The 72,089-nt window shown below is 43.9% G+C and overlaps 2 protein-coding genes across 2 annotated transcripts; one reads left to right on the top strand and one right to left on the bottom strand.

Annotated features, from left to right (window-relative positions):
* Positions 1-31,735: 31,735 nt before the first annotated feature.
* LOC127319738 (uncharacterized) lies at positions 31,736-57,201 on the bottom strand. The gene is made up of 6 exons (XM_051349706.2): positions 56,352-57,201; positions 55,417-56,147; positions 55,098-55,355; positions 54,061-55,001; positions 52,236-53,511; positions 31,736-32,002 (listed from the first exon to the last, which is right to left on the bottom strand). The coding sequence occupies exons 1-6, from the start codon at positions 57,199-57,201 to the stop codon at positions 31,736-31,738; spliced, it is 4,323 nt and encodes a 1,440-aa protein (XP_051205666.2).
* Positions 57,202-64,123: 6,922 nt separating this feature from the next.
* LOC139835926 (uncharacterized) lies at positions 64,124-65,204 on the top strand. Its single transcript, XM_071825825.1, has 3 exons — positions 64,124-64,558; positions 64,660-64,923; positions 65,002-65,204. The coding sequence occupies exons 1-3, from the start codon at positions 64,489-64,491 to the stop codon at positions 65,202-65,204; spliced, it is 537 nt and encodes a 178-aa protein (XP_071681926.1). The 5' UTR covers positions 64,124-64,488.
* Positions 65,205-72,089: the final 6,885 nt, after the last annotated feature.

Genomic DNA, 72,089 nt, shown 5'->3' with positions numbered 1-72,089 from the left:
CATGTGCTAGTCCTAGTAATTCATCCACTCTTATTTTTGCTCAATCATGTGATGAGTTACTTTCCTTGCCTTGTTGCTCTAACAATGAAGCTTCTACTTCCTCTAGTACTTGTGTTGTTACTAACCATGTAAAGGAAATAAAAGACCTCAAGGCCCAAGTCACTTATTTGAAGAAAGACTTGGTAAAGAGTCATGAAGGGAGGTCCAAACTTGACCATATGTTGAGTGTTCAACAATATCCCAATGACAAAAGTGGACTTGGTTTTATCTCCAACAACAAGAAGAAGTCCAAGATCAACAACAAGAAGAAGGGCCAAGAACAAGTCAAAGACTCGGCCAAGATTGTTTGCTTCAAGTGCAAAATTGAAGGACATCATGTTAGATCTTGTCCTTTGAAAAAGAAGCCTCTTAGTGAGAAGCAAAAAGGGAAGAGGCCTCAAGTTCAAGCTGCTCAACCTCAAGTTGAAGAAAGGCCACTTCCCAAGAATAATCAAGCTAAGGCTCCCATTGTGGAGAAATCTAGTAAGAAGAAGGGTAACAGAAGAACTTGCTACATATGCCGTGAAAAGGGCCATATCTCTTCCTCATGCACTATTGGTACCTCATCCACTCCTATAATAATTGATGATGCTTATTCTCTTAGTAAGGATGTTGGTGGCAATGTGTTTGCCAAATATGTTGGTACTCAAAGTGGTTTCAAGAAAAGAACCATTTGGGTTGCCAAGCCTATTGTGACTAACTTATTTGGACCCAACTTAGTTGGGGACCAACAAGCTCAAACTTGATCAATAGGTGTTGTTGGAGGGCATTGGAGACTTGGCTATATCATGAAAAACTAAGGGATCTTCATTATTTATATATTCTCAAGTCAAGTTATTTGGATTATCATATCTCTATCATATATCCATTGCTCCTCCTTGCGGTAACATGTACTCAACTTATTTACATTGAAAGTTACTCGCCCCTTTGCATGTGTTGGTTTTGTACCTTGCATATGTTTATATATGTTGTGCTTTCTACTTGCTTAACTTGATAAATCAAGTCTATTCATGTATGTTTGCATGTCATATGTGTGTGTGTGTGTTTGAGCCTATTGCATCTTGCTTATATCTTAGTGGCTCTTTTGAGAGATTAATGGACTATCCCATTGTGGGGGAGTGTGATGTCCTTTGGGTAGCTCACAATCCCAATAATATGTGTACATGAGGAATACCACTTAGAATTGATATTGAAGATTATTTAGCCTCTATGTGGTATGTCACTCTCATGAGAAATTCAAATTCTAGAATGTCCATTAATCATCTCAAGTTGAATCTTATTTGCCTCTTGTGAAAATAAATGTTTTCTCACATGATGGGGAGTAATATACTTTGTGTGTATTACAAACCATGAAATGTGTATAATTGAGGTTGTGTCACATAGATTTGATATTATAGATTATCTTGCTCCTATGTGGCACATTAGCTCAAACAAGTTCCAATTTTCTTAAAAATGGCTTCATGCTAATATATTTGTGGATCTTATTTGTGAGATATTTTCTTGGTAAGGTTTTCCTAAAATGTGGACATCTACATCTAAAGTTGGAAAACCATTTGCTTCAAGTTATTCTAATCATTGCTGTGCGTGATTGATTAACTATTTGAGTTTACCAAGAATCTCTTTGTAAGCATGGTTATTAATTTCTATATCTTACCACATGCTTTTTCATTGTGAAGATGATCTTGGAGATATGCAAACTACCACCGGGAAATATTCCCTAATACCTCTTGTCAATGGACAATTGGTAATCTTTATGAGGTAGATATTTATTGATCATCTTTACATTGGCATTTGATTTTAATTGCCTTATTTCTTGCAAATAAAATGTTTTGACTCCCATGTGTCTTCCTTCCCTCCCATGGATCCATTTCATTTAATTGATCATGTTTAGTGCTCTAGTTGATATAAGTAGAGTGATGACCCTATTTGTGTGCATTTTGTATTCAAATGCAAAATCCTAAATAATGCACTAATCTTGGGGGAGCTCTCTTATATTTATTAGAACACTCTCTCTTAATGTTCTTATTTTGATCTATATCAAGTATTTGCTTTTGGAAGACAAATCTTTTTTTGGTACTTTGTGCCATCATAAAAAGTGTGGAGGGTTTGGTTTATTTGTTGGAACCTTGCTCTCATTGGGAGTTGGTTATCTCATATCTTAATATTTGTTTTAAACTCCTTAAAATGAGATAAGTCTTTGAGCGTGTGTGTTTTGTTTAATTCGTTTTGCTCATTGGTTTTTCTTTGTTCACTTGTTGAACTTTGGAATCAACTTTATGTTAATTTGATTCTTAGATATAATTTGGACAATATTTTATTGGGATACAATTTTGTGTGCTTCTTGGTTTACTTGGTGTTTTGGTCCAAATTATATCTTCCTTTGATCCTTGAAAGTATTGTGCATGCATCTTTATTCAATATAATGCTATGGCATGTTTTACTTTCTTTGATCCAATATATAGGGTAAACTCCATCAAATCCTAATTTGGCTAAGATGTGCATGAAATTCAATTTTATATCTATATGCACATATTTATATGGAGTTTGTCCTATGTATTGTAGTTTCTCTAACTACTTTGGACCCAATTAGTTTGGGGACCATATTGTACTTACCTTTGTGTTAGGTACAATGGAGATGCATTGGATGCTTGTCTTACTCATTAGGAAGAAGTAACGACTCAATGGTAATTGGAGACAAGCCAGGATGATGGGCTAATTCATATCTACTTCATCTACACCAATGCTATCTCGGTAACAAGTATCTTCTCATGCATACTTTTATTGCATCTAACCTTGTGGGTTGCATCATGGCATGAATCTCTTTATTTGCAAATGTTGTGCTTCTAACAAAGGTTCTTATAGAACCTCTCTATTGCAAGTGTGAGTAAGTTGAGATGAGTGCATATCTTGGGAATATATAGAATCATGTAAATGATCCATCGATCCCAAATATGTCAATCTAGCAATTATATTGCATATCTTTTCCTCAACGAACTCACATGTGCAATATTGAGGAAATTTGAAAATTTAGTCCTTTCTTTGAGATACTTGTTGCCTTATTCAAATTCATTCCAACTATTTCTCTTTCCCTTAGTGATAGTTGTGATGTATTTGGAGTGTTTGTGTTTGAAGTTTATTCAATATACAATTAGATAAATATGAGCCTTTGGCCGTGCTATTAAGCAAATATCTTATTGTTACATTGCATGACTTCGTTGTGGATATCTTATTCATCCTTTAGTATCTATTTTGTGTGTACATGTTTCTTTGAGGATAAATATCTCCGTGATGATGTCCACTTAGAAACTTATACACATGAGAGATGATACCTACCTATTTGATATCCTTTCTATATCTTGTGTGGGGAGGTCATGCTAAGCACTAACCTTAAATGAAGACTACGTTGATGCTCAATGCTCATCTTTGTATTAGTCTTATAATATGCTTTGTCATGTATCTCTCTCACACATTATTAGGTTGAGCTTATTCTTATATTTTCCATTACATATGCTCAACCATTTGTTAATTCCAAGTTTATGCATCTTGTTATAATATGCTCTTTTCCACATATTACTGTTTCAAATAAAGTAGAGAGAGTGAGGATTCCATGTTGTGCACATTGTATTCAAATGCAAAAATCTAATTTGTGTATGTACCTTGGGGAGCTTCCTCAATTTATTTGCATCACCAATTTGTGCTCATCATATTATTTCATTCATCTTGGTATTTTGATTGGTCTAAATAGTATTTAGGGAATGAGGATACCATGTTTGTGCATATTGTATTCAAATGCAAATTCTAATTTGTGCACAAACCTTGAAGAGTTTTCTCGTATTATTTAGAGCATTCTCTTATATCCTATCACAATATCTATCTTTCATTTGGCATCTTCATTTTGTCAATTGATTCTTGGGATCTTTTGATTGCATGCTTCATTAGTTGATGCTTCTTCACCTTGTTACCTTTTGCAATCTTTTGATCCTCAATATAGTTTTATTCCCTCCAAATATTTGTCATAGAATATGTGCATTTGATTCTACTCACATTATGAGAAATGCACTACAAAACGGAGGAACTATCACTATATTGACCTTCTAGTTTTTCTCCCATTTTGGCAATGGATGCCAATGGGGGAGAAGTCTCGAGGGTTTAAGGGAATTGGTTTTATGCTTCTTGCTTTGTGCTTAAGCATTTGCCGTTCATGCTTTGCATCATGTTGCTTTGCATAGTTGAATATATAGAGGAAATTCCACTAGGCTTTGATTGCCAATATATGCAATGAAATTCAAGTTCAGTCACACGTGCATATATTATGGGGGAGTTTGCTCTATGTATTCAACTTGTTTTGTTCTCTAAATTCCTTATATAAACCCTCTCAAAGTGATTGTCATCAATTACCAAAATGGGGGATACTGAAAGAACATGTGCCCCATGTGTGGTTTTGGTAATTGATAACAATCACTATGGACTAATGTTTGCATTGAGTTTCACTCGAAGGTTTTGTCCATAGTCAATGCTTGAACCATATGTTGGTGTCAAGGTTGAAATAAGAAGATCAAGTGACGACCAATGTGTTATTCAAAGAATAATCCAAAGATTGGTCATGAGATGATTGAGCCTATAGCAAGTATGTCTTGAAGAATAATATGAAGTGATATATCATGTGTCTCTTCAAGAGATCAACATAATGAAGAAGACAAAAGTGAAGAAGATCAAGGATGACCAATATGTTCAAGGAGTGATCCAAACAGTGGTCAAGTGGGAATTGATCCTATGACAAGTATGTCTTGAATATGAAGATGGAGTGATCACTCATGTGTATCTTCAAGACATCAACATGATGAAGAATGAAGAAATAAAGTGCAAGTTCAAGATGAGCATCTAGAAGAGATCATATGCTTGAAGCTTGCCATCCTCATGGTGATCATTGATATATGAAGACATTCCCAAAGAAGAGGGTCTCCCATAAGATTATGGGGGAGCAATTTGCAAGTCTTCAACAAGCAAGTTCATGGATATGTGAAGACATGCCCAAAGAAGAGTCTCTCCCATAGGAGTATGGGGGGGCAATTTGCAAGTCTTCAACAAGCAAATGCAATCAAGAAAGAGTTCCATCTTGAGGAGAACAAGATCGTCATCATCAAGCTCAAGTGGAATATGCTCAAGGCAAAGGTATGATCTTGATAGGGTTTATCTTTTACCGGTCTCGTGGTGCTAGTTGTGAAACTGGGTTATAGGATAAATAGCCGTACTATCAAGAGGGGCTCTCGAGTGAGTACCTTCACCGTATCGTTCGGAGAGAGCTCAAACCTTTGTATCATTAGCATCATCTTTCTTGGTTCTTATTGTAGGATAACGTAGCATAGAAAACAAAAAATTTCCTACCGCGAACACGAAATCTAAGCCAAGATGCAATCTAGAAGACGGTAGCAACGAGGGGATTATCGAGTCTCACCCTTGAAGAGGTTCCAAAGCCTACAAGAGGAGGCTCTTGTTGCTGCGGTAGACGTTCACTTGCCGCTTGCAAAAGCGCATAGAAGATCTTGATCACGATCGGTTCCGGCGCCACGAACGGGCAGCACCTCCGTACTCGGTCACACGTTCGGTTATTGATGAAGACGACGTCCACCTCCCCGTTCCAGCGGGCAGCGGAAGTAGTAGCTCCTCTTGAATCCGACAGCACGACGGCGTGGTGTCGGTGGCGGTGGAGAAGTCCGGCGGAGCTTCGCTAAGCTACGCGGGAGATATGGAGGAGAAGGGGGCGGCTAGGGTTTGGGAGGGGGTGGCCGGCCACTTCAAAGGGGGCGGCCAGCTTGTGGTCTTGGGGTGGCCGGCCCCCTCCCTTGGCCCCTCATTATATAGGTGGATTCCCAAGAGTTGGTCTCCAAGTCTTCGAATAAGACCCGAACCAAAAACTTCCCATAAGAAGGGGAAACCTAGCCAAGCTAGGACTCCCACCAAAGGTGGGATTTCCACCTCCCATATGGGGGTGTGGCCGGCCCCCTAAGGGGGAGTCCACTTGGGACTCCTCCCCCACTAGGGTTGGCCGGCCATGGAGGTGGAGTCCCATGTGGACTCCACCTTCCTTGGTGGTTTCTTCCGGACTTTTCTAGAACCTTCTAGAACCTTCCATAGAACCTTCCGCGACATTTTAATTCACATAAAATGACATCCTATATATGAATCTTATTCTCCGGACCATTCCGGAACTCCTCGTGATGTCCGGGATCTCATCCGGGACTCCGAACAAATATTCGAACTCCATTCCATATTCAATTTCTACCATTTCAACATCCAACTTTAAGTGTGTCACCCTACGGTTCGTGAACTATGCGGACATGGTTGAGTACTCACTCCGACCAATAACCAATAGCGGGATACTGAGATCCATAATGGCTCCCACATATTCAACGATGACTTTAGTGATCGAATGAACCATTCACATATAATACCAATTCCCTTTGTCACGTGATATTTTACTTGTCCAAGGTTTGATCTTCGGTATCACTTTATACCTTGTTCAACCTCGTCTCTGACAAGTACTCTTTACTCGTACCGTGGTATGTGGTCTCTTATGAACTTATTCATATGCTTGCAAGACATTAGACGACATTCCACCGAGAGGGCCCAGAGTATATCTATCCGTCATCGGGATGGACAAATCCCACTGTTGATCCATATGCTTCAACTCATACTTTCCGGATACTTAATCCCACCTTTATAGCCACCCATTTACGCAGTGGTGTTTGATGTAATCAAAGTACCTTTCCGGTATAAGTGATTTATATGATCTCATGGTCATAAGGACTAGGTAACTATGTATCGAAAGCTTATAGCAAATAACTTAATGACGAGATCTTATGCTACGCTTAATTGGGTGTGTCCATTACATCATTCATATAATGATATAACCTTGTTATTAATAACATCCAATGTTCATGATTATGAAACTAATCATCCATTAATCAACAAGCTAGTTTAAGAGGCATACTAGGGACTTCTTGTTTGTCTACATATCACACATGTACTAATGTTTCGGTTAATACAATTATAGCATGATATATAAACATTTATCATAAACATAAAGATATAAATAATAACCACTTTATTATTGCCTCTAGGGCATATCTCCTTCAGTCTCCCACTTGCACTAGAGTCAATAATCTAGATTACATTGTAATATACCTAACACCCATGGCATTCTGGTGTTGGTCATGCTTTGCCCTAGGGAGAGCTTTAGTCAACGGATCTGCTACATTCAGATCAGTGTGTACTTTGCAAATCTTTACTTCTCCATCTTCGGCGTACTCGCGAATCGAGTGGTAACGCAGCTTGATATGCTTCAGCCTCTTGTGTGACCTTGGTTCTTGTGCATTGGCGATGGCACCCATGTTGTCACAATATATGACTAGTGGGTCCAATGCACTAGGAACCACACCGAGCTCTATAATGAACCTCTTCATCCATACCGCTTCTGATGAAGCCTCTGAAGCCGCTATGTACTCCGATTCTGTTGAGGATTTCGCCACCGTGCCTTTGCTTCGAGCTTGCCCGACTTACTGCAGCACCATTCAATATAAACACGTACCCAGATTGTGACTTAGAGTCATCAGGATCAGTGTTCCAACTTGCATCGGTGTAACTTGTTACAACGAGCTCTTGGTCACCTCCATAACAAAGAAACATATCCTTAGTCCTTTTCAAGTACTTCAGGATATTCTTGACCGCTGTCCAGTGTTCCATTCCTGGATCACTTTGATATCTGCTAGTCAAACTAACAGCATGTGCTATATCCGGTCTTGTACATAGCATGGCATACATGATAGAGCCTACTGCCGAGGCATAGGGGATTTGACTCATCCTTTCTCTTTCTTCTGCCGTAGCCGGACCTTGAGTCTTACTCAAGACCTTGCCTGGTAACATAGGTAAGAATCCTTTCTTACTTTCGTCCATTCTAAACTTCTTTAGAATCTTGTCCAGGTATGTACTCTGTGATAGCCCTATTAGACGTCTTGATCTATCTCTCTAAATCTTGATGCCTAATATATATGATGCTTCACCAAGGTCTTTCATTGAAAAACTATTATTCAAATAACCCTTTACACTGCTTAATAGTTCTATATCATTCCCAATCAATAATATGTCATCTACATATAATATCAGGAATGCTACAGAGCTCCCACTCACTTTCTTGTAAATACAGGCCTCTCCATGACACTGTATAAACCCGAAGTCTTTGATCACCTTATCAAAGCGTCGGTTCCAACTTCTTGATGCTTGCTTCAGTCCATAAATTGAACGCTGAAGTTTGCATACTTTGTCAGCATTTTTAGGATCGACAAAACCTTTGGGTTGTACCATATACAACTCTTCCTCAATGTCTCCATTAAGGAACGCCGTTTTGACATCCATCTGCCAAATCTCATAATCGAAAAAATGCAGCTATTGCTAACAATATCCTCACAGATTTTAGCTTCGCTACAGGTGAGAAAGTCTCATCGTAGTCAACTCCTTGAATTTGTCGTAAACCCTTTGCGACAAGTCGAGCTTTATAGACAGTAATATTACCATCAGCATCTGTTTTTCTCTTGAAGATCCATTTATTCTCAACAGCCTTTCGGCTATCAGGTAAGTCTACCAAAGTCCATACTTTGTTATCATACATGGATCCCATTTCAGATTTCATGGCTTCTTGCCATTTGTTGGAATCTGGGCTCATCATCGCTTCTTCATACGTCACAGGGTCCTCATCATTGTTATCCACAATCATGACATTTAGACAAGGATCATACCAATCAGGAGTGGCACGTTCCCTTGTCGATCTGCGAGGTTCAGTAGTTTCCTCGTTCGAAGTTTCATGATCATTATCATTAGCTTCCTCTGTTGTCGGTGTAGGTGGTACTGGTACAACTTCCGGTACTGCGCTACTCTGATCAACGAGTATAGATTCATCAATCTCATCGAGTTCTACTTTTCTTCCAGTCACTTCTTTAGTGAGAAATTCTTTCTCAAGAAAGGTTCCGTTCTTTGCAACAAAGATTTTGCCTTCGGATCTGTGATAGAAAGTGTACCCTATAGTTTCCTTAGGGTATCCTATGAAGACGCATTTCTCCGCTTTGGGTTCTAGCTTGTCCGATTGTAACTTCTTTACATAGGCTTCGCAACCCCAAACTTTCAGGAACGACAGCTTAGGTTTCTTATTAAACCATAATTCATACGGTGTCGTTTCTACGGATTTTGATGGTGCTCTATTTAAAGTGAATGCGGCTGTCTCTAATGCATAACTCCAAAATGATAACGGCAAATCAGTAAGAGACATCATAGAACGAACCATATCTAAGAGAGTTCGATTACGACGTTCGGACACACCGTTGCGTTGTGGTGTTCCCGGCGGTGTCAATTGTGAAAGTATTCCGCATTTCTTTAAATGCATGCCAAACTCATAACTCAGATATTCACCTCCGCGATCAGATCGTAGAAATTTAATCTTCTTGTTACGTTGATTTTCTACTTCACTTTGGAATTCCTTAAACTTCTCAAAAGTCTCGGATTTATGTTTCATGAAATAGATATACCCATATCTACTCAGATCATCTGTGAAGGTTAGAACATAACGATAACCACCGCGCGATGCTACACTCATTGGTCCGCACACATCGGTATGTATGATTTCCAATAAGTCGGTAGCTCGCTCCATAATACCGAGAGAATGGAGTCTTAGTCATTTTTCCCATTAGACATGCTTCGCATCTATCAAGTGACTCAAAGTCAAGTGATTCAAGTAATCCATCGATATGGAGTTTCTTCATGCGTTTCACTCCAATATGACCAAGGCAGCGAGTGCCACATATAAGTAGAATTATCATTCAATTTAATTCGCTTAGCATCAATGTTATGTATATGTGTATCACTACTATCGAGATCTAACGAGAAATAAGCCATTCTTTTCGGGTGCTCGACCATAAAAGATATTATTCATAAAAATAGAACAACCATTATTCTCAGACTTGAATGAATAACCGTCTTGCATTAAACAAGATCCAGATATAATGTTCATGCTCAACGCGGGTACAAAATAACAATTATTGAGGCTTAAAACTAATCCCGAAGGTAGATGTAGAGGAAGTGTGCCGACAGCGATCACATCGACTTTGGATCCATTTCCAACGCGCATGGTCACTTCATCCTTTAGTAGTCTTCGTTTATTCTTTAGTTCCTGTTTCGAGTTACAAATATGAGCAACCGAACCAGTATCAAATACCCAGGTACTAGTACGAGAACCAGTAAGATAAACATCTATAACATGTATATCAGATATACCTTCTTTCTTCTTCTTGACAAGGCCGCTCTTCAGATCCGCCAAATACTTGGAGCAATTACGCTTCCAGTGTCCTTTCTCCTTGCAGTAATAACACTCAGCATCAGGCTTAGGGCCAGTCTTAGGTTTCACAGGAGGCGTGGCAGCTTTCTTGCCACTCTTCCTGTTCTTGCCTTTAGACTTGCCCTGTTTCTTGAAGCTGGTGGTCTTGTTGACCATCAACACTTGGTGCTCTTTCTTGATCTCAATCTCAGCAGATTTTAGCATGGAGAAGAGTTCAGGTAACTCTTTGTTCATGTTCTGCATATTGTAGTTCATCACAAAGTTCTTGTAACTAGGTGGCAGTGATTGAAGGACACGATTAATCCCCAGTCTATTAGGAATCACTATTCCCAAGTCACTGAGTTTCTTCGCATGCCCGGTCATGGCGAGCATGTGCTCACTAACGGAGCTGCCTTCTTCCATCATGCAGCTAAAGAAGTGTTTCGATGCTTCATAGCATTCCACGGCCGCATGAGTCTCAAATATAGTCTTCAACTCATTGATCAACTCATGTGGATCGTGGTGCTCAAAACGTTTTTGAAGATCGGCTTCCAGACTGCATAAGATGGCACACTGAACTTGAGAGTACCGAGTTTTCCGAGTTGCGTAAACAGCTTTTACTTCATCGGTTTCAGTTTTAGGAGGGTCACCTAGCGGTGCATCAAGCACATATTGCAGATTTCCGCCATTGAGGAAAATCCTCACATGACGGAACCAGTCGGTGAAGTTGCTACCGTTGCTCTTAAGCTTTTCTTTCTCTAGGAACTGGTTAAAATTGATTGGGGACGCCATATCTACAACATATTTGCAATAGTTTAGACTAATGTTTATGACAAATTGAGTTCAAATTTTAATTCAATATAATTAAAAACTAGGTGAACTCCCACTCAAAACAATATCCCTCGCATTGTCTTAGTGATCACACGAACCAAATCCACCGCACCTAAGTCCGATCATCACGAGACAAGGTGTGATTTCAATGGCGAACATTCAAAGTGTTCATCATATCAATCATATGATTCATGCTCTACCTTTCGGTATCACGTGTTCCGAGACCATGTACGTACATGCTAGGCTCGTCAAGGCCACCTTAGTATCCGCATGTGCAAAAGCTGGCTTGCACCGTTGTATGCACTTGTTGATTCTATCACACCCGATCATCACGAGATGCTTCGAAACGACAAGTCTTGGCAACGGTGCTACTAAGGATGAACACTTTATTATCTTGAGATTTTAGTGAGAGGGATCATCTTATAATGCTACCGTCGCGATCTAAGCAAAATAAGATGCATAAAAGGATTAACATCACATGCCGTTCATATGTGATATGATATGGCCCTTTTGTCTTTGCGCCTTTGATCTTCATCTCCAAAGCACGGACATGATCTCCATCATCAACGGGCATGATCTCCATCATCGTCGGTGAAGCACCAAGGTCAATGGCGCCGTCTTCATGATTGTCCTCCATGTAGCAACTATTACAACTACTTTGAAATACTACTCAACATGAAATTTAAAGACAACCATAAGGCTCCTGCCGGTTGCCACAATACAATAATGATCATCTCATACATAGTCATCATCACATTATGGCCATATCACATCACCAAACCCTGCAAAAACAAGTTAGACGTTCTCTAATTTGGTTTGCATATTTTACGTGGTTTAGGGTTTTCGAGTAAGATCCAATCTACCTACGAACATGAACCACAACAGTGATACTAGTGTTGTCAATAGAAGAGTAAATTGAATCTTCACTATAGTAGGAGAGACAGACACCCGCAAAGCCACTTATGCAATACAAGTTGCATGTCGAGCGTGGAGCAAATCTCATGAACGCGGTCATGTAAAGTTAGCCCGAGCCGCTTCATCCCACTATGCCACAAAGATGCAAAGTACTCAACTAAAGATAACAAAAGCATCAACGCCCACAAACCATTGTGTTCTACTCGTGCAACCATCTATGCATAGACACGGCTCGATACCCACTTTGTAGGATAACGTAGCATAGAAAACAAAAATTTTCCTACCGCGAACACGAAATCCAAGCCAAGATGCAATCTAGAAGACGGTAGCAACGAGGGGATTATCGAGTCTCACCCTTGAAGAGGTTCCAAAGCCTACAAGAGGAGGCTCTTGTTGCTGCGGTAGACGTTCACTTGCCGCTTGCAAAAGCGCGTAGAAGATCTTGATCACGATCGGTTCCGGCGCCACGAACGGGCAGCACCTCCGTACTCGGTCACACGTTCGGTTGTTGATGAAGACGACGTCCACCTCCCCGTTCCAGCGGGCAGCGGAAGTAGTAGCTCCTCTTGAATCCGACAGCACGACGGTGTGGTGTCGGTGGCGGTGGAGAAGTCTGGCGGAGCTTCGCTAAGCTACGCGGGAGATATGGAGGAGAAGGGGGCGGCTAGGGTTTGGGAGGGGGTGGCCGGCCACTTCAAAGGGGGCGGCCAGCTTGTGGTCTTGGGGTGGCCGGCCCCCTCCCTTGGCCCCTCATTATATAGGTGGATTCCCAAGAGTTGGTCTCCAAGTCTTCGAATAAGACCCGAACCAAAAACTTCCCATAAGAAGGGGAAACCTAGCCAAGCTAGGACTCCCACCAAAGGTGGGATTTCCACCTCCCATATGGGGGTGTGGCCGGCCCCCTAAGGGGGAGTCCACTTGGGACTCCTCCCCCACTAGGGTTGGCCGGCCATGGAGGTGGAGTCCCATGTGGACTCCACCTTCCTTGGTGGTTTCTTCCGGACTTTTCTAGAACCTTCCATAGAACCTTCCGCGACATTTTAATTCACATAAAATGACATCCTATATATGAATCTTATTCTCCGGACCATTCCGGAACTCCTCGTGATGTCCGGGATCTCATCCGGGACTCCGAACAAATATTCAAACTCCATTCCATATTCAATTTCTACCATTTCAACATCCAACTTTAAGTGTGTCACCCTACGGTTCGTGAACTATGCGGACATGGTTGAGTACTCACTCCGACCAATAACCAATAGCGGGATCTGGAGATCCATAATGGCTCCCACATATTCAACGATGACTTTAGTGATCGAATGAACCATTCACATATAATACCAATTCCCTTTGTCACGCGATATTTTACTTGTCCAAGGTTTGTGTAGGATAACGTTGCATAGAAAACAAAAATTTTCCTACCGCGAACACGAAATCCAAGCCAAGATGCAATCTAGAAGACGGTAGCAACGAGGGGATTATCGAGTCTCACCCTTGTAGAGATTCCAAAGCCTACAAGATGAGGCTCTTGTTGCTGCGGTAGACGTTCACTTGCCGCTTGCAAAAGCGCGTAGAAGATCTTGATCACGATCAGTTCCGGCGCCACGAACGGGCAGCACCTCCGTACTCGGTCACACGTTCGGTTGTTGATGAAGACGATGTCCACCTCCCCGTTCCAGTGGGCAGCGGAAGTAGTAGCTCCTCTTGAATCTGACAGCACGACGGCGTGGTGTCGGTGGCGGTGGAGAACTCCGGCGGAGCTTCGCTAAAGCTACGCGGGAGATATGGAGGAGAAGGGGGCGGCTAGGGTTTGGGAGGGGGTGGCCGGCCTCAAGGGGGTGCGGCCAACTTGTGGCTCTATTGTGGCCGGCCCCCTCCCCTATGCCCCTCATTATATAGGTGGATCCCCAAGTGTTGGTGTCCAAGTCTTCGAATAAGACCTGAACCAAAAACCTTCCATATGAGGGGGAAACCTAGCCAAGCTAGGACTCCCACTAGAGGTGGGAGTTCCACCTCCCATATGGGGGTTGGCCGGCCCCTAAGGGGGAGTCCACTTGGGACTCCTCCCCCACTAGGGTTGGCCGGCCATGGAGGTGGAGTCCCATGTGGACTCCACCTTCCTTGGTGGTTTCTTCCGGACTTTTCTAGAACCTTCTAGAACCTTCCATAGAACCTTCCGCGACATTTTAATTCACATAAAATGACATCCTATATATGAATCTTATTCTCCGGACCATTCCGGAACTCCTCGTGATGTCCGGGATCTCATCCGGGACTCCGAACAAATATTCGAACTCCATTCCATATTCAAGTTCTACCATTTCAACATCCAACTTTAAGTGTGTCACCCTACGGTTCGTGAACTATGTGGACATGGTTGAGTACTCACTCCGACCAATAACCAATAGCGGGATCTGGAGATCCATAATGGCTCCCACATATTCAACGATGACTTTAGTGATCGAATGAACCATTCACATACGATACCAATTCCCTTTGTCTCGCGATATTTTACTTGTCCGAGGTTTGATCTTCGGTATCACTCTATACCTTGTTCAACCTCGTCTCCTGACAAGTACTCTTTACTCGTACCATGGTATGTGGTCTCTTATGAACTCATTCATATGCTTGCAAGACATTAGACGACATTCCACCGAGAGGGCCCAGAGCATATCTATCCGTCATCGGGATGGACAAATCCCACTGTTGATCCATATGCCTCAACTCATACTTTCCGGATACTTAATCCCACCTTTATAACCACCCATTTACGCAGTGGCGTTTGATGTAATCAAAGTATCTTTCCGGTGTAAGTGATTTACATGATCTCATGGTCATAAGGACTAGGTAACTATGTATCGAAAGCTTATAGCAAATAACTTAATGACGAGATCTTATGCTACGCTTAATTGGGTGTGTCCATTACATCATTCATATAATGATATAACCTTGTTATTAATAACATCCAATGTTCATGATTATGAAACTAATCATCCATTACTCAACAAGCTAGTTTAAGAGGCATACTAGGGACTTCTTGTTGTCTACATATCACACATGTACTAATGTTTCGGTTAATACAATTATAGCATGATATATAAACATTTATCATAACCATAAAGATATAAATAATAACCACTTTATTATTGCCTCTAGGGCATATCTCCTTCAGTCTCCCACTTGCACTAGAGTCAATAATCTAGTTTACATTTGTAAAGATATAACACCTTAGCCTTCTGGTGCTTTATCATGTATTGCTCACGGGAGAGGTTTTTAGTCATCGGATCTGACACGCTCAGAAACGTATGTATTTTGTAATTCATTTGCGTCTCAACGCATCACTCATTTCCAAATGAGTTGGCATTAAATATGTTTGATCTTCTGGTGGAACCTTAATTCCGCTGTCTGAAATATGTCACTTGTATTGTCATACACAATATAGCTTCAAAGTTCTGACTCTGTCGGAACTACACCAAGTTCTCAAAGAACCTCTTGACTTAACATCCTTTGTCATTGTCAAAACAATGACATACTCTGCCTTCTTTTGTAGAATCCGTCACAATATTTAGAACTCTTCTAAATCTAGCATAGACAACTTCTAGCTCATTGTGCTACCTTTTAAATAACACTTAGTCTAATTTGAGATTGAAATTATATTTTATATGTGACAAAACCAATATCGGTGTAACATCTTACAGCGATTTGTTTGTCATTTCTTCATACAAAAAAATATATATATATCCTTAGTTCTTCTAAAGTACTCAAGGATATTCTTACTGTCGTTCAATGATCATCATATGAATCATTTTGGTATATGCTCATAACACTTTATAGCACATGATATCTGATTGTGTACATATTATTCGTGATCTATAATCACTCATGTGTTTTTACTCATTGAGTGTCAGATACACTCAAGTCTTGTTTAAACCTTCACATGACAAGAATATTTTCTTAATATTTCTATATTGAACTACTTCAATATCTATTATATGTACTTTGACTTAAACTTATTTATGTGTTTCAATCTATCTTCATAGATCTTGACACTAAATTTGTTTCAGTCCATATCCTTTCATTGAAGTTAATTTCTCAATGAATCCTTTTAATCAAGTATATAATTACATCATTTATAACCAACTATATGTCACCTACATAAAGTATTATAAATATGTCTTAGCGCTCCCACTTAATTTCTTGCAAATGCAAGCCTCTTCATCATCTCTTGATGAAATCAAAAACTCTTTGACTATTTCATCTGGTGAAGATTCCAACTCCGCGATACTTACTTCATCCAATTGAAGTTCGTATACCTATCTAGTATTCCACGAACCAGCAAAACTCTTGGTTGTATCTTGTATACACCTTTAATACATACTTCTGATAAGTAATGTATTTTGCCGTCCTACTAGCATATCTCATAAAAGAAATATGTAGTGATTACTAGAATAATCCACATAGACTATAAGCATTGCTACGGAAGATCTAATCTTATCGTAGTCAACTCTTTGAACTTTGTCGTAAACAATTTTTCGACAAGTCGAGCTTCTTCAAAGATATTTCATCCAAGTCTATAGATCCATTTACTTTCAAAAAGTATTCATCTATTATGGATTTCATGGCGCATGGCCATTTTAACGGAGTCAGGGCCCATCATAACTTCTTTGTTTGTAGTTGGTTTATCATTGTTCAAAATCAATCCTTTGTCCACAAATCATTTATTTGATCACAAAGTAAACCATACCTACAAGGTTCAATATGTACTTCGATCTCCATGGCTAAAACACTTTGTAGTCATGGGAGCCATGATCGTTGTGGCCGCTTCCGAAACCAATTCCGATGCTGCGCTACTCTGATCATTATGCTCAGGTTCATAAACCTTATCAAAATATATTGTCCTCCCACTCAAGTACTTCACTAGAAACAATTTCTCGAAATAAGAAACATTGACAAACACTTTTGTCTTTGTCTTGTGGGAAGAATTCCCAATTAAATCTCTGGGATAACCAACAAAGACATTCATCCGACTTTGGTTGTAAACTCTTAGACCAAAATTTAAAGAAAAGACTATTAGGGTTTATACCCATGTCATAACTTGTATGATGTCATTTCATCGGATCATGATGATGCTCTATTCAGTGTAAAAGCGGTAGTCACTAAAGCATAATCCACAAAAATATAATGGCATCAATATTTTTATCTCATCATTGATCCAACAAGGTTTGGATACATATCTCGGATACTATATCATCATTATGATACTCCAAGAAATGTGAGTTGTAAAACAATTTCATAACTCTCTTAGATGTTCGCTAAAACTCGTAATTCAAATATTTCCACCATGATCCAATCATAGATATTTGACTTTTCTATTACGTTGATTTCCACTTCATGTTGAAATTTATTTGAACCCATTCAAATGTTTCAAACTTTCTTCCTTATCGAATATATCCACAGATATACTCAATTCATTGTTGGAAGTTTTCATGAAGTAGAAGAATCTCCCGCACAACCTATGCCCAGTGAACCACATACATCATCATGTATTTTTTCACTAAGTTAGTTGCCCGTTCAACTCTTGGCCTATGAACGGTATTTCAGTCATTCTTTTTAGAAAAGATTTGCAAGCGCCAAACGATTCAAAAATCAAATGACTCCAAAAATCCATTTGCATGGAGTTCCTTCATGCGTTCCTTTCTAACATGACCTAAATGGCGGTTCCACAAATAAGTGGAATTCAAATCATTTGCCTTATGGCATTTTAGCGTCAGTGTTATGTATGTGTGTTTCACCATTAAGATTTATAATAACTTATCCATCGTACATGGAGTAATGTCATAATTTGAACAACTCATTGTTTTTCATTTGACCAGAGCAAAATAACAATTATTAAGTTCTTTATTATAAATTCTAAGGGCTAGATAGGATGCCAACGACGAACATAATAACACTTTATTTTTGTTCCAGAAGTGCATTCCTATCATATTCCTTGTCAGTCACTTAGGCCATTGTATTCTTGTATTGCGTTGTTTTGTATGACACTTCATACCAACCAATATAGTACTAATACCCAAGAATTTCATAGTGTGACTTAACTAGGAATACAACCATAACATGTATATCATTTATATACACCTGAGCTAGACTTTCTAGTCTTTTCTTTTCTTTTTGCCAAAATATCTTTTGCAGTTTCTCTTTTAGCTTTCCTCATTATTAAGAAAACACTTCAACATCATTAACTTCTAGGTTTGTTGGTCAAATACCAATAACCTTGAGGTTCTTACTTTGAAGTTGATCATCATATGATAAGTGTTCCGGATTTCACTATTAGTAACCTTGTAATATGATGAACAATTTCACTCATAATTTTATCCATTGTATCATGATGACTTTCTGAGACCATGTCTGTACATGCTAGGCTCATAAAGTTTTAACCTTGGTATTCGCATGTGCAAATCTGGCTTGCACCCGTTGTATGCACACGTAGAATCTATCACACCCGATCATCACGTGATGCTTCGATACGACGAGTCTTAGCAACGGTGCATACTAAGGATGATAACTTCATGGATATACGAATATCGTTAGTGCCCCAATAGATGGAGGATTGTGACGCCTGGCGTCTTCAACCTTCATACATTCCCATAAAACTTATGAGTTTATGTAGTCTCACCATATAATATTCTATCATCTTGCAATAAGGTCTTAGATATCTCATATATCTCATACCTTGATTATTTCTGAAAACTAAATTTTCAGCTCCTTACTTTTCAAACAAATTTGAACTTCAAGTTTGACGGAGACAAGATAACTTTAGGTACTAATTGAAACCATAGCTCTTTGAATCAACAATGTGAGGTTTACTAAAAGTTTGCAATAGGACTTAATCAATTCTTGATTCTTTAAAAATACGGTACCAATCCGTAAAGTTTCTTGTCAGATTTTAACAGTATTTCTATCTCAATAACAAGACTAGCGCATAGTAGAAAACGGATGCCAATACTACAAAAAATAATTCAAAATACTACTCAGACTATGTTTATGATAATTAGTTCATGTTCTAATCTTATTACTAATGAACTCCCACTTAATACAACATCCCTCATAGTTGTTAAGTGGTACACGATCCAAATCCACTACACCAAAACCGATCATCACGTGAGATGATGTAGCTTCAATGGTGAACATCAACATGTTGATCATATCATCCATATGACTCGTGTTCAACCTTTCGGTTTCCGTTGTCCCGAGGCCATGTCTGTACATGCTAGGCTCGTCAAGCAAACCCGAGTATTCCGCGTGTGCAACATGGCTTACACCCGTTGTATATGAACGTTGAATCTATCACATCCGATCATCACGAGATGCTTCGAAATGACGAACTTTGGCAACGGTGCATACGAGGGGAGAACACTTTATTATCTTGATATTAATGTGAGGGATCATCTTATAATGCTACCGTCGCGATCTAAGCAAAATAAGATGCATAAAGGATTAACATCACATGCAATTCATATGTGATATGATATGGCCCTTTAGTCTTTGCGCCTTCGATCTTCATCATCAAAGCACGGACATGATCTCCATCATCAACGGGCGTGATCTCCATCATCGTCGGCGTAGTGTCAAGGTTCATGACGCCGTCTTCATGGTTGTTCACCTCATGTAGCAACTATTACAACTACTTTGAAATACTACTCAACATGAAAATTAAAGACAACCATAAGGCTCCTGCCGGTTGCCACAATACAATAATGATCATCTCATACATATTCATCATCACATTATGGCCATATCACATCACCAAACCCTGCAAAAACAAGTTAGACGTCTCTAATTTGGTTTGCATATTTTACGTGGTTTAGGGTTTTCGAGAGAGATCTAATCTACCTACGAACATGAACCACAACATTGATACTAATGTTTTCAATAGAAGAGTAAATTGAATCTTCACTATAGTAGGAGAGACAGACACCCGCAAAGCCTCTTATGCAATACAAGTTGCATGTTGAACGAGGAACAAGTCTCATGAACGCGGTCATGTAAAGTTAGTCCGAGCCGCTTCATCCCACTATGCCACAAAGATGCAAAGTACTCAAACTAAAGATAACAAGAGCATCAACGCCCACAAACCATTGTGTTCTACTCGTGCAACCATCTATGCATAGACACGGCTCTGATACCACTGTAGGATAACGTTGCATAGAAAACAAAAATTTTCCTACCGCGAACACGAAATCCAAGCCAAGATGCAATCTAGAAGACGGTAGCAACGAGGGGATTATCGAGTCTCACCCTTGAAGAGATTCCAAAGCCTACAAGATGAGGCTCTTGTTGCTGCGGTAGACGTTCACTTGCCGCTTGCAAAAGCGCGTAGAAGATCTTGATCACGATCAGTTCCGGCGCCACGAACGGGCAGCACCTCCGTACTCGGTCACACGTTCGGTTGTTGATGAAGACGACGTCCACCTCCCCGTTCCAGCGGGCAGCGGAAGTAGTAGCTCCTCTTGAATCCGACAGCATGACGGCGTGGTGTCGGTGGCGGTGGAGAACTCCGGCGGAGCTTCGCTAAAGCTACGCGGGAGATATGGAGGAGAAGGGGGCGGCTAGGGTTTGGGAGGGGGTGGCCGGCCTCAAGGGGGTGCGGCCAACTTGTGGCTCTATTGTGGCCGGCCCCCTCCCCTATGCCCCTCATTATATAGGTGGATCCCCAAGTGTTGGTATCCAAGTCTTCGAATAAGACCTGAACCAAAAACCTTCCATATGAGGGGGAAACCTAGCCAAGCTAGGACTCCCACTAGAGGTGGGAGTTCCACCTCCCATATGGGGGGGTTGGCCGGCCCCCTAAGGGGGAGTCCACTTGGGACTCCTCCCCCACTAGGGTTGGCCGGCCATGGAGGTGGAGTCCCATGTGGACTCCACCTTCCTTGGTGGTTTCTTCCGGACTTTTCTAGAACCTTCTAGAACCTTCCATAGAACCTTCCGCGACATTTTAATTCACATAAAATGACATCCTATATATGAATCTTATTCTCCGGACCATTCCGGAACTCCTCGTGATGTCCGGGATCTCATCCGGGACTCCGAACAAATATTCGAACTCCATTCCATATTCAAGTTCTACCATTTCAACATCCAACTTTAAGTGTGTCACCCTACGGTTCGTGAACTATGTGGACATGGTTGAGTACTCACTCCGACCAATAACCAATAGCGGGATCTGGAGATCCATAATGGCTCCCACATATTCAACGATGACTTTAGTGATCGAATGAACCATTCACATACGATACCAATTCCCTTTGTCTCGCGATATTTTACTTGTCCGAGGTTTGATCTTCGGTATCACTCTATACCTTGTTCAACCTCGTCTCCTGACAAGTACTCTTTACTCGTACCATGGTATGTGGTCTCTTATGAACTCATTCATATGCTTGCAAGACATTAGACGACATTCCACCGAGAGGGCCCAGAGCATATCTATCCGTCATCGGGATGGACAAATCCCACTGTTGATCCATATGCCTCAACTCATACTTTCTGGATACTTAATCCCACCTTTATAACCACCCATTTACGCAGTGGCGTTTGATGTAATCAAAGTATCTTTCCGGTATAAGTGATTTACATGATCTCATGGTCATAAGGACTAGGTAACTATGTATCGAAAGCTTATAGCAAATAACTTAATGACGAGATCTTATGCTACGCTTAATTGGGTGTGTCCATTACATCATTCATATAATGATATAACCTTGTTATTAATAACATCCAATGTTCATGATTATGAAACTAATCATCCATTAATCAACAAGCTAGTTTAAGAGGCATACTAGGGACTTCTTGTTGTCTACATATCACACATGTACTAATGTTTCGGTTAATACAATTATAGCATGATATATAAACATTTATCATAACCATAAAGATATAAATAATAACCACTTTATTATTGCCTCTAGGGCATATCTCCTTCAGTTTGATCTTCGGTATCACTTTATACCTTGTTCAACCTCGTCTCTGACAAGTACTCTTTACTCGTACCGTGGTATGTGGTCTCTTATGAACTTATTCATATGCTTGCAAGACATTAGACGACATTCCACCGAGAGGGCCCAGAGTATATCTATCCGTCATCGGGATGGACAAATCCCACTGTTGATCCATATGCTTCAACTCATACTTTCCGGATACTTAATCCCACCTTTATAGCCACCCATTTACGCAGTGGTGTTTGATGTAATCAAAGTACCTTTCCGGTATAAGTGATTTATATGATCTCATGGTCATAAGGACTAGGTAACTATGTATCGAAAGCTTATAGCAAATAACTTAATGACGAGATCTTATGCTACGCTTAATTGGGTGTGTCCATTACATCATTCATATAATGATATAACCTTGTTATTAATAACATCCAATGTTCATGATTATGAAACTAATCATCCATTAATCAACAAGCTAGTTTAAGAGGCATACTAGGGACTTCTTGTTTGTCTACATATCACACATGTACTAATGTTTCGGTTAATACAATTATAGCATGATATATAAACATTTATCATAAACATAAAGATATAAATAATAACCACTTTATTATTGCCTCTAGGGCATATCTCCTTCACTTATTTGGTTCTTATCCATGAGAGGATTTAGAGCTTTGTGTTAGTCTCCATGACAAGCTCTAGTTCATCGAAAACGGATTTCATATGCATCCTCTATTGCGTTTTCGATATTGGTGGTTTTACCGGTTTGTCTTTTATAGATAAGTAAAACCTTTCTTCAAATGATTCTATCCTCCCTTGCTGGACAATTATGTTTCTATGCATATTTTTGTAGGGCTCGTCGTTGTGATTTCAACGAGCCCAAGATCATCGAAATCGGAGTCCGGAATCAAAATATATGATCGTTTTAGTATTGCGGTTTCTGCCAGTTTTTGGGGGGGCCGGATTATCCGCCCCAGGGCCGGATTATCCGCCCCCCCCCCAGAAAAGCTGAAAACGGCTAAGGACCAGAAAACCCAGACAGAAGTTGGGGGCCGGATTATCCGCCCCTAGGGCCGTATTTTCCGGCTTAAGTGACCTCCAACGGCCAGAAACGGCTACTTTTCTGGGGCTACTATATATACCCCTTGGCCTGCACGATTTGGGGTTGCCAGCTTTGTTTATCTTCAACCTTCAACTCATCAAGAACACACCAATGTGCTGAGCCACCAAATTGCCCAGATCTCCTCCCTCATCCACCCAAAGCTCTTGATCTTTGGGGAATCGAAGGAGAAGACACCGATCTACTACCTCACCAAGACGATTTACATTTCCCCCTCATTTGCTTGAGGGCCATGTGGTTAGTGTTTCCATTGGAACCCTAGTTCTTGATTCCTCCCATGATTCTTTCATATTCTTGAGGGAAAAGAGTGAGGTGATCTAGATATTCATATCCACCAATCAAATCCCTCTCTAAGTGAGGGGAACCCACTAGTTCTAGATCTTGGAGTTCTTTGTGAATTTTCTTTGTTCTTTCTCTCTTATTCCCCCATAAGCTTTTGTAGCTTTGGTGGAGTTTGAGAGTGAAGGATTTGCCATTTGCATTTGGTGCATCGGTTTGAGCTTTCCACGAAGATTCGTGGAAGTGAAAGTGAGAAGCTTATTACTCTTGGGTTCTTGGAACCCTAGACGACTTTGTGGCTTAGTGGTGTTCTTGAGGCCTCCAATTAAGTTGTGGAGATTCCTCAAGCTTTGTGGCTTAGTGGTGCTCTTGAGGCCTCCAATTAAGTTGTGGAGATTCCTCAAGCTTTGTGGCTTAGTGGTGTTCTTGGGGCCTCCAATTAAGTTGTGGAGATTCCTCAAGCTTTGTGAGGCCTTTGTGGCGATTTCTTGGGAGCCTCCAATTCAGTTGTGGAGTTTGCCCCAAGCTTTGTGCGGGTTCGGTGACCACCCTCAAGGTTCCATAGTGGATCGAGTCTTCCATCTTGGTGGGAAGGCTCGAGGAGCATTCGGTGAGGCCTTCGTGGCGTTTGGGGATCTTTGTGCCCAACACCGCTCCAACGGAGATTAGCACTCGCAAGAGTGTGAACTTCGGGATAAATCATCATCTCCGCGTGCCTCGGTTATTTATATACCCGAGCTCTTTACTTATGCACTTTACTCTGTGATAGCTTTCGTGCTTGAAGTTATATATCTTGCTATCACATAGTTGATTATCTTGCTTAGCATACGTTGTTGGTGCACATAGGTGAACCGTAGCATATAGGTTTTGTGCTTAACAAAGTAAACGCTAGTTTTATTCCGCCTTTGTTAAGCCCATCTCGTAAAAGTTTTTAACCGCCTATTCACCCCCCCTCTAGGCGGCATCTGTGTCCTTTCAACCTCCACCCGTCGAATTGCTCGAAGCCGAAGATGTTGATGATGATGTTGTTGATGCCATCGAGATCACGTCCCTGCTGCCTCAGTTCCCACAGACGGCACCAATTGACGAGGGATTAACTCGTCAATGCCTACAGATTGTAAACTTTGGGTTTCGTGGAATAGAGGGCAGGTAGAACTCGAAGGTGGTCAGGCGAACAAAGGCACCTAACTAGACGAAAGTAAAGAACTAGGGTTTTGCACAATGATTCGATCCTCTCTTCTGCCTCGACTTCGCCCTTATATAAGAGGCGAAGTCGAGTTTCCTTCGGTTACAAGTATACATTACGGGCCGACATTGGGGCCTTTCCTTATTTTACATCGCATTGCCTAATATACAACTTGGGCCTTCCGGGATCTTCGGGTCAATGGGCTTGCAACCTTCGGGTCCAATACCTTTGACTGTATATAATCCCTGTAAATACAAAACAGGGGTGCAAATACAATATACCTAATATGCATGCCCATGTCAGGCACCGCCTCTCCTTCGGCTTTCGCGGACCCCCTCATATATACGAAAAAGTGGCTGACCTAGGAGGGGGGAAGCTTTCGCGAAACAGAGCACCGCCACCACCACGATCTTCGTTTTCGGAGACAGATTGATCCAGGATTTCTCCCCCGGAGGAGGGATCCGGAGGCCGTCTTCATCGTCATCTTCACCGCCTTCATCTCCATCGACCATGAGCTCCTTCACCATCACCATGTGTGAGTAGTCCACTGTAGGCATATGAGGTGGATGGGGATTGGATGAGATTGATCATGTAATGATACCCGTTGTCCGAGATCTTAGGGGTTTATCTTGAGGATATTTTTGTATTGTGTTGATGCACTTATGCTATGTTTAATGCTTGCTACTGGGGCCCGAGTGGCATGATTTCAGTACTGAACTTATTTTGCCCCATCATATATTTGAGTTTGGTATTTATCTGCAAAGTGTATCACCTGCTATTATGTTGAACCTGCGAACCCTAAAAGTGACATATAGGGAAAACAAGGGGGAGATGTTTTAGTTTGAGGATTCTATGTGTTCATGAAGTGTTAATGCGTTGTTCCGGGCTATTCGAAAGGGTAGACCTTAATTACCTGTAGTTCTAAGTTGGCCCCGGTGAAATGGGCAGGTAGGACAATAGATGTTGTGCAAATTCTCTTGGTTAGTACGCACAACTATTTATGGAACACATACCTACATATATCAGAGTTAGAGATAAGTCCCATTGCTATTTGTATCTTATTATATGATCAATCTTATTCATGCAACACCCCGCTATCACCTCATGCCTATGTTTTAAATCTCTGAGTTACACTTTCACTTTTCTGGTGAAAACTAGGAAACCCTTGTTTACTACTGCTGTTTTATTTTGCTTGCTTGAACCATCCTACTGCCATAACTATCACTGCTGCAAGTTTATTGATATACAGGTGCGGTTGAGAGAGACGCCTCAATTGCTAAAGTCTTATTGGTATTCTTGTGTTCCCCTTGAGTCGAACTATAAATATGGGTAATACTTCCCAACGAAGATTTCAACGATCCCCTATACTTGTGGGCATCAAGACATTTTCTGGCGCCGTTGCCGGGGAACCTAGCTTTATTGATAAGACAACTTGTTATCATTTATTTGCTGCACTTGCTTGTTCCCAACTATGGGAAAGGAACAGAATTCTCCGAAGGAAGTAAGGCCTTCAACTACTCGTAGAGGTACTGATTTGCCAAGTAGGCCAAACTTTTCACCTAATGCTGCTTCTGCTATTATTGCTAAGAAGAAAGAAAAAGCTTTATCTAGTTCACCATTGTCTAAGATGTCTACTAGTATTGAAAATAATTTAATATGTGGTAGCGTAGACAAAGAAGTGACACCTGAAACATCTGAGATAACTGAAACATCTGAATTGCCTGAATTACCTGAATCTGCTATTGTTGAAAATGTGGAGTCTGAGTTGGAAGATATTGAATATTGTGATGATGAACATGAAATTTCTTCGGAGGAAGAAGATGCATTTACTATGGCTTTTATGGATTCGAATTATGATAAATTGGATAAACTTGATAGCTATAAAAATTGTCCTCTTGATGATTATTTCCCTGCTACTAAGAAAATGAATGCTCTAGCTATTAAAATTAAAGATAAAGATTATGAGTTTAGTGTTGATCCTGAAATAATTGAAATAACTTAGAAGTTTAAGTTTTATGGGAGAGATGATGAGTTTCCTTTTGAACACATTGCTGTTTTGCATGATTTATCTCTGCTATTTGGTAAAGATGAAATCCACCAACGCTATTATTTCTTAAAGTTGTTTCCTTTTACCTTGGGAGGAAATGCTAAAACTTGGTATAATCATTTAGAACCTGGATCTATTACTAGTAAAGAGGAATGCTTGCAGCTATTCTATAATAAATATTTCCCTTCGTATAAGATCCATGGTTTAACTATTGAGATTAGCAACTTTTCACGAGAAAGAGAAGGAGGATCTACCCCAAGCTTGGGGAGGTACGATAAGATGGTTAGGAAATGTCCTACCCATGTTTTCAAGAGTAATGAAATACTTGATATATTTTACAATGGACTAACTGAAAACACTAGAGGCTATCTTGATAGTATTGCAGGTAATGTTTTCAGGGAAAGGACCGTTGATGAAGCAACTGAGTTATTGGAGACTATCTCTAGAAATTATGAAGATTGGATATTGAAGAGATAGATGGAAAAGAGATATTTCCAGAGAAGAAAGGAGGCATTCTTAAGTTAAACAAAGAGACAATGAAAGAAGCTTCCAAGGCTATTAAAGATAAGGGAATTAAAACCTCTCATCTCAAGGAATTATCTGAAATGGGGGTTAAACTTCCTATTGATCAACCATGTTTTCCAATCCAAGTCAATGCTATTAGCTCTATGGAAGGTAATGAAAAGGTAACACCTCATATTGATGTATCGTACATTAATGATTTTGCTTATTATAACGATCCTGAGGAGCATGATATTAGAATGAGTATTATGGAAAACTCTCATAAAATTAAATTTCTTCGTGAAAATTTAAATGCTAGTGTGGGAGAGGTTAGAAGAATTATTAAACATTGTGAGATGATGAGTAATCAAGTTGAACAAATGGTTTCTCTTCAAAATCAATTGTATGCAAATCTTATTGAGAAGAAACAGGTTTGTGGAGTTAATACTAGAGGTGGTGCAAGTACTCAGGATCCTGACTATCCTGAAGACCATCCCAAGAGGAAAGAGCAAGAGGTTCTCAAGAAGAAATCTTCTGCAGGAAAATCTCCCAATGAAAACGAAGATATTGATGATTCTCAAGAACAAGATAAGGATATTTCTATTTCTGATGCTGAGACTGAAGATGATAATAATGAAGAAGAGCAATCATCTCCACCTGAAAAAGAACAACATGAAGCTGAAAATATTGAAGAACCTGAACCTCCTGAAAAAGAAGACCCTCAACCATCTATTGAGAAGAATAAAAAGAAGAAGCATCCAAATCAACAAAAAGGTAAAGAGAGGGATCCATGGGTACAAAGACCCATACCATATCCCCAAGAGGTAATGAAATCTTTGGATGATGCTAGGTTTGAGAAATTTCTTGAGTTGATTAAAACTTTATGTTTGCAAATTCCTCTTGTTGATGCTATTAAAATTCCTCCATATTCAAAATATATGAAAGATATTGTCACTAATAAAAGGAAGATACCCTCTTGATGCAATTACTGCTATGCTTGCTGATTATTCATTTAAAGGGAAAATGCCTGAAAAGCGTGGAGATCCTGGTATCCCAACTATTCCTTGTCGTATTAAAGAAACTTATGTGAAATATGCATTATGTGATTTAGGAGCTGGTGTTAGTGTTATGTCTTTTTCTTATAAGAAACTTAACCTAAACAAATTAGTTCCAACTGAAGTTTCATTACAAATGGCTGATAAATCAGCTGCTATACCTATAGGTATATGTGAGGATGTTCCTATCTCTATTGCTAATGAGTTAATTCCTACAGACTTTGTTATATTAGAAATGCCTGAGGATGATAATCTATCTATTATTCTTGGAAGACCCTTTTTAAACACTGCAGGAGCTGTGATAAATTGAGCTGAGAGCAAAGTGACATTTAATGTCAAAGGAAATGAGCATACTATCTATTTTCCCAAGAAGAATCATGTTACAATGATAAACAAGAGTATGAATTCTATTCAAAGAAATACTATTATGATTGGAAGCTTTGAATTTGCACTACCACCTCCTGCACCAAAGTATGTGCTGACGTGAAGCACACGTTCGTTGGGAGACCCCAAGAGGAAGGTATGTTGTAGTTCAGCAGTAAGTTTTTCCCCAGTATGAAACCAAGGTTATCGAACCAGTAGCAGCAGTAGCACTTCAGAAGGTTGTCAACGGCGCCAGAAAAAGTCTGTTGACGGGAGTCTGGACTGTTGACGTGGAACCTGCACACAACACAATCAAACTACTTTATCCCGACGAAACAGGAAGGTTGTCAATCTCCCCGGCTTGCTGAAAACAAAGGATTAAACGTATGGTGTGGAAAGCAGTAGTAAATTGCAGAAAGTAAAAGAGAACAATGTTTGCAGTTAGTGGTTTAATCAATGTAAAAGAATGGACCGGGGTCCACAGTTCACTAGAGGTGTCTCTCCATAAAAGATAACTATGGGATCCGGGTGTCAGTAGTGGGACCAACATATTATTTTATTCAAGATATATATAAATTGTGGAAAAGATTTTTTTTCATTACAAATATAATAAAAAATGTTTATTATTTCAAACGGGACTTCACATTTTTAAATCATATATAATTTTTGAAAAAATAATATGCTATCATTTCTAGGACCCGCATGCGAGCTTTGGGGCCATCATATTCGCGCACTTGCGCAACAGAAGCGGAGATTGGGCCAGATCATTGGACATATGTGGTCTACGCTACAAAATAAGCAGATTTGGCTTAGATTCTGTACCTGCTTGTTAAGATCACAACTCGCGTGCGGTCGCGTGAGTTTTGGCCCGATTCATCGTGTGGTGAGAGAATTGGCTATATTCTTCGTGTGGGTAGAGAGATTGGTATAATGGGCTAACGAAGTAAAATTCCGCCAGTTTATAGGACGCATAGTAGGCCATGTAGCCCATAGCTCCGCCTGTTAAGTTGGGCCTAAATCATTCACCAATCTCGCTGCGCAACACTTATTAGTAACATCGTGGTCCAAAGATGATAGGATTCAGGATGGCTTTTGTTCGGCCATATTTTGAGAATAGCGCATAATATTTGGCCCGTTAGGACATAGGTCCGTCTGCCTTGTTAGGCCCCAATAAAACGCAAATAAGCCTTGGACACGCTTGTACTATGTAATCACCGAGGGCTGAAAGCTGAAAGAAGTCGGGAGATATTTTGGGGGGCAGGTATAACATGTAGCACAATATTAGATCAGAGAATGTTTGGTCCAGTTTTTTATTTTTTTAGATTGGCAGGTGAGTCGAGTCGTAGACTAGTGTTGTAAGCACTTCCCCTCATCTGTCCCACATGATTAAAAAAGAATGTCGCTACTTTTATTTTTTACCTGAGAATTTCGCTAATCACGTTTTTGAGTTTTTGTACCTATTTCCATATATTGCTGCTATTTTCCGAAAAACTGTTGGTGTTCTTTTATTCAATCAACTACAATTTTGTAAAGGTACAGATATGAATTTGGGGCTTGAAAACCGGCAAGGCAAGTTGCTTTTGGCTTTTCATTCAGATTATCCAATGAGGGTTGCACAATTTACAACACATGGTGAAAGCCACCCACAAAACAATCACAAGCTTCAGGTCTTCCTTTCGAAGGAGAACTAGCTGACTGGTACTACTCTACCTTACAGTAATATTTCCTACTCTCTTTGCAGTTTGACAAAGCTTCAGGTCTTCCTTTGAAAGGCGAACTAGCTGATTGGTATTCATACTAATGTTCAACAAGACCCCCTCGATCATCAGCGTTCCTAGCCCTGCTGTAGACTGGGGACAACCTAGCCTTGCCATATTATCAGCGCTGCAGAACTTGATCAAGTACCTGTCAAAGTAGAAATTTATTATTCTACGCATTAGACTAAAAATGTGGGGCAATAAGAACGAAATTTAGATAATTAATAATGTAGTAAACAAATATACTGCTGGAAGCGAGCAGTGCAAGAGAGAAGTTGATACTGCTGGTAGCAGTGCAAGCAATCAATTCTCAGCTTCAGATAACAAGCAAATGGAGCACACAAGCAAGCAGTGTATGCTGCAGACCGGAGTATTTCAGTTTATTAAATCAATGAAGACCATTGCAGGAAGATAAAGGAGCATTGCTGCTCCTACTCGAATTTGACAAACATGAGTACTCCAGAAATTGCGAACATGATCATGTACCTGTCAAAGTAGAAGTTTATTATTCTGCGCATTAGATGAAAAACATGGGTCAATAGAAACGAAATTTAGACAGTACTAATGTAGTAAACAAACAAATATACTGCAGCTAGCCAGCAGTGCAAGCACGATATTGCTACTGCTGGTAGCGTGCAACCAAGCAATACTCAGCTTCAGTCAGTGAGCAAATGGAGCACACAAGCAAGCAGTGTAGGCTGCAAACTAGAGTATTTCAATTTCAACATCATTGAAAGAAGATAAAGGAGCATTGCTACTCTTACTTGAATTTGACAAACATGAGTACTCCAGAAATTTGCAAACTTGATCATGTGCCTATCAAAGTAGAAGTTTATTATTCTGCACATTAGACTAAAAACATGGGGCAATAAGAACGAAATTTAGACAGTTACTAATGTAGTAAACAAATATACAACTGCTAGCAAGCAATGCAAGCAAGAAATTGCTACTGCTGGTAGCAGTGCAGGCAAGCAATACTCAGCTTCAGTCAATGAGCAAATGGAGCACACAAGCAAGCAGTGTAGGCTGCAAACCGGAGTATTTCAGTTTATTAAATCAATGAACACGACTGCAAGAAGATAAAGGAGTATTGCTACTCCTAGTCTCCTACTCGAATTCTGGAAAAAAAATGTACTCCAGAAATTTGCAAACATGATCATGTACCTGTCAAAGTAGAATTTTATTATTCTGCGCATTAGACTAAAAACATGGTGCAATAAGAACATAATTAGACAGTTAATAATTTAGTAAACAAATATACTGCTGCTAGCGAGCAGTGCAAGCAAGAAATTGCTACTAGACGAGCTTGACGAGGTTCGTGTGGTCGACTACACCCAGTAACTGGACTTCAGCCAGCCACTCCTTGTGTCCCTGAACGCCCTTGGGGTTGAGCCTCTTGACGGCGACCGCGGTGCCGTGGGGGTGCCCGCCGGGGAGGCGGAGGGCGCCCCTGTAGACGCACCCGAAGCCGCCCTCGCCGACCATGAGCAGCGGGCTGAAGTCGGCCGTGGCGCCGCGGAGCTCCCGGAGGCCGAACTCCCGCAGGCTGTGCGCGCCCCTCTCCTGTCAGATCCCGGAATGGAATCTGACGATAATTCCTCCGATATGGAGACCTCGCTCGATCAATCGGTGGATTTCTACGAGATCTAGATGCGAAAATAAATCTAAACTAGATGAACGAAGAGATAGCGTTTAAGCATATTCTATTCGATAGCGCTGTCTTCCCACGAAGGGGGCTCATATAGCCGGTTCAGTAGTCTCGTTATTACAACGGTAATACAGAATTAACAGAAAGGTAAATGTGCCGGACGGTGAATAGTAATGGCGTCATCGCAGCCGTCCGCTTCTCTGATTCCTTCTGGACCGTCAGATCTTCATAACGTTGATCAGCTTCTATTCTTCAGGTCACAGCTAAGACAGTCGTGACAATGCTCCCTCCTGAAAATCTACTTGTCCTCAAGTAGTAGTCGAGTTTGGAAACCATGACCTGGTGGTTGTAGTATAGAATGCCGGAAAGACTGATTTGATGAAATTGGCGTCTTCCCAGGACGAGTCCTCTGGGGTTAGGTTTGCCCATTCCACCAACCTGTTGCGGCCAAAACCCACCGGCGGGCAGCGACGGGCAACACAGTAGAGCCGGGAACAACTTAGGGCTGCGGCTGGCCCTGGTCCCTCCGAGCGACGGCCCGCAAAGCCTCTGGTACACACGTCCGATGCTGATGCAAGGGCGTGCCACCTGACCTATACCTGGTCAGGAAGGTGATGGAGATGCCTCGCTTAGTTTCATGCATGGCATACACGTAAACATTAAATACGAGCCTCGATCGGCTCTCAGGTTATCCTGTGAATCGGCTCAAGGAGCCGATCCACCCATGATTCGTACGGGGTGCACGAATATATGGTGGTCCTGCTTGATCAAGATAAAGCTGATACAATCTACGACGATTTAGGGTTTTCACCGCATAATCGGATCATCCTACTCACGATTGGGCCTCGCGGCCACGCACGGTGATCGTAAGCCGATCCTAGATAGGGCCTAAAAACCAACACGAGGTTGATCCCCGGAACATCCTGTCTAGGACTAGCAAACGACACCCTACGTGCCGCTGGATCCTCCAACCCTTTGTAAGGCCTAACTATTGCAGATATTAAACTAATCCTTGTAGAACAAGGAGCAACCGTAACGGATCAGATCTACTAAATAACGATCAAGCGGGGTGCCGCCCCTACACCTAAGATAGGTGTAAGGGCGGCTAGATATGCAAGGGTTGCACTACGATAGCATGTTATACGAAGAACTATGCTAACCCTAACACATCTATGATAACTACGTTGCTCGCCATCAAAAAGGCTTCAGTACGAGCAACACATGAACAACATAAAGCTTGTGCTGCCTACATCGCAAGATACGATCTAGGCAGCATGTTGCTTACCGGTAGAAACCCTCAAGACGAAGGAGTTGGCGATGCGCCGAGATTGATTGATTGGTTGAACGTTGGTTGTTGTTTTATTCCATAAACCCTAGATACATATTTATAGTCCGGGGGACTTTCTAATTCAAGCGTGCACCTAACCGTGCACAGGTTAAACTCTAACTTCCAAACGACACGTATCCTATTATGTTACAGATACACGGGCAAATTAGCCCAACTTGGTATAAAAGGCCGATTCACGTATTTCTTCCGTATATAACCTTCAAGTCCATCTTGATTGCGGCCCACCTCTGACTCGGTCAAATCCTGGTGATAACACATGCCCCCCTGGTTTTGGTAATGATAATTTCAAAACCACTCTGTTTTCCTTTCGAAGGGTCATGTCGTGGCAGAGCAGAACCGTTGCAGTATCCTTCATCATGATGCCTTGTCTTCTCAGCTTCTCTGCAAAATTTGATAGCTTTAGCATCACCTCCTTGGAAACTGCAATGGCATTAAATCTCCACTAGGCTCCTTATTATTTAACTGTGCCGATTGGTTAGCCCACTTCATCTCCTTCCTCTGTTCTGGCCATCGGCACCAAAAAACCCTCTCCCCCTGTAGCAATGTCTTCCTCTTCCTCCGTCTCCTCCGGCCTCTCCCTCCAATCCTTCTCCTCGAGCGAGCCGGAGTGGAACTCCGATCATGTGCCAGAGGGCAACCTGCCTCTGACCGATGGGGAAGACGACCTCAAGTTCCTCATCGAAGGGGAGCTGATAGGCGAAAGCGAGGACGACCTCCATCCCTGGGTGAAACCCACCTCCTCCGACGGGAAGGGGGAAGAAGTAGAGGAAGAAGAAGAACAAAAGGAGGGCGTCCCTTCCTCCCCCGCTAAGCTTCTGCCGGCAAAGCGATTCCGCGCTTGGGCGGACAGCGAAGACGATGATGATGACGAGGAGGAAGAAGAGGAGGATGAATCTTCCTCCTCCATCGGGTACCCGCCGACAAAGCGCTTCCGCTCTTGGGCAGACAGCGAGGATGATGATGATGACGAGGAGGACGAAGCTCCGGCCGAGGGCTGGGGCAGCAGCGATGAGGAACTTCCTGGGAGCAGCGCCGACGACCTCGACGACGGCGACGATGAGGACAACGACGACTAGTAGGATAGGACTAGTAGTAGCAGTACACTAGGCACCAGATCCCTCTTTTGAGAGCCATCGGCTCTTTCCTGTAAAGCCGCTCCTTTGAATTAATGAAAATTGTTCTTCCAATTCATCTTTCAATTAATCCAATTTTAATCCTTCCGCTTGCCACACCAAGACCGATAGCAACATATCAGATTTTTCTTCCTTAGCCGCCCACGAAGCCGGACTCGGATATCGATTAGACCGTCAGTCAAGCACTTCTCAAATTCAGACTGTGATTTGATACCTGACCATGATATTTCGCAATCCTACAGCCGATGACTGTTCATCAGCTATTTTGAGAATCCAGTCTCCTCCCTTTTCTTGCCGCAACAGGATGGTCCAAACTCTGTAAAAGCCGACGGCTTCCCTTCCCGGCTCCTCTCCGTAGTTTTAGCAGTCTTCTTCTTCTGCAAACAGCTCACCGCTTTTCGGAGAAGGTTATGATGCAGGGTCAGCCGATGCGACTCCAATCGGCTCCTAGAGATAGAGCATCTACCAAGTTAGTTGCCCCCCGAGCCTTAATCAAGGCGAGAATATCAGCGGGGATGCATAGATCAAACAAAAAGGCCTTGACCTCCGATAACCTGGTAATCCGAGACAGTCACCAGGAAAAATCAGCCACACTTGCCCCCGTTGATCAGCTTTCTTCCGCTGAACGCCGATGTCTCGCATGCCAAATTGATGCTACCGCTGAACTGGCGCAAAGGGTCGTCAGCTCATTTCAGCCGAGGCGGCTCTCATTGTACATTCCCTCCAAGGAAACAGAAGCTCTTGAAGCTGAACTGAAAACCATCCTGGCGAAAATCCTGGCGAAAACTTCCAAGGAAACATAATTGTACTAGAGTCGATGGCTTTGCATCGGCTTTGTTCCTTAGTTCTAAAGTCGATGCCCTTGCATCGGCTGTGTATCATGATGCTGATTTTTTTTTTACTGGCCGATTTTTCTAATCGGCCCCAATATTTCACTGCACACATGTTCACTTGCAGATGTTCACATGTTCGTCTGGTTCAGGTGCCCCCCGAGTCGAATCTGTCAGGTAACTGCAGATATCGGCTCTGTAGTTCAACCAAGGCATTGTATTTGCACGTCGGCTCTGGTAGGACCAATGTTGATTCTTCTTTAACTTACTAGCCGACGTAAAAACCGCTGCCAAGTAGATTGATGCTGAACACAAGCGGAACATGTGGTGAGGATAATTTTGGCCGATTGCTGGAATCGGCCTCCATATTGATCGAAGCGCTTCGATGAAAGTTTTGTAATGTTCCTTCATCGATCTTTGGGAGCCGATCCCAAGGATCAGCCTCGCCATGTTTGTCCATAAGTTGGTTCTTGCTACTCGGTCAGGCCGGTGGTTCTGTTGAGATCTCGAAAATCTATAGCCACACGCCATCGGCCGTCCTTCTTCTCCACAGGTACGATGCTTGAGGGTGCTTTGTCTGCTCCTGGAGCACCAAACTCCGCTGGAAGGATGAACACCATGTTTGTGCCAGCCGATGTTTCACCATCGGCTTTCCTTTGCTTGGGGCGCCACTCCATTTTCCGTGGTCGACCCTCTTCGTCCAGGGTTCGCTGAATTTTCGCGGCCAGATCAGGTCGCGCCTTCCTTAGCGTATGCAAGTACAACCTTTCGGCTTCCTCCAGGCCGCGCAATCGCTGAACCCTGCGCTTTTGTGAACGGCTGAGTCCATCAGGGCACCACCTCGGACGGTGGTACCTGTCTTCTTCTTCTTGTCCCTCGTCTTCTGAATCCTCGAGATCTTCCCATCGAGGGGACTCAGCGTGTTTGCTTCGAGGCGGGAGAGGTCCTAAGCGTTGGAACACGGACACGTTGGCTGCCTCCTTCTTCTTCTGGTTGCATTCTGGGCAATTGCCGATTGTGGGCAATCGGCTCATTCCTGAATCCCAGCAGTGTCTGAAGAAGGGACAGTCCCAGTGCCTGTCCTCGTCGTCTCGCTCCCTTGCCTTTTCCTTGGCACGGCGCTCGTGCTCCTCCTCATCGCGATCATGCCGACGATGTCTTCTGGCTTCTCTAGCCAGACGATCTCTTTCATCATCATCGCTGGATCGTCGGCGTTGGTCATACTGACTCACATACTTGTTGAGGAGGTGATCAGAGAGGGGTCGCTGATATCTTATGTTCTTTACTTCTCCCTCTGTGACGTAGCGCTTGCCATCATGACGGAGCCGATCGCGTGGAGCGGCCTCCTCTGTGTCCTTGCTACGAGAGCGGTTGCCCTCGTCTCCATCCTTGCCAGCGTGGTGTCCAAGTCCTACCATGTTGATGCTGAACGAGGATCCTGGCTGGCAACCTTCAGGGTAAGTGCATCCCACCATGTTAACGGCGGGGAAGGGTTGGGTGTCGACCTTCATGGCGTACTGGTTGAAAATCAGACGTCCTTTTTCTATCGCCATTTGGATCTGTTGACGCCACACCCTGCAGTCGTTGGTGGCATGGGAGAGCGAGTTATGCCATTTGCAGTATGGCTTTCCGTTCAGCTCTTGTACCGTGGGGAATTTGAGACCTTCAGGTATCTTCAACTGCTTTTCCTTGAGCAGGAGGTCGAAGATTTGTTCAGTTTTGGTCACGTCAAAATCAAACCCCCTGGGCGGGCCTGGTGGCTTTACCCATTTGCAGGACACGGGGGTTGCCCCCCGAGTCCATTCAGCCACTGCTACCTCTTGGTCTCCCGCAGAAACTTCGTCTTCCTCTGCCTCGACCAGGACTACTGCACGCTTGAATTTGTCCTGGTACAGGTCCGGGTGGCGCTGTTCATATGCCGACAGTTTCTGAACCATGTGCGCCAGTGAGGGGTAGTCTGCTTGGGAGGCCATGTCCTTGAGCGGTGCTGCAAGGCCCGCTACAGCCAACTCGACTGCTTCCTTTTCAGTCACACGAACCGAATAACATCGGTTCCTAAGATTCCTGAAGCGCTGGATGTATTCTGTCACGGTTTCTCCACGCTTCTGACGTATCTGTGCTAGATCGGCAAGGCCAGACTCGGAAACCTCTGAGTGATACTGCATATGGAACTGTTCTTCCAACTGCTTCCAAGTCCGGATCGAGTCTGGTGGCAACGAGGTGTACCACCCGAAAGCCGATCCCGTGAGGGACTGTGAGAAGAACCTCACGCGTAGTTGATCCGACACTGAGGCCGGTCCTAGCTGTGCCAAATATTGGCCCACATGCTCGATGGAGCTGGAACCATCTGATCCGCTGAATTTGGAGAAATCAGGGAGCCGATATTTAGGTGGTAGCGGGATCAATTCGTACTCGTCGGGGTACGGCTTGGAATAGCCGATTGCCCTCCTTTTCGGCACCATGCCGAACTGGTCTCTCAATATGGTGCTGATCTGATCCGCTGTGCTGGCTGCAGGAGTTGAACTCTGAAAATTCGCCGGGGTGGCGTACTTAGCCAGCCATGTTTGCTTTTCCAGCTCTGAGCCAACTGCAGGAGCTGAGCTCTGGAGGTTCGTCGGGGTGGCGTACTTAGTTAGCCACGTCTGCTTCTCAAGATCTGTCGCTGACGTCCCTCCTGTTTTCCCAGAAGTCCCTGATGTTGTGGCCTGGTTTGTGAGCGCCCAGTTACCGCAATCTGGCACATACGTGCACGTGTACCCGTGGGGGATCTCCTTAGGCGCCTCATGCAAGAACTGGTAGTCACTAGGGTCACCACCGATCTTGTAGACGACGAATGCCGGTGAATTCGGCACTTCTGGTGCTGCCCACGCAAATGGCAGCGGTGGACGGGACTGGAGTGGAAACTCTCCTTGATGCGTCCCGAGAGCTGGTCCTGACGGCGAGTATTGGTGCCTCATGATCTCCTGGATCACGCGAAGAGCGACACGCTCCAACGTGTTTACCAGGTTCTCAGAGTGGCGGTGTAGCGAGTGAGCCACCAAGTAGTTGATCTCCTGCCGCAGGGACCTGGTGCGTTCTTCCGACGGGGCAGAGAGGTCTATCCCATCGAGTGCACCATTAGGCGAGAACCCCTTCCACCTGATGCCATGTGAACGGGTTCTGTGGAAAGAGCCGATGAGGTCGGCTTCGAGGATGACTTTGATCTCGTCATACTTCTTCTTGAGCTCGTCGGTCAGATCCTCGTACGTGACTGGAGTGCCGTCCGCCATCTCAGATGTAGATGGCGAGGTGGTTGATGTCGAAGCTGGTCCCACCGGGCATGCCAGAATGTGTTGCGGCCAAAACCCACCGGCGGGCAGCGACGGGCAATACAGTAGAGCCGGGAACAACTTAGGGCTACGGCTGGCCCTGGTCCCTCCGAGCGACGGCCCGCAAAGCCTCTGGTACACACGTCCGATGCTGATGCAAGGGCGTGCCACCTGACCTATACCTGGTCAGGAAGGTGATGGAGATGCCTCGCTTAGTTTCCTGCATGGCATACACGTAAACATTAAATACGAGCCTCGATCGGCTCTCAGGTTATCCTGTGAATCGGCTCAAGGAGCCGATCCACCCATGATTCGTACGGGGTGCACGAATATATGGTGGTCCTGCTTGATCAAGATAAAGCTGATACAATTGTAACATCCCAAAAATTTCAAAATAAAACAAATGAATTTCCCTTATTCCAAATTTTGGAACCAACAAAAACTTTTATTCAATTAAGTTTGATACATAGTGATCTTGCTTAATTCTTGTGCTATTGCCATGAATGCTTGTTATTAGTATTTGAAGTGATCCTAAACTCTAAACCTCACCCCTCTTTTTACCATCCTAGTTAAAATAAAATAAAAGGAAATTAAATAAGAAAAAGGCATATGTGCCTATGGCTATAATTATAAATCTTTACCCTAGAACTTCCCACTTTGTTTAGAGGTTTGTAAAACCTTCACACACCTTACCTAGTACTTATCAAACCTAATTCAAATTGTTTCCAAAGAAAATAAAAAGAAACTAAAAATGCCATAGAGGCATATGAAAGTAAAATGCAAATTTGTGAATTTGAGAAGATTGACCCTAGGACTTGTTGTGAATTGTTGGATCACTTCCATATACCAGTTCAACACTCAACAACACCATTTGGGCCAACCCAAGACAAATTAAAATTTAAATGCAACATATGCATAGAGGCATATGTGACACATAGCCATAATCCCCAAATCTTGATCTATGACTTTAAACCTTGACCAAATGAGGTGAAACCTTTTCTAAACATAATCTAACTCTAAATTGACCCTAACCCATGTCCAAGTAAGGCAAGATCACCCATTTACAAGATTAGTAAAATTTGACACATCACCTCTTATGTGTTATGGCCATTTTTGCAAATCTTTGACCAAGACCATTTGAAATGGTTTCAATGGTCTTAAAATGTTTCTAAACTAATAAGAACCACATTAGAGTCAACAAAAGTCAAATTCATTGGAGAGAATTCAAATGATGAGATAATTCCAATTTTTACTCACATACACTAAGGGCAATTTTACAAATCTTCATATGAGGCCACCATTGCTTGCCCTATGGATTCTAAAACTCTTATATAACTCAAACAAACCCAAATGCATCAAAGAAACCAGAATCAAATCCAAATTTAACTCAAAACCATCTCACATGTGATGATGGTCATTTGGGTAAATTTTAACATGATCCCCTCTTTACCCCTCTGATTTAATTCTTTCCTAAACCAAACCTGGTCAACTATGACCATGTCATCCAAGACCATGTCAAGTTCAACAACTTTCATGTTGACCATCTCTGCAAATGTTGACCAGGTTGACCAGTAGAGAATTGCCAAGTGGAGACTTTGAAGTAATGAGAAGATAAACCCCAAATTTGAAATGTTGCAAACCTTCATCAAAATGGACACCACCACCACCATTCCATCACTTTAAATATAAGAATGAAGTGCACCAAAAAGAATTTCAAAATTCAAACATTTTCTTCATGCGGCCATTGTGTCGAGCACCTTATGTGCATAATCTGGAAATCTTGTTACATGCTATTATCCACTAGATTTTAGCCTAAACCTCTTTTAGATTGTGATGATCACACCCCTCTGCAACCCCTGCATCAATGCCATGTCCTTGCACCACCGTTTAAAGTGGAGAAAATGAGAGAAAGGTTCACACCGTGCACCATGCCGGCCACACATGCCACTCATCTCTCTGGCTCCCCCCTCCTTCCTACACCATGTCTACGAGCCTCCCTGGAGCACCAGGACCCTGCCAGTACCCAGCCCAAGCTCACCCTCGCACGCTAGTGGCCAGAACGCGCGCGCCCAGTACCTCGCCACGGCGTGCCAGCGCACGCGGTGAGCGCGCCCAGACACCGCCCTGGACCCGCCAGTACACCTCGTCGCCCGTTTAGCTCCGTCCTTCCCTAGCTCTCTCCTCTCGCACGCGCACGGCCCCCTGCACCAGCTACCTCTTAGACAGCCTCGATAGCTCGCGGAAGCACTGACACCGTCGCCATCATCGACGCTCTGCCGCGCTCGTACTGCGAGTACTTGATCATCGCAGGCACGCTCTCGTCCTCCCCTTGCTGCGCCAGCACGCGCGATAGCCTCTCCTAGCCGTCGCCTACCTCGCGCGCCCCCTAGCTTGCCCCTTCGCCATCCAGAAACGCCACGCCGTCGACGACCCTCACAGCACCCGCCGGTCACCATCTCGCCTATAAATAGAGCCTCTCTCGTGCCTCAAGCTCCACACCAAACTTGCTCCCCTCCTTCTCCTGGACCTCCCTGACTCCTTCCCCTCTCCAATTAAGCCCTAGGCCACCGGAATTTCACCGGAGTCCGCCGCGACAGCAGCCAGACGGAGGCGACGACTCTGACCCCCTCAGCACCTCTCCCGACCCTCGTTCGCCTCGCCGTCGTCTTCCACGCCGAACGCCCGCCTCGCCGAGCCTCGCCGGAGCCCCAGGTATCCCCTAGCGACCCCCCTGGCCGCCGGTAGGGTTTAGACCTCGCCGGAGCTCGTCGCCGACGAGGACGAACCACAACCGCTCGATTCCCTTTTAATCCAACGGCCCACCGCACCGCGTACCGCTTCGGCGTTTTAAAACGCACTGACAGTGGACCCCGCTGTCAGGCCCCTCACGCCCGCGTGGCAGCTCAGCTGGGCCGGCCCATTTAACCTCTCCCGGGCCCAACCTCGTTTCCCGCCCGCTGTTTAAAATTCAAATCCGTTTATTTATTTTCTGTGATTTTTGCTTTCAGATGCTTTGCTAGAAATTCTTTATCTCCAAATATACTGGGCCAAAATTTATGAAATGAGTATTGTTAGAAAGCTTATGAATTGCTCTAACTAACCCCATGGGATTCAACCCCATATATTGTGTAGTTTTTGAATAGCAAAAATAACAAAACAGATCCTTTTCAGTATTCAAATAAATCTAGAAAATCAACCAATTTGAATTTTGAAGTGAATCCAATTGCAATAATTCACATTTAACAAACTCTAATTTCTTATGTAGAAATATGATATATGTTCTGTATATGATCATGGGCTAGAAGCAGAATATTGGCTATGTAGTCAATACTAGTCCATTTAAACTATATCCAAATTTTAGAATTTAAATCTATGAGGTGTAGCATCTCATTTAAATCATGGTCTCATATATTATGAAGTAATATGATGACCTCTACTGCATAGGTTCATACTAGCTCACTTGTAGAATTTAAATCAAAATAGTAGTTAATTTGCAATGGTTATTTAAATCACATGAGATGATGAATCTCAATTAAATCACTTTTCTCAAATAATAAATGTGAAGTGTTGACCTTGGTCAACATGTGATCCTCCCTGGTCATTTGAGAAGATTACCTCGTAAGAAGAATTCAATGAGAGGAAATTATTTCTCCCAAACCAAAGAAAAACCCTAATTCCAATTTTTAATGAGAGGAAATTATTTTCCTAATATTAAATAAACCCTAGAATAATTTTGGATAAATGTTAAGTAGTGATGCTATATCATTTGTGTGAGCCAATAAGGCTAATTAAGACTACTTAAGTGTTGTTTGGTGATGGTATCCTTGTATTCATTTATAGACGCTAGTACCGGAGACTATCAAGAGGAGGAGGTATTCTACCAGGAGGAAGAGCCAGAAAACTTTGATCACCTCACCAATCAAGGCAAGCTAACACTCTTGCAAGGTCCCCTTGTGCAAAGCTCTACAAGAGCAAGGCACCATTATTTTTACTTTATGCTTAATGCTCCTATCCCAAGTTTTTACTTTACAAGCTTTTCTAAATTTTGTTTATCAAAGTTTACTTTTTGATTTATGACTTCACTTGGTTTAGATATAGAGTATAACAAGAGCATCAAAGTTAGCCTAGAGCAAGAAAAGCTAGTTAGCACCCCTCATGACTAGTTGCTATTGCTAAATAAATAAAATTGATTACTCTAGATGGGATCATGTGAAATGAAATGACTTTGAAAACCTTGGAATGATGATTCATTCTATTGAAAGATTTTGAAGGTGAATATGACAGGTGAATGACTTAGTGAATTTTACAACAACTGATGGTTGGGTTCGGATGCGATACCATTCCAATTTGAAAGTACCCCCACAATACCCAATATGGGTAAGGGCTTAACTAGAAATTTATGTGCTTTAGTATGGGTTCCCTCTAAACAAGCGTCATCGGGGTTAGGCTGAAGGCTGCCTCTACAACAAAAGAAGTGATATGATATGATGTTAATATGAGGTGAATGTCCAGCCCAAGCCCTGTGCAGTTCCCGGGTTGACTGCGGTTTTCACCGGGAGGCCAAGCTCATGGGGAGAGGTGCCTATACTAGAGTATGTAAGTGAAAGGTTATGGTTGGTAGTCCGCATACGGAGTATGGTAAATCAGGGCCAGTTAACCCTGACGGATTATTGCAAATGTTGTGGCACAAGTGTACGACCTCTGCAGAGTGTAGAACTATTCGAATAGCCGTGTCCACGGTTATGGACGGTTGGAAAGGCCATACTGTTCCGTCATCAGACCATTTTCAAAAATGTGACATATGACTTGGGACGTGAATTTGAAAGGTGAATGGTGACTTTGAATTGAATCACAACCGAGTTGTGGGAATGACACTAATGTTCCCACTTGAGTTAGTCTAGTGATTCAAGCATCTTTACTAAATGTTTATGAAATAAACTTGGCTTTATGCAAATAAACCTAGAGCTTAGTATCCCCTTACTAAAATTGATAGTACTTACACTAGTATTAGTTTGCGAGTACTTTAAAGTACTCATGGCTTTGTCCCTGGCTATTCAAATGGCCAGACTTTGAAGGAGAACAACAGTACGAGGAAGATGGACAGCAGGACGTCTACGACAACTAGGACTGCTCCTGACGTCAAGCGTTGGCCTGTGGATTAGATAGCCACTACTACTTCGCTTCCGCTATTTGTGATGTTCGTTGATCGATAGATCAACTACTATTGTAATATTGGATCATGTGATCTACCTTTGTAAGACGATTATGTGTTGTAATAAATGATGACTCTATGATATTCAACTATTATGTCTCGCAACAACAATATTCCTGGGATTGCGATGTACGGCATAATAGGCATCTGGACTTAAAAATCCGGGTGTTGACAAGTTGGTATCAGAGCCATTGTTTGACCTTAGGAGACCCTAGTTAGAATGGACGTCCTAAAAACTTAGTTTCAAAATAAACAAAGTGAATATTTCAGAAAACTTATTCTCACCCTTATCTTAAGATCTTTTCAAAAGAATAAATCCATGCTCTACTTTTCTTTATCATTGTACATAAAATTTTGCACACTTGATCACTTCATTAACTTACTCATCCTCATTGCTCACAGATGGAGTACCAATGGGAGTTCTATCAGCTTGGTCGCGGAGGCGACCTAGGGTTCGAAAAGGATTTGAAGCAACTAGTGGAATATCTAGGACACCCGTATCCCGAGTTCTTCGGAATACCCCTCAAAACTCAGTTAGGAGAACCACCTCGGTGGGACGTTTCTACTGATCTAAGAAGAAGGCATGATGCCCCGGTATGGGAAACCATCTGGTTTTCTGTAACGGGAAACACTTGGAAGGAAGGACTAGTCAGAGCTATGCAAGAAGCAATTTTCCGTCTGTGCGGACAAAATGAGGACAAGATCAAGAACACTCGCTTCATCTACTACCCAAGACATGACTCCATGAGAAGACCGATGACCATGCCCCCTCACCCGGAGATAAACCCCTATGTAGCACACCAGGACTTCAGGAAGTACAAAACCCGCAGGGATTTGGACAATGCCCTCGCCTCTCGCCAAGCACATTACCCGTGAAGACAAAGAATTCCCCCCTGAAGAGTAGTATCATTTAAGCACTTTCGTATGTGTGAGTTGTATCAGGATCCCCTTGTATCGTAGAGCGAATGAATGGTTCTTCAAACCAACGGTGTGTTAGCTTTGTAATATGTGATGTTTGGTATGAATGAAAAAGTGTTGTTGGTTTTGACCCCCGCAACACTACTCAAGTTTTCAATTTATGAACTTTTTAACTTTAAACAAAACAAACCCTAGAAATTTCCCTCTTATCTTATCAGCTGCCTCAATGTTCAGATGGCCCCACCAACCCGCAACGCCACCCAGGATGCCATGATGCAACTGCTGCAGACGATGATGGCAGACCGCGAAGCCGAGAGAGCTGAACGCCAAGCAAACCTTGCCGCACTGCAACAGATAGCTCAGAACAATCAAGGCCACAGAAACCATGATCACCCTGGGTCAAAGCTGAAGAATTTTCAGAACACCAACCCACCGATGTTCAACAAGACTGAAGAGCCCCTAGATGCTGATGACTGGCTCCAGACCATGGAGAACAACCTCGAAGTTGCGGGAGTTGAAGCCGCAGAAAAAGTACTGTTTGCCACCCACTACCTGTCAGGACCTGCTAGAGCCTGGTGGACAAGTGCCCGTGCAATGAATGCGGGACAGATGAGAACATGGGAAGACTTCAAGCTGAAATTCAGCAAATACCATGTGCCTCAAGGACTGATCAAGAAGATGAGAGACGAGTTCCGTGAACTCAAGCAAGGAAGAATGTCCGTGGTGGAATACCGCGACAGGTTTCTCACTCTGTCAAGGTACGCCCCGGATGAGACCGACACCAATGAGAAGAGAAAGGAAAGATTCCTGAACGAACTGCACGACGAGATGCAAACTGTGTTAGTGAATATTCCGTTCGCTGACCTCGAAGCCCTCGTAGACTCAGCCATACAGATGGAAGGAAAGCTGCATCAGGCCAATGAGAACCGCAAGCGCAGAATGATGAACCAGAATGGGCCCCACAATGCCCAGAAACACCGCAACAACCACTCTGGAGGATTCACCCCCAGAAACAACAGGCCACCTGCTCAGACTTATCGCCCCAACTACGCCAACAACAACGGAGGACCCCCGAAGCCCGGAGGTAACAACAACAACAGCCACCACAACAACAACAACCCCAACATCAACAGCAACAATGGGAACAACAACAACACCAACACTGGCCCGAGGACTGGAAGCAATGCCACCCCTGTCACCCCGAAGGACAAGTCCACGATCAACTGCTATGAATGTGGAGTGGTGGGCCACTACTCCAATGAGTGCCCCAAGAAGCTTGCCAAGATTGCCGCCAACACCGCTGCACCTGCCCAGCAACAGCGTCGCTTCGCCGGTAGAAGGAACCAGAACAACAACAACGACCGTCTCTACCACATGACTGCCACTGAAGCTCAGGAAGCACCCCAGACCATGCCAAGTATGTCTTCCTGTTAATAAAATGCTCAATCTCTCTTAGGAACCTAACTTTTCTTAAAATCTTGGGACGAGATTTGTTTAAGGGGGAAGGGTTTGTAACATCCCAAAAATTTCAAAATAAAACAAATGAATTTCCCTTATTCCAAATTTTGGAACCAACAAAAACTTTTATTCAATTAAGTTTGATACATAGTGATCTTGCTTAATTCTTGTGCTATTGCCATGAATGCTTGTTATTAGTATTTGAAGTGATCCTAAACTCTAAACCTCACCCCTCTTTTTACCATCCTAGTTAAAATAAAATAAAAGGAAATTAAATAAGAAAAAGGCATATGTGCCTATGGCTATAATTATAAATCTTTACCCTAGAACTTCCCACTTTGTTTAGAGGTTTGGAAAACCTTCACACACCTTACCTAGTACTTATCAAACCTAATTCAAATTGTTTCCAAAGAAAATAAAAAGAAACTAAAAATGCCATAGAGGCATATGAGAGTAAAATGCAAATTTGTGAATTTGAGAAGATTGACCCTAGGACTTGTTGTGAATTGTTGGATCACTTCCATATACCAGTTCAACACTCAACAACACCATTTGGGCCAACCCAAGACAAATTAAAATTTAAATGCAACATATGCATAGAGGCATATGTGACACATAGCCATAATCCCCAAATCTTGATCTATGACTTTAAACCTTGACCAAATGAGGTGAAACCTTTTCTAAACATAATCTAACTCTAAATTGACCCTAACCCATGTCCAAGTAAGGCAAGATCACCCATTTACAAGATTAGTAAAATTTGACACATCACCTCTTATGTGTTATGGCCATTTTTGCAAATCTTTGACCAAGACCATTTGAAATGGTTTCAATGGTCTTAAAATGTTTCTAAACTAATAAGAACCACATTAGAGTCAACAAAAGTCAAATTCATTGGAGAGAATTCAAATGATGAGATAATTCCAATTTTTACTCACATACACTAAGGGCAATTTTACAAATCTTCATATGAGGCCACCATTGCTTGCCCTATGGATTCTAAAACTCTTATATAACTCAAACAAACCCAAATGCATCAAAGAAACCAGAATCAAATCCAAATTTAACTCAAAACCATCTCACATGTGATGATGGTCATTTGGGTAAATTTTAACATGATCCCCTCTTTACCCCTCTGGTTTAATTCTTTCCTAAACCAAACCTGGTCAACTATGACCATGTCATCCAAGACCATGTCAAGTTCAACAACTTTCATGTTGACCATCTCTGCAAATGTTGACCAGGTTGACCAGTAGAGAATTGCCAAGTGGAGACTTTGAAGTAATGAGAAGATAAACCCCAAATTTGAAATGTTGCAAACCTTCATCAAAATGGACACCACCACCACCATTCCATCACTTTAAATATAAGCATGAAGTGCACCAAAAAGAATTTCAAAATTCAAACATTTTCTTCATGCGGCCATTGTGTCGAGCACCTTATGTGCATAATCTGGAAATCTTGTTACATGCTATTATCCACTAGATTTTAGCCTAAACCTCTTTTAGATTGTGATGATCACACCCCTCTGCAACCCCTGCATCAATGCCATGTCCTTGCACCACCGTTTAAAGTGGAGAAAATGAGAGAAAGGTTCACACCGTGCACCATGCCGGCCACACATGCCACTCATCTCTCTGGCTCCCCCCTCCTTCCTACACCATGTCTACGAGCCTCCCTGGAGCACCAGGACCCTGCCAGTACCCGGCCCAAGCTCACCCTCGCACGCTAGTGGCCAGAACGCGCGCGCCCAGTACCTCGCCACGGCGTGCCAGCGCACGCGGTGAGCGCGCCCAGACACCGCCCTGGACCCGCCAGTACACCTCGTTGCCCGTTTAGCTCCGTCCTTCCCTAGCTCTCTCCTCTCGCACGCGCACGGCCCCCTGCACCAGCTACCTCTTAGACAGCCTCGATAGCTCGCGGAAGCACTGACACCTTCGCCATCATCGACGCTCTGCCGCGCTCGTACTGCGAGTACTTGATCATCGCAGGCACGCTCTCGTCCTCCCCTTGCTGCGCCAGCACGCGCGATAGCCTCTCCTAGCCGTCGCCTACCTCGCGCGCCCCCTAGCTTGCCCCTTCGCCATCCAGAAACGCCACGCCGTCGACGACCCTCACAGCACCCGCCGGTCACCATCTCGCCTATAAATAGAGCCTCTCCCGTGCCTCAAGCTCCACACCAAACTTGCTCCCCTCCTTCTCCTGGACCTCCCTGACTCCTTCCCCTCTCCAATTAAGCCCTAGGCCACCGGAATTTCACCGGAGTCCGCCGCGACAGCAGCCAGACGGAGGCGACGACTCCGACCCCCTCAGCACCTCTCCCGACCCTCGTTCGCCTCGCCGTCGTCTTCCACGCTGAACGCCCGCCTCGCCGAGCCTCGCCGGAGCCCCAGGTATCCCCTAGCGACCCCCCTGGCCGCCGGTAGGGTTTAGACCTCACCGGAGCTCGTCGCCGACGAGGACGAACCACAACCGCTCGATTCCCTTTTAATCCAACGGCCCACCGCGCCGCGTACCGCTTCGGCGTTTTAAAACACACTGACAGCGGACCCCGCTGTCAGGCCCCTCACGCCCGCGTGGCAGCTCAGCTGGGCCGGCCCATTTAACCTCTCCCGGGCCCAACCTCATTTCCCGCCCGCTGTTTAAAATTCAAATCCGTTTATTTATTTTCTGTGATTTTTGCTTTCAGATGCTTTGCTAGAAATTCTTTATCTCCAAATATACTGGGCCAAAATTTATGAAATGAGTATTGTTAGAAAGCTTATGAATTGCTCTAACTAACCCCACTAGATTCAACCCCATATATTGTGTAGTTTTTGAATAGCAAAAATAACAAAACAGATCCTTTTTAGTATTCAAATAAATCTAGAAAATCAACCAATTTGAATTTTGAAGTGAATCCAATTGCAATAATTCACATTTAACAAACTCTAATTTCTTATGTAGAAATATGATATATGTTCTGTATATGATCATGGGCTAGAAGCAGAATATTGGCTATGTAGTCAATACTAGTCCATTTAAACTATATCCAAATTTTAGAATTTAAATCTATGAGGTGTAGCATCTCATTTAAATCATGGTCTCATATATTATGAAGTAATATGATGACCTCTACTGCATAGGTTCATACTAGCTCACTTGTAGAATTTAAATCAAAATAGTAGTTAATTTGCAATGGTTATTTAAATCACATGAGATGATGAATCTCAATTAAATCACTTTTCTCAAATAATAAATGTGAAGTGTTGACCTTGGTCAACATGTGATCCTCCCTGGTCATTTGAGAAGATTACCTCGTAAGAAGAATTCAATGAGAGGAAATTATTTCTCCCAAACCAAAGAAAAACCCTAATTCCAATTTTTAATGAGAGGAAATTATTTTCCTAATATTAAATAAACCCTAGAATAATTTTGGATAAATGTTAAGTAGTGATGCTAGATCATTTGTGTGAGCCAATAAGGCTAATTAAGACTACTTAAGTGTTGTTTGGTGATGGTATCCTCGTATTCATTTATAGACGCTAGTACCGGAGACTATCAAGAGGAGGAGGTATTCTACCAGGAGGAAGAGCCAGAAAACTTTGATCACCTCACCAATCAAGGCAAGCTAACACTCTTGCAAGGTCCCCTTGTGCAAAGCTCTACAAGAGCAAGGCACCATTATTTTTACTTTATGCTTAATGCTCCTATCCCAAGTTTTTACTTTACAAGCTTTTCTAAATTTTGTTTATCAAAGTTTACTTTTTGATTTATGACTTCACTTGGTTTAGATATAGAGTATAACAAGAGCATCAAAGTTAGCCTAGAGCAAGAAAAGCTAGTTAGCACCCCTCATGACTAGTTGCTATTGCTAAATAAATAAAATTGATTACTCTAGATGGGATCATGTGAAATGAAATGACTTTGAAAACCTTGGAATGATGATTCATTCTATTGAAAGATTTTGAAGGTGAATATGACAGGTGAATGGCTTAGTGAATTTTACAACAACTGATGGTTGGGTTCGGATGCGATACCATTCCAATTTGAAAGTACCCCCACAATACCCAATATGGGTAAGGGCTTAACTAGAAATTTATGTGCTTTAGTATGGGTTCCCTCTAAACAAGCGTCATCGGGGTTAGGCTGAAGGCTGCCTCTACAACAAAAGAAGTGATATGATATGATGTTAATATGAGGTGAATGTCCGGCCCAAGCCCTGTGCAGTTCCCGGGTTGACTGTGGTTTTCACCGGGAGGCCAAGCTCATGGGGAGAGGTGCCTATACTAGAGTATGTAAGTGAAAGGTTATGGTTGGTAGTCCGCATACGGAGTATGGTAAATCAGGGCCAGTTAGCCCTGACGGATTATTGCAAATGTTGTGGCACAAGTGTACGACCTCTGCAGAGTGTAGAACTATTCGAATAGCCGTGTCCACGGTTATGGACGGTTGGAAAGGCCATACTGTTCCGTCATCAGACCATTTTCAAAAATGTGACATATGACTTGGGACGTGAATTTGAAAGGTGAATGGTGACTTTGAATTGAATCACAACCGAGTTGTGGGAATGACACTAATGTTCCCACTTGAGTTAGTCTAGTGATTCAAGCATCTTTACTAAATGTTTATGAAATAAACTTGGCTTTATGCAAATAAACCTAGAGCTTAGTATCCCCTTACTAAAATTGATAGTACTTACACTAGTATTAGTTTGCGAGTACTTTAAAGTACTCATGGCTTTGTCCCTGGCTATTCAAATGGCCAGACTTTGAAGGAGAACAACAGTACGAGGAAGATGGACAGCAGGACGTCTACGACAACTAGGACTGCTCCTGACGTCAAGCGTTGGCCTGTGGATTAGATAGCCACTACTACTTCGCTTCCGCTATTTGTGATGTTCGTTGATCGATAGATCAACTACTATTGTAATATTGGATCATGTGATCTACCTTTGTAAGACGATTATGTGTTGTAATAAATGATGACTCTATGATATTCAACTATTATGTCTCGCAACAACAATATTCCTGGGATTGCGATGTACGGCATAATAGGCATCTGGACTTAAAAATCCGGGTGTTGACAACAATCTACGACGATTTAGGGTTTTCACCGCATAATCGGATCATCCTACTCACGATTGGGCCTCGCGGCCACGCACGGTGATCGTAAGCCGATCCTAGATAGGGCCTAAAAACCAACATGAGGTTGATCCCCGGAACATCCTGTCTAGGACTAGCAAACGACACCCTACGTGCCGCTGGATCCTCCAACCCTTTGTAAGGCCTAACTATTGCAGATATTAAACTAATCCTTGTAGAACAAGGAGCAACCGTAACGGATCAGATCTACTAAATAACGATCAAGCGGGGTGCCGCCCCTACACCTAAGATAGGTGTAAGGGCGGCTAGATATGCAAGGGTTGCACTACGATAGCATGTTATACGAAGAACTATGCTAACCCTAACACATCTATGATAACTACGTTGCTCGCCATCAAAAAGGCTTCAGTACGAGCAACGCATGAACAACATAAAGCTTGTGCTGCCTAGATCGCAAGATGCGATCTAGGCAGCATGTTGCTTACCGGTAGAAACCCTCAAGACGAAGGAGTTGGCGATGCGCCGAGATTGATTGATTGGTTGAACGTTGGTTGTTGTTTTATTCCATAAACCCTAGATACATATTTATAGTCCGGGGGACTTTCTAATTCAAGCGTGCACCTAACCGTGCACGGGTTAAACTCTAACTTCCAAACGACACGTATCCTACTATGTTACAGATACACGGGCAAATTAGCCCAACTTGGTATAAAAGGCCGATTCACGTATTTCTTCCGTATATAACCTTCAAGTCCATCTTGATCGCGGCCCACCTCTGACTCGGTCAAATCCTGGTGATAACACAACCATTGTGTGACTAAGACGTTGTTTCGGGGCAAGGAGCGAGTCTGAAGAACCTGTAATGGCTGAGTTTTGATCTTACCATCCTCACTGATCAACGGAAGACCAGCTTCTGGCACCGCATGAGTTCCCAGATGCTTCTTGAGTTGGCTCACGTGGAACACAGGGTGAATTTTCACGCCCGCAGGCAGCTGTATTTTGTAGGCAAGGGCACCAATCTTCTCCAGAATTCTGAAAGGACCATAGTATTTACTTGTCAACTTGATGGATTGGCGAATGCCGAAAGCTGCCATTCTGTATGGTTGCATCTTGAGGTACACCATGTCCCCCACCTCCAATACTCTTTCACTGCGTTTCTTGTCAGCATAACGTTTCATTCGGGCTTGAGCCTGAGACAAATTTTCCTTGAGCTGATGTAGGAGTTGTTGTTTTTCCAATAAGAAATCCCTGGCTTCCATATCTTCTGGACCAGGTATGGAGATCTCACTTATCATTGGGGGTGCATAACCATATAAAGCTTGGAAAGGTGATACTTTCAGAGCTGTGTGGTAGGATGTATTGTACCACCATTCTGCCAGAGGTAACCAAGCTGCCCATTTTTTTGGTTTTTGAAAGACCATGCATCTTAGATAATTCTCTAAGCATTGATTTACTCTTTCAGATTGTCCATCAGATTGAGGATGATATGCTGTGGTGAGGTTGAGCTTGACATTCATGGTTTTGAACACTTTCTGCCATAGGTGGCTGGTGAAGATGGTATCTCGATCAGTCACAATGCTAGTAGGAGGCCCATGGAGTTTAAAGATGTTGTCCATGAAGGCTTGTGCAAGCGTGGTAGTAGTGTATGGGTGTGCCAGGGAAATGAAATGTGCCATTTTGGTCATTCTGTCCACTACCACTAGGATGACCTTTTTCCCATTTGATTTTGGAAGCCCCTCAATGAAGTCCATTGTAATGTGTTGCCATGCCATATCTGGGCGATCGAGAGGTTTCAGCAGTCCTGGGTACTGACAGTTCTGGGACTTAGCTCGTTGGCATACTGGACATTCAGATATGAACTTCTCGGTGTCCTTTTTCATGCCAGGCCAATAGAATATTCTCTTCAGTCGCTGATAGCTGGCAACCATGCCTGAGTGTCCTCCAATTGAAGAAGAGTGGAAGGAGTGTAAGAGCTGCTGTTGGAGAGTAGTATCTTTACCAATATAGATGCGCCCTTTGTAACGCAGTATGCCTCCATGTAATGTTACAGAGGGTTGTGAGTTGGGGTTCACTGAAAGTTTCTGTAGCAATTCCTGGCAGTGAGTATCATGAATGTAACTCTTCTCTGAGAATCTGTCCAGAGCAGGTGTTATAACTGTTGTGGCCATGAGATGTGTGTCTCTGCGGCTCAAAGCATCTGCAGCTATGTTTTCCTTTCCTTTCTTATACTCCACTGAGTAATTGAACTCTAATAGTTTGAGTAGCAACTTGTGTTGTATACCTTCAGCAACTTTTTGTTATGTAATGTACTTCAGACTTTTACGGTCTGTTTTATCACTAGTTCGACCTAGAAAGTAGTGTCTCCAACGTTTTAGGGCTTCTAAGATTGCAAGGGCTTCTTTCTCATATGTAGACATGGCTGATGCCTTCACTCCTATAGTTCTACTGAAATAAGCTATTGGGCGGCCTTCTTGCATAAGCACAGCCCCTAAACCATTGCCACTCGCGTCAGTCTCTAAAGTGAATGGTAGGGAAAAGTTTGGTAGTGCCATAACAGGAGCAGAAGTGAGTGCTTGCTTGAGAATCATGAAAGCTGTTGTTTGGGCATCTGTCCATTTAAAGGACTCTTTTTTCAGCATATCATGTAGTGGACGACAGATCTATCCATAATTCTTTACGAACCTTCTGTAATAGCCCGCGAGTCCGAGAAAACCGCGGAGCTGTGTCAGGGTTTTTGGGAGGGACCATTCTTGAACAGCAACAATTTTCTGTGGGTCAGTAGCCACCCCTTTTGCTGAGATGACATGTCCTAGGTATTCTACCTGTTCTGTTGCAAACACACATTTACTCTGTTTGGCAAACAGTTTGTTGTCTCTGAGCACTTGAAGTATTAGCCTGACATGCTTCAGATGATCTTCTTTAGTGCTGCTGTAGATCAGGATGTCATCGAAGAAAACAAGCATGATTTTCCTCATCCAAGGTGCAAACACACTGTTCATCAATGCCTGAAATGTGGCTGGAGCATTAGTCAGCCCAAAAGGCATGACTAAGTACTCAAAGTGTCCAAAATAAGTCCTGAATGCAGTCTTATGGATGTCTTGTGGCTTCATTCTGATCTGGTGGTACCCAGATCGAAGGTCTAGCTTGGTGAAATACTTTGCTCCATGCAGTTCATCCAAGAGGTCCTCGATTACTGGTATAGGAAATTTGTCCTTAATTGTATGCAAGTTCAATTTTCTAAAGTCAATGCATAGCCTCCAAGTCCCATCTTTTTTTCTGACTAGGATAGCTGGTGAAGCATATGGGCTTTTGCTGTGTTGGATCACAGATGTTTTGAGCAGGTGCTGCACTTGTTTTTCCATTTCTTCTTTCTGTTTGTATGGAACCCTGTAAGGTCGAATTCTTGGGGGTTCTGCCCCACCTTTCAGTGGAATGGCATGGTCACACTGACGTTCAGGAGGTAACCCTGTAGGTTCTTGGAACACATCTTGGAATTCTTTGAGGAGAGCTGCAATTTCTGGATCTTGAACTTCTTCTGGAGGATGGACAACAGTTATTGGGTACAGGCAGTAACCAACAACACCTTTTTGTAATGCTTGCTTAAGTTTGGATATGGATATAAGCTGCACACCTTGTTTCAGGGATTCATCCTTTAAGTTCACTTTCTACTTTCCATACATTTTGATTTTAAGCAGTCTCTTGTGGTAATCATATGTCACTGGACTGTGTTGTAGCATCCAGTCGCCGCCCAGAACAATGTCATAGCCACTCAAGGGTAATATTTTAAAAGAATTGTGGAATTTGTTCCCTTGAATTGTATAGTCCATATCAGGTACTGTTGCTCCAGTTTGTAGTTCCCCTCCTCCTACCACAATTACTCTTTGTAGTGGTTCACCGATGATGTTGCAGTTGAGTTTAGCAGCAAACTTGAATTCAATAAAAGTGTGGGTGCTCCCTGTGTCTGCTAAGGCCAATGCCTTTTTTACCACCAATAAGGACTGTGAAGGTAAATGTGTTTGCTAAGCTTTTGCCTTGTACTGCGTTGAGAGAGATCTGCATATGAGTAGCTGGTGCAGGAGTGTCGGCAGCAGGTTGTTCAGTATTTTCCTCCTCTGAGGTATCCTGTTCCTGAAGTGTTTCTTCTGCACTTTCATAATCTCCTTCTGCCGTCATGAGATTTAGACGTTTGTACTGCTGACAACGGTGCCCAAAAAACCATTTTTGTCCGCAGTATTTACAGTTGTTGTCCCTTGGTTTGTTCTCCATCTTTGTTTCTGGTTTAGGAATGGCCCTATCACCTTCCATTCTCACAGGAACTACCTCAGTTACTTGTTTTGGTCTAGTAAAGCTGGAACTGGTGTAGTTATTTTTGGTGTAAATGTTGGAAGAGAACAGCTTCTTGCTATATTGAGCAGTAGCCAACACACTTCTTTCCATGTTGCGTGCGTGCTCTACTGCTTGAGACAGAGTTTTGGGCTCGAATGAACGCAGCTGATGCTTAATTTCAGCATGCAACCCATTGATATAGCATTTGATGTAATATGGGTCCTTGACATCTGGATTTTCCTTTTTGTAGTCAGCCATCTTGATCTCAAAACGATCAGTGTAGTCATCTACAGAGTTAGCTCCTTGCTTTATATTGTTGAATTCCTCAACAATATCATATGAATTGGATGTGGCGAATCTTGTGATCAAGGTGCCACGGAATTGTTTCCAAGTGAGTTTCTCCTTCAGAACACCTGGGTTTCTTAGCCAAGTATCTGCCCTGCCTGTGATATACATTTGGGCATAATTAAACTTTTAATCCTCATGTACATAAACCATCTCAAAGTATTTCTCTGTTGTTCGAAGCCATTCCTCAGGGTTGCTACCATCAAAATGAGGAAAATCCATTTTTGGGGCTTTGGCAATTGATTTGTAAAATTGGGCATCTCTGTCTAGAGGCTGGTTCCTGTCATACCTCTGGTACTGACCTCTGTCATAGCCCATGTTCCTCCCTCTATCCTCAGGATATCCTTGATTCCTGTGTTCTCTATCCTCTTCCCTATGTCTCTCCCTTGCAATTGTGTTGTCGATGTTGTGTCCATTGTTTTCATGCTGCTGCTGCCTCACACCATGGTCAACTACAGCTCGGTAGTTGTTGGGGTTTGGGTGTGGAGGTTCATATGTGAAGTGGAATTGGTTTTGTGGTGGTGGGTAGGGAATAGGATTTGGGTTTTGGTAGTATGAGTGAGGATTGGGTGGGTGAGGTATATTTGGTTGTGGGTAGTGTTGGTATGGCTGATAGTGGTTTGGGTGAGGTGGAAATGGGTTTGGCTGGTGATGTGGGGGAGGCTCATATGATTGTGGGTAGGATTGGTAAGGGTGTTGTGGCTCGAAGAAGTAGGGCTGGGTCTCATAGTACTGCTGCCTCTGCTCAGGTGCAGCACGATCATGCTCCTGATAGGGTGGGTAGTAGTTCTCATACCTAACTTCCTCATTCTGATCAGCATCTGGATGTGGCTGCTCATGGTGATCATCAGGTGGTGCATGCTTGCGGCGCAAGTGAGGAGGGCCATCATGCCACAAATACTCATCCTTTTCACCAGAGCCTGAAGGTGGCTGCTTGGCTGGTTCGATCTCTTTCTCAGGAGCTTGCTTGTCCATGTTAGCAGTTAGGATTGCCTCTAGCCGAGAGAATTTCGGTGATAGTTCCTCCATTTGAGATTGAACCCCATCGACCTTTCCTCCAATTTCCTCTGCGCGTGAGTTGACACTCTCCAGGTCGAGCTTGAGAGCCTCAATTTCCTGCGCGGTAGCTTCGGACGCCTTCGACTTTGGCATTTTGTCGAACACCTTGTCTTCGTTCTACCGCCGCCAACAACCGCCACCCAAGACGCACGGAAAGAGCGCGGAGCCGGAATTTTACCTCTGCGGGAGATGATCCGCAGCAACCGCTCCGCTTCACTCGATCTGCGTTCGAATGATCTGCCGCCGCCACGCCGCCTCCGTCAACCACGTCAAGAGGACGTCACCGCCGCCGCAACATGGGAGTGGAGGGAGGGATTTTACCTCTGCGGAAGGTGATCCGCAGCAACCCCCCTTCGTCTCACCGGTTGAATCACCGCCAATTTCCCCGAGCCCGCGCGGAATCGAGCTCGCCGTCGCCGTCCAAGGAAGGATCTGAGAGCTCGAGAAAAATTTTCGCCGAGAATTCACTGGCGTCTGATACCAATTGTCAGATCCCGGAATGGAATCTGACGATAATTCCTCCGATATGGAGACCTCGCTCGATCAATCGGTGGATTTCTACGAGATCTAGATGCGAAAATAAATCTAAACTAGATGAACGAAGAGATAGCGTTTAAGCATATTCTATTCGATAGCGTTGCCTTCCCACGAAGGGGGCTCATATAGCCGGTTCAGTAGTCTCGTTATTACAACGGTAATACAGAATTAACAGAAAGGTAAATGTGCCGGATGGTGAATAGTAATGGCGTCATCGCAGCCGTCCGCTTCTCTGATTCCTTCTGGACCGTCAGATCTTCATAACGTTGATCAGCTTCTATTCTTCAGGTCACAGCTAAGACAGTCGTGACATCTCCTCGTACAGCTCTGGGAGGCTCCGCGCCGAGGAGCCCGAGGACTTGCTCGACGTCGGCCTCGCGCCGCCGGAGGCCTCGGATGGGCTCGTCGCAGTAACAGTCCAGGCTGAGGCTGGCGACACGTTCGAGGCGGCAGCGGATGGCGGTGTGGTACTAGTACAACCAGTGGCGTAGCTATGTTGAAGCCAGTGGGGGCCGCCGCCCCCCAGCCCAGTACTGTTTCCTAAAGGATTTATACATATCTGGCCCATTTGCCCCCCCCCCCCAGTTTGGGCCAAGACAGTGCATTTTTTGTCCTCTGAGCCCATTTGCCCCCCCCCCATTTAACCGGCCCAAGCTCCGCCACTGAGTACAACCGTACAAGTCGTGGAAGAGGTGTAGGCAGCCCATTCCTTGGAGGAATTCAGCTCGATTGTAGAGTTCGTTTGTAGCCTACCCGTATTACAGTACAAAGGAAGAGACCAAGATTTGGTGATAAAAATACAGAGAACTTTTGCCTACTGAATTTTTGCCGCCGGTACCCTCACCTACGTCCTGGAGCACATCGCCGCCGGTAACCAGCCGCGCCTGACGATGCCATCGTGCCCCCCGCATGTTTCCTGGCGCTTCGGCGCGTCGTGGATGCCCAAGAGGATGGGCACCGGCTCGTCCTCCTCTTCGTCAGGACCCCGCCTGTCGTCCACACCCAGCTCCACGCCGCCGACGACACTGTTCTCTCGCGTCAAGGTGGAGATGAAGGAGACACCGCGTAGGAGGCCCAGCGACGACCTCATCCTTAACTCCGACCGCCACGTTCCGTCACCACCCCACGGCCATTTGAGCCTCGTCACACTGAAGACAGAGCCTGGCACCGACGGCGCGTCGTCGAAGAAGAAGAAGGCCCCGGCGATTGAGTTGGTGGCGCCGCGTGACTACGTGAGGACGACAATCAAGATGGAGGCGCCGGACGACCTGGAGGAATTCCCCGACGAAAAGCTCGCCCTGGCCGCCTCCCTCGACGACGTCCCGCCGGTGGACATGGAGTTCGCCCTCGCCTGGTTGGGCGAGCAACACGTGAAGGAGGAGGTGGAGCCCCAGCAGTGCCTCCTCGAATAGGTGGCGGCAGCTTGCCGTTTGGCTCCCCAGCAGCACGCCGGCCAGCATGTTTGCTAGCACGCCGTCCTTCTCCCCCACCGGCAAGCGCCGACTACCAGCGTGTCATCATCCTCGACAACAACGACGGCGCAAGCCCCTCCACGCATGCCCCGACGACGCCCAACGACTTCGACGACGACAACAACAAGACGCAGTTCTACAGCCAGCTGGGCATGGGGCGTGTTTTAGTTTACTATGTTTTTATTTTAAGTCTTAAGTATGTAATCGGCAAGAACTACACGAATTTCGCTTATATATGTATGAGATTCGTCTAAATTACCTAGTTTCGCCCAAATTTATATTTTTTTAAATATTGAGCATTATTCTTAGATTTCAACACGGATGGGAATCGGCGTCTCTCCAGAACGTGAAATAGCGCCGTCCCGTATTGCGTTAGGCTGAATTTAGCGGGCGATACCCTGGACTATCAGAACATCATGGTACGAACGAGTCAGAACGTCATCAACACGCCGGTATGCAATAATAAATTCAGTTTGGCCACCGAACATACTATCAAACGCCTTGCATCTCTCAAAACCACCGTAAATGTGTGACTCCCAAAGCTGAAATTTCGCCGGTGTCGCGGAGCTAGCCAACCTCCACTTGATGGTAGATGCATCGAAGTGCGAACCCATCACAATATGAAGGTAGTCGTGGTATACATCTTCCTTCCGAACCACAACACCAAAATATGAAGAAACAGTAACAGAAACATCAACAGCATCAACAGTCAAAACAACAGGAGCAGGTGAAACAACAACAGTAGGGTCGGTCAGAGGCCCGGTTTGGCTGGCCTGGGCACCGGCCTGGCCGGTCTGTGGTCCGGCCATCCCGGCCTGGGTACCGGTTGATATGTCTCCAACGTATCTATAATTTCTTATGTTCCATGCTAGTTTTATGACAATACCTACATGTTTTATTCATACTATATCGTTTTGATTCATTTTTCGGAACTAACCTATTAACAAGATGCCGAAGTGCCAATTCCTATTTTCTGCTGTTTTTGGTTTCAGAAATCCTACAAAGGAAATATTCTCGGAATTGGACGAAATCAACGCCCACGATCTTATATTTCACGGAAGCTTCCAGAGAGCCAGAGAGGGACCAGAGGGGAGCCCTGGGGGCCCCACCCCACATGGCAGCGCGGCCAAGGGGGGGCGCGCCAGCCTATGGGGGGGCACCCCTGGCTCCTCCGAGGCTGCCCTTCCGCCTATATATTCTCTCCGCCTCGAAAACCCTAAGAAGATAAGACACGGGACGAGAAAAGTTACGCAGCCGCCGCCATCGCGAAGCCAAGTTCGGGGGATAGAAGTCTCTGTTCCGGCACGCCACCGGGACAGGGAAGTGCCCCCGGAAGGCATCTCCATCGACACCACCGCCATCTTCATCGTTGATGCTGTCTCCTATGATGAGGAGGGAGTAGTTCTCCCCCGAGGCTAAGGGCTGTACCGGTAGCTATGTGGTTCATCTCTCTCTCCCATGTGATCTTTATGTGATCAAGAGCTTTGTATCACTATTAATCTATGCACTACTCTAGTGATGTTATTAAAGTAGTCTATTCCTCCTTCATGATGTAATGTGGACAGTGTGTGCATCATGTAGTACTTGGCGTAGGTTATGATTGTGATCTCTTGTAGATTATGAAGTTAACTATCACTATGATAAATATATTATCTTGGATTTATGATTTGACGTGGATATCCCTATGAGTGGTGTTTGTCAAGTACTTGATGAACTTTGAGCAGAGCTTTTGTAGCCACTACACGATTAGTGATTCCATTAGGAGAGTTATCCAGAGTAGCACTATTATACACTCTAGAGGTTACTTTAATATGAACTCCGGATTCACTCTCCATGGTGTGACGGTGACAGTGACAAGGTATCAACTTGTCAATGCCTATGGATTGTAGGCTAGGGTTTAGTTGGAAGTAGAGGGTAAGTAGATCTCGAAGGTTTCAGCCGAAAAGTACTCGACGATTATGAAAACTAGGGTTTGTAGACAATGATTCGATTCTTTCTTCATCCCTCGACTCCCCCTTTATATAGGAGGTGGAGCCGAGGGATTCGTGCTATACAAGTTACAGAGTCCGGGACGGTTTCTAACTCATCCCGCCAGATTACAGATAACACTTCCTATTACAACTCTTGACTTTCCTTAATATATCTTGGGCTCCCGAATCTTCTTATTCTTCGGGTAGTGGGCCTTCAGTAAACCCCGGGTACTATCTTCGGCAGGCCCATTTGGGATGCCTAGTCAGTAGCCCCCGAGATTTTGCTTGAATCGTAGAATCAGGGAAAATCTCCACTGTTTATTTTTACTCAAAAGCTTTAACCTTTTTATATTTTCTCACATAAAATTCTATATTGTACAGGGATAATGGTAGTTGGGGCTAGTTCATCTGACGGATCAGGTACTAGTTAACTGCTCTAGTGGCAATCCGTAAAAACCTACTTCAAAATCACGTCCCTGGACATAATCTCGGTATACTGGTGTAAACTTCGATAGGTGCCGCTTAAGGTCTTACCATTCTGTTGAGTCCCAGTCAAATTTAACGGGTACCTAACGCGTCCGTTAGGATTTTTCTTCGTATCTGTTGATACGGATAAAAGTAGCAGAGCGCAGTCTTTGGCGATGCCACGCCCAGCAGAACGGATCTGGGGTCTTACCTTCGCAAATTTGCGGCATTCTGATCACAACTTCGGCGTTCTGAGAATATATTGTCGAGTGCTTTTCCGGCTGTTGGAATGGCACATTTTATCGAGTCAAATATGACTTATATTGCTCTCCCGATGGGAGTATATGTAGAGTTAATTATAACTCGAAATATACTCTCTTGCTTTTCTATCTTTTCCTTTGTTAATTTCATCGGGCACGCGAACAGCGTTCCCGATGGGAGTAGCCCCCGAGGCTACAACCAAGAACTTGTGCTTGGTTGTAGGCTCGACATTTTAGTCCACCTTGTCGCTATATTGTCGTTATTTCCCAATATGATCTCTCTCTTCTTTTTTTTATCTCTCGGGTGCGTGAACAGCGCTCCCGATGGGAGTAGCCCCCGAGGCTACAGCCAAGGACTTGTGCTTGGTTGTAGGCTCCCGCAATTTTTATATTGCCATACTCGAAATTTTACTTTTTATCGAAGTAGCCCCCGAGCGTTTGGGCAAAAACTTGTATTTGATCAAAGGCTCCCGAAGTATTTAATAATTCCTCCTGTCGCCAATCTTCTTTTATTTTTCTTGTCGACATGCTTCCCTTAAACAAAATTGCTTCATCTCTGTTTATAGTCTTGATTTTTCTGCCTTGTGGGTCCATTGTTTCCACCATGTTGACACGTCGTGCAAGTGGGGACACACGTCCTCCGCTTTTCTCGGCGCACGTACGGTAACGCCTATCTCAAGAAAATACCTTTTTACCCTTGTATCTAGAAGATCTTTTTTCACCACACGATTTCTTCATCCAACGGCGCACTGCTTCACCCGATTCTTATATAAACCTTTCTTCAACCTCCGTTCATCCCCTCGCTTGCGCCGCTCATCTGTTCCTCTTCGCAAAAGCTTCCCCTGCGCCCAACTCTCTCTGATCATCCGCACTCACGAGCATTGCTCTGCCCATTGCCGTTGATGCCACCGCGCACGCGACTCACTCGCCACGATGCCCGGAATCCAAGATGGCCGCCGAGGATCTTGAGTGGGAGAGATCCAAAATCTCCAACCAAGACACCAACATGCTGAAGAGGCTTGGCCTCATGAAGAAGGAAGACGCCATCCGCTTTCCCAGCGAAGAAAGCTACCCCAAGCCTCCAATGGAGTACCGGGTTAGTTTTGTTGATCACCTCATCCGCGGCCTTTCGGCCCCAATTCACGATTTCCTCCGCGGCCTTCTTTTCGTTTATGGGATTCAACTGCACCAGTTGACCCCCAATTCCATCCTTCACATTTCTATTTTCATCACACTTTGCGAATGCTTCCTCGGAATCCCTCCCAATTGGGCTCTGTGGAAACGCATTTTCTGCCTCCGCCGCAATGGCTCCCACAACGTCACTTATAACATAGGTGGCGTTGTTATCTGTGTTCGTACTGATGTCGATTATTTCGACGTCAAATTTCCTGATTCTGTCCAAGGATGGCGCAAAAAGTGGCTCTACATTCACGAAGAAAGCGCCAACTCCGTTGAACACAACATAATTCCTTTCGACGGAAGTGCCAGAATCCAGCGCCGCCGCTCCTGGGATGCCGAAGCTTCCGAGGAAGAGAAAAAGGCGACAGAGGCACTCATGTCTCGTATTCATCAGCTTCAAAACACTCGAGGCAAAGAGCTATCTGGTGTTCAAATCACTGCCTACTTCCTTAGGATTAGAGTGCAGCCTCTTCAGGCTCGCAAAAATCCCCTTTGGATGTACTCTGGCGAAAACGACCCCAACAGAATCTCCAGTGATCTTTCCTCAAAGGACTTGGAGAAGTTGATTCGAAGACTTTCTCGCCTGGGCAAGGACCCTATTCCTTCCTCTTGTCGCGTGGAACCATACAGCTCCGCCAATCCACTCCCCGAGGTATTTTGTCTTCCCGAATTTTTATCTTGTTCCGCACTTTCTCTGCATCTCATTGTATTGGCATCTCTTTAATTTTCCTTTTGTCACTATTTTTACAGAACCATCCTACTATGACTTCCCTTCCTCCTCTTCCTGAGGGTGGAGAAGTCGAAGAACAGGCTATCATTGCCGAAGATACTCAAGGTTCTTCTATTCCCGAAAGTGAAGTCGCGGGTTCTCACAAATCTGCGGCTTCCCGTGAAAAAGAAATTGAGTCTGAAGCCAGTGAGTCGACGCAATCCCTTCCTCCTGCTGTTTCTCCAAGGAACAAAAGAAAAAGGAATGATGCCGAGGATTCTGGCACCTCTAAGGCTGAAGAAGTTGTTCCTTCTCATCCGAAGGCAGCTTATGATCCTTATATTGAATCCCTCGTCAGCTCGTAAGTCGTCTTTAGTGCTCCCTATTTTTGTACTCGAAATATTTATCTTGTCTTGCTTTTTATGCTGCCGATTTTTAATCAACAGTGATGACGAGGAAGAAGTACCAACTACTGACGTGGCTCCTCGGACAAGCACGTCACGTACTGTACTTGCCTCAGACACGCTAGTTGAAGGAGAAGAAAACTCGCCTCCTCAACAAAACGTCGTCACCACTACTCCAGCATCAAGCCCCCTTGCTCCTTCACCAAAAAGGACAAGGGTTGAAAAAATTGTTGAACCTGCCCCTCAGTTGGGCAGTTCGTCGACTCTGCTCTTAGATGATGTAAGCTTGTCGACCTCTATATTTTCCTTATTTTGTTTTTTTTTTTACGCCTTCTCTCTTTTTCATGCCGATGTTTCTCTTGCTGTGTTCACCTTGAATAGCCCATGATCAAAGAGCTTCTCCGCATCGGCTCCCAATTTATTGGGTACCGTGAATATGCTAACAGAGCCGAAGGTAACGACCTTTAAACTTGCCGTTTTTTCCTTGACTTTTTGCTCCTGTTGCTTGTCGCGATTTTTGATCTTTCTTCTCTCTTTTTTTTTATATCTCGACAGAGAAACTTGCAGAGGCCAACGAACGTGCCGACGCACTTGCTCAAAAACTTGAGCAAAGTGAAGCGGCTCGCAAGAAAGCCGAACTCGCTGCTAGCAAAGCCAAGGCCGAAGCTGATGAAGCCAAGGCGAAAGCTGCTGGTGTCGAGGAACTGCAGAAAAAACTTGAGGATGCTACATCTGCCTTAGACGAGCACAAAGCTGCGCAAGCTTCTCGTGAAGAAGGAATCCTCAAGCGCCTGAAAACTCAAAGTCGCCGCACTTTCAGTAATTTTGCTGATCCCTTCTATTTTTATGAGAATCGTTGTTTCTTGTTTTTTGACTAATGCTTTGTTTCCTTGACAGCCCAAACAAACCAGGATTTTGATCTGACGAATCCTGTCGATGACCCGCTCCTTGACGCACTTTCCTATCTGGAGCTTCATGGGTCCGAGATTCGTGAAGGTGTGTCGAATGCTAACGCAGTATTGTCGGCGTTGTTCCCCTACTTCTTCCCGAAGAAAGAGGAGCCTGCGACTTTCCTTAACCTTGCCAAGATGTTCAACTGATCGGAAGACCTTGGATTGAAGATGCGCCAAGAAAATATGAAGGTTGCCGTTGAGAACACTGTCGCTTTGGTTGCTGACAGTCAACAGAGTATCGACTGGATGAAAGTTGGCGACACCGAACAGATAGAGCAATCAAGGTGGAAGTCGCTGATCAAGGCAGCCAAGCCCAACACAAAGAAGATCTTGGCCTATCTCGGGATTAAACCAGCGTCGACTCCTAGCTCGTCAAGGCCGAAGGTCTAGTTGCATGCCTCTGTTTTTCTTTCTATTTCTTTTGCTCTTGTCGCCAAAGTAGTCATTTGGCGACACGTACTTCCTTAGCTTCACTGTAATGCCCTTGTAATTATTCCAAGAGATTAATGAAAACTCTATCTTTGCTTGTTGTTTGATGTTGTCTTGTTTAAATTTCAGTTGATATTGATAACTATACTCCATCTTCCGCTCCTTCCAATGTTTCGCCTTCTTCTTCTCGCGCGAGGAGAGCTTTTGCTGATACTGCACCTGTCGACGATACCTTGTCGCAAGAACTGGATGAACTTCGACAGCAACTTCAGTATGCGAAGAAACAAACACTTGTGATGATGGAGCAATCTCGTAAGTCATCTGAAGCCGAAAAAGTTGCTCTTCAGCAAGCTCGCGAGGCCGTGGCTGCTAAGGAAATTGCTGCTTCCGAGGCTGAAAAGGCGACTACTCGAGAAAATTTCATGCTCGAATTAATGAATGAAGCCAGTGCGGATATGTCGGGTATGCTTGTTTTATCCTCCGATATCTTTCATCTTCATGCTATGTCTCTTAAAGGTTTCCACTTCGTTGTTTTGATAGGTTCCTTTACTGATGCTGCTGCCGAGGAAGAGAGGGTAAATGCTAGGACGAACCTCCTTGTTAACCTTTCCCTGGACCATGGTTCTTTGTTTTGGGCTACCCCAGAGAGGACCCGCCAAATTGTCAGATTTCAAGATCGCACCTCTCAAACTCGCGATTTTCTTGACTTCTGTACCAAGACCTTGTCCATGGTTTACAACTCCATGTTTCCTCGGAACGTCCAACCAAAAACTCTTCCTGAATTGATGGAAAGATTCAAGGATGCTCGCAGTATCCATGATTTTGTCAAAGCTCAACCGGTAGCCGGCGCCGCATTTGCTCTTATCATGCTCCGTATCTGCCACTCAAATCTTGACCTTACCCAAGTTGTCGCAAAAGTTCATCAAAAGGTAAAACGTCGAAGAGTTGGTATTGACCGAATTAACACGAAGGTTTCGCCTGTAGCCGAAGAAATGATTGAAGACCTTCTTCGGATGGATGCCGACTTTTTTGCCGATGGTCACTATGCTGATTTTCTTGGCGCTGCTCCTGAAGAAAACAGAGTTACCCTTGATGACATACTGAATCGAGACTAGTTATTTTTCTCCTGTAGATAATTCTTCTTTGTAACCCATGACTGTGATTATATTGTGAAGCAATCATTATATTTGTATGTTTATCTAGCCCCCGAGTATTTCGGTGACTCTTTACTGTATTTATATATTGCGAGGTTTTGAACCAAGGCATTTATATATTTATGGCGAATATGAGCCCCCGAGCTTCTTTATTGAGTACTATTTTGTATTTTTACTGACTCACGAGGTATTTTAATACCAAGGCAAGGTTTTTTCTTTTTTGATGGACTATATTGAAATTCGTCGGAGCGAAGACTTTGAACATGTCGATAAAGAGAAAGGTATATTGACACTATCTTTATTATATTGCAGCACCGCGAGCCCGCCTCATTAAAAACCTTCTCCGGCCCCACTCGGTGCCCCGAAAAAGGAAAAGAGTGCGTCTGAAAACTCGCGGGCGTTTCAGTACATTGAAGTTTTGCAAGGACTATATTTTGACTCTAGGCGTAGAACCGCCTGAGTTGCGCCACGTTCCAGGGGTTTGGCTCCTCCACCCCTGTCTTCTTGTCCTTTATCCTGTATGCTCCTCCTCCGATTACTTCTGTGACAATGTAAGGGCCAAGCCATGGTGACTCGAGTTTTTCATGACTTTTTTGCGTGAGCCGAAGAACTAGGTCTCCCACCTGAAAAGATCTTGGCTGCAAACGTCGACTGTGGTAATTCTTCAAGTCCTGTTGGTATTTGGTTACCCGAGACAATACTTCGTCTCGGGCTTCATCAAGTGCGTCCACGTCGTCTTCTAGTGCTTTTCTCGACACTTCTTCGTCATATTCGACGACACGTGGAGAGTTGTGCTCTATCTCGATTGGTAGTACCGTTCTGCTCCATGAACCAAGAAAAACGGAGTTTCCTGTGTTGCTGTGTTTGGTGTTGTTCGGATGCTCCACAACACACTTGGTAGTTCTTCTGGCCAGGTATGCCGAGCTTTTTCCAGTGGTCCTAACAAGCGTTTCTTGATGCCATTGCAGATGATGCCATTGGCTTTCTCGACTTGCCCATTGGTTTGAGGATGTGCAACTGACGCAAAGTGCAACTTGATGCCCACCTCTTCGCAATAATCCTTGAATTCGTGGGATGTAAAGTTACTGCCGTTGTCTGTGACGATGCTGTGGGGCACTCCAAATCTGAAGACGAGGTCTTTTATGAATTTTACTGCGGATGCTCCGTCTGGTGAATTTATCGGCTTCGCTTCTATCCACTTTGTAAATTTGTCGACAGCTACTAGCATATACTCCTTTCCTCCTGGCCAGGATTTGTGTAACTTGCCCACCATATCAAGTCCCCATTGAGCAAAGGGCCATGACAATGGTATTGGTGCTAGCTCTGCTCTTTGGAGAGTGAGGTTTTGCGGCAAACCTTTGACACGCGTCGCAAGTTCTTACTATGTCCTTGGCGTCCTCGATTGCTGTCAACCAAGAGAATCCTGCCCGAAAGACCTTGGCTGCAATAGCTCGACTACTCGCGTGGTGGCCACATATTCCTTCGTGTACGTCCTTCGTAATTATTCTTCCTTCTTCGGGTGTAACACACCATTGCCAGACGCCAGAAACACTTCGCTTATACAATTCTCCGTGGACCACCGAGAAAGCTTTGGAGCGTCGAATTACTCGTCTTGCCTCAACCGGATCATCGGGTATTTCTTTCCGAGGATGTATGATATGTACGGCGGCATCCACGGTAGCAGTAACACCCAGACCAGGTCCAGATCTTCTTCTTCGTCCGCATGCTTGTCCTGGGTAGCCCCCGAGGGTTTCTTCTCCTTCTTTTTTGATTTTGTCGACTTGGTGGATCTCTCTGTTATCTCTTCCCAGAATACACCTGGCGGGACTGCAAGGCATTGCGACCCGATGTTTGCAAGAACGTCGGCTTCGTCGTTGCTCAATCTACTAATATGATTTACTTCGCATCCATCGAACAACTTCTCGAGCTCGTTGTACACCTCCTTGTATGCCATCATGCTATCATTGACTGCGTCACATTGGTTCATAACTTGCTGAGCCACCAACTGTGAGTCGCCAAAGATTTTTAGTCGAGTTGCACCGCAGGCTTTCGCCATCTTCATCCCGTGTATGAGAGCCTCATATTCTGCTTCATTGTTAGATGCGTTAGGGAACGTCATCCGAAGGATGTACTTTAACTTGTCGCCTTCAGGTGATATGAGTACTACTCCTGCGCCAGCTCCTTCTAGTCTTTTGGACCCGTCAAAGTTCATGGTCCAGGTTCTCGACAAGTCTGGAGGTCCTGTATTTTGCAACTCCATCCACTCTGCAATGAAGTCCGGCAGTATTTGCGACTTGATTGCTTTTCTTTTTTCATACGTGATGTCCCGAGGGGAAAGTTCTATTCCCCAAAGGGAGACACGACCCGTAGCTTCTGGATTGTTCAATATATTTGACAAGGGAGCTTCATTGACCACTATGATCGGGTGTGCCGAAAAATAGTGGCGCAATTTTCGTGCTGTTGTGAACACTCCATATGCTATCTTTTGGTACTGAGGGTACCTTTGTTTTGAGGGTGATAAAACTTCGCTGACGAAGTATACTGGCCTCTGCACGCCGTGGAGTTTTCCTTCTTCTTCCCTTTCAACAACTAGCACCGTGCTCACCACTTGGGGCGTGGCTGCGATATACAGCAGGAGGGGTTCCCGTTCTTTTGGCGCCACCAAAATTGGTGGTGTCGAGATTGTGCGCTTCAAATCCTCGAAAGCTCTGTCGGCTTCTTCGTTCCACTGGAATTTATCTCCTTGCTTTATCAGAGCGTAGAATGGTAATGCTTTTTCTCCCAGCCTAGCGACGAATCTGCTCAAAGCTGCGACTCGCCCCGTTAGCTGTTGTATCTCCTTCAACTTTGTTGGCTTCCTCATTGTTACGATAGCTTGTATTTTGTCGGGATTTGCTTCAATCCCTCTTGCTGAGACTAGAAACCCCAGAAGTTCTCCTGCTGGGACGTCAAAGGAACACTTCGTCGGGTTCAGCTTCAGGCAGAATTTGTCGAGGTTATCAAAAGTTTCTTTGAGATCCTCGATCAGTGTTGTCCCCTTTTTTGACGTTATGACGACATCGTCGATGTATACTTGTACGTTTTTTCCGATCGTTGTCGCCAAACACTTCTGCATCATTCTCTGATATGTTGCTCCCGCATTTTTTAGACCGAAGGGCATTGTTCTGTAGCAAAACACGCCGTAAGGTGTAATAAACGCGGTCTTTACTTCATCTTCTTCTTTCAATCTGATCTGGTTATAACCAGAATATGCATCCAGGAAGGAAAGACGTTCACATCCAGCCGTGGAGTCGATAATTTGATCGATCCTCGGGAGGGGAAAGTGATCCTTTGGACAATGTTTATTGAGACACGTAAAGTCGACGCACATGCGAAGGACCTTAGTGTTTTTCTTCGGCACCAGCACTGGGTTTGCTACCCATGTGGCTTCTGTGAATATCTCTTTGATAAAACCAGCTTCTCGTAGTCGATTAATTTCTGACAGCATGGCTTTGCGGTTTGGTTCCGAGAAACGCCGCAAAGGTTGTTTGATTGGTCTCGCCATCGATCCAAGTTTAGGTGGTGCTCGGCAAGTTCCCCGGGTACGCCGGGCATGTCAGCTGGACACCATGCGAAGATTTTCCAGTTCTCACGGAGGAACTCGACGAGCGCGCTTTCCTATGCGATATCCATGTCGTTTGCGATAGATGTCGTCTTTTTCGGGTCTGTCGGGTGAATCTGCACTTCTTTTGAATTTTTCTCGGTACTGAAAGTTGATTCTTTGTTTGGCCTTCCAACGTCTGGTAGTACGTCATAATCAGTCATGCTTTTTGACGCCAAGTACTCAGCTTGCATCCCGAAAGTTTCTGACAGCCGGTGAAAATCCTTGTCGCATTTATCGGCTAAGGCAAAGCTTCCTTTGACTGTGATTGTTCTCTTTTGCAAATGCAAACTCCAAAACAGGTATGTATAGTGTGGCACCGCCATAAATCTAGCATATGCTGGTCGTCCCAACAGAGCGTGGTATTGTGACGGAAAATCTACGACTTCAAATTCGAGCTTCTCGATTCTATAATTTTCGCGGGTCCCAAACTGAACGTCCAGATTGATCTTCCCCAATGGATAACTTGGTTTCTCCGGTGTGATGCCGTGGAACCTTGTGTCTGTTGGTTTCAAGTTTGCTAAGGATATGTTCATCTTCCTCAATGTATCTGCATACATAAGGTTTAAGCTACTGCCGCCGTCTATGAACACTCGAGAGACATCAAATCCCGCGATAGCCTTTGGCGAGAATAAGTGCCGACTGCCTGGTCGAGGAACTTGCTGCGGATGATCTGCTATTGTGAAGCCGATATCTTGTCCCGACCAATTAAGGTACTCAACTGTTGGTGGAGGCATTTTCTCTGCCATAAACACCGTCGTGAGATTACTTTCGAGCTCTATTGGACGGCCTTCCCTTGAATCATCGACACTTTGCTCCATTGGAGTTAGGATCAACATAAGGTGGTGGTGCGGGTGCTGCCGCTATTCTGAGCTGATGCCGATTGTCGTCTGTGATCGCGGGAGGAGGCGGCAAGTGAATCTCGCTTCTAGGTTCTCGAGGATTTCTCTGTGCTGCCCGCGCGTTAGCGTTTTCTGCATACCGCGACATTGCCTGAAAATTTCGACAGTCTTTCTGCAAGTGCCCTGACTGTATTTTACCGTTGCTATCGAGGAAAAAGTGCATCTGGCACGGTCCATTCATCATCTCTTCAGGGGACACGAAAGGTCTTGGGAACCTAGGCCCGCTATTTTGCCTGCTGCGTGAATCATCCCTGTTATCACCTCGCTGTTCATTGCTTCTCTGGTAATCATCTCTGTTGCTTCCTCCTGTATTTGTCCGAAAACCTGCCGAAATTTGTCCTGGAGCGTCGTAGTTCTGGTACTGCCGAGGAAATCTTCGCCTCGGTTGATAGTTTCGACCACGGTCCTCCTGCGCGACCTGTGCCGTTTGTTGTGGACAGCGTCTTCTCCATCTGCCCATTTATTTGCTATCTCCATTAACGCGGATACTGTCTTTGGATTGGTCCTTCCCAAATCCTCGACAAAATCTCCACGCCTGACTCCTGCGACAAACGCATCTATCGCTCTCTCGTCAGATATATTTTCTGCTGAATTTTTGATGATATTCCACCTTTGGATGTACTTTCTCATTGGCTCATCTGGCTTTTGTCGACATGCTCTCAATTCCTCTAACGACGCGGGTTTTTTGCACGTGGATCTGAAGTTCTTGACGAACACATCCTCGAAACTTTCCCAGCTGTCGATGGATCCTGGAGCGAGTTTCTTTATCCAAGATCGTGCGGCTCCACTCAAATGTACCTGGATGCTTTGCATAGCTGTTGCCCTGGTTCCTCCTGTCAGCTTCACCGTCTCCAGATAGTCGACTAGCCAATCCTCTGGATCTTGGAGGCCGTCGAACTTCTTGAAA

The sequence above is a fragment of the Lolium perenne genome, chromosome 2, assembly GCF_019359855.2.
Source record: "Lolium perenne isolate Kyuss_39 chromosome 2, Kyuss_2.0, whole genome shotgun sequence".
Lineage (NCBI taxonomy): Eukaryota > Viridiplantae > Streptophyta > Magnoliopsida > Poales > Poaceae > Lolium > Lolium perenne.
This window is presented reverse-complemented; position numbering and strand designations above follow the sequence as displayed.

Excerpts from the sequence above, each read along its gene's own strand:
- LOC127319738 (XM_051349706.2), bottom strand. The coding sequence starts at position 57,201 with ATGCCAAAGTCGAAGGCGTCCGAAGCTACCGCGCAGGAAATTGAGGCT. Across the intron at positions 53,512-54,060 it reads CTCGCGGGCTATTACAGAAG|ATTCTCAGAGAAGAGTTACA; the intron begins GTTCGTAAAGAA and ends TGCTCTGGACAG. Across the intron at positions 32,003-52,235 it reads TCAAAACTCAGCCATTACAG|GAGAGGGGCGCGCACAGCCT; the intron begins GTTCTTCAGACT and ends GGGATCTGACAG.
- LOC139835926 (XM_071825825.1), top strand. The coding sequence starts at position 64,489 with ATGATCAAAGAGCTTCTCCGCATCGGCTCCCAATTTATTGGGTACCGT. Across the intron at positions 64,559-64,659 it reads ATATGCTAACAGAGCCGAAG|AGAAACTTGCAGAGGCCAAC; the intron begins GTAACGACCTTT and ends ATATCTCGACAG. Across the intron at positions 64,924-65,001 it reads TCAAAGTCGCCGCACTTTCA|CCCAAACAAACCAGGATTTT; the intron begins GTAATTTTGCTG and ends TTTCCTTGACAG.